The sequence below is a fragment of the Nicotiana tabacum genome, chromosome 6, assembly GCF_000715075.1.
Source record: "Nicotiana tabacum cultivar K326 chromosome 6, ASM71507v2, whole genome shotgun sequence".
Lineage (NCBI taxonomy): Eukaryota > Viridiplantae > Streptophyta > Magnoliopsida > Solanales > Solanaceae > Nicotiana > Nicotiana tabacum.
This window is the reverse complement of record NC_134085.1, coordinates 140,687,639-140,759,727: the sequence shown is the minus strand read 5'-3', so window position 1 is coordinate 140,759,727 and position 72,089 is coordinate 140,687,639. Positions and strand designations below refer to the sequence as shown.

Genomic DNA, 72,089 nt, shown 5'->3' with positions numbered 1-72,089 from the left:
ACACTAATAATTGATTAGGACCTTTTCTTGATTAATAGAGACAAATAAAAAATAGAAAATTCTAATAGCTCTAGGGTCTGCCTTTTTAAAATAAAATGAGACGAGCCTCGCTGAACAAAACACATAAATCGCGGGGCCCTCAATAATTAATTATAGTGAAATACTTTGAATTCGGGATGGGCCGTTTAGCGAATTTCACGGCCTTCTCTAAAGATGATAGCGCGTTAGACACTTTGGATGCGTTTTTAATAATTCACCTTCCTAAACTTGGGTGCGCATTTATGTGACCCAAATCCGAATCTCAACGAAGTCGAAATATGTCAACAACCACGGGTGCATTGATGTGACGTGGTTCGAGACGTATTTTCATGACGTTGCAATTATCGTTAAAATAATAATAATAACGTTAAAATAATAATAATAAAAGCGGTTTAAAATTAAAAGCACATAAGCTAGAACATGTTTTGAAATCAGATAAAATCAAATACAACAGTTGAGCGACCGTGCTAGAACCACGGAACCCGAGAATGCCTAACACCTTCTCCCGGGTTAACAGGATTCCTTATCCGAATTTCTGGTTCGCGGACTGTTAACAGAGTCATATTTTTCCTCGGTTCGGGATACAACCAGTGACTTGGGACACCATTAATCTCCCAAGTGGCGACTCTGAATAATTAATAACTAAATCCCGTTACGATTGTCTTTTAATTGGAAAAACTCCTTTATGCCCTTACAGGGTGTAGTAAAAAAGGAGGTGTGACAGCTCTGGCGACTCTGCTGGGGATCGAACCCAGAATCTCTGGTTCAGGGTTCAGAATTCGAGCTTAGATAAATTGTTGTATTTGGTTATATCTGATTTTCCTACATGTTTTGTGTTGAATATGCTAAATGCTACCGCTTTGATATCATTTGAACTGTATATAAACTGTGTTGACACACTTCTCTCTTCACCTCTGGGGATGTGCTTACTGGTTGAGACTCCCTATTCTGTTAGTGTCATACCCTGAAATAAAAAAGAGGCTCGGATAAGTTGCAAAGCCGGACGATCTCGCGGGTCCCCGGTACGCTGCCCTCTCCTCGACTCGAGTTGTCCGCTCGAGTGCACTGTTTAGAACACATACCCAGGTTTTGAACCTAGAATAACTTGACTTCATGCCGGATCCCTAGTAGGAGCACTTAATTGCATCATGTTGCATTTGACTTAGGGGACTCAATACAGGGGTTGAGTCCGTTTAAGGCTAGCAACCTAAAATGAAAAGACCATCCTGATGCATCCTATTTGTTCTGTACATATATTTGTTTCGAACCAGCATGTTGACCGACTTTTGAATCTCGGGAATGTTAGAAAATTGAGAAAAAGAGGAAAAGAGAAAAGAGAGAAATAACAGTTAGGGGGTTAATTGATTATTTTAGAAAAACCAATGACCAAGTATTGTCGAAACTCTGCTGAAATTTTGAGAAAATGAAAAAGAAAAATGCTTTATTTTTAATAGTCTGTTTTACTAAAAGCAAAAGAAAAATAGAAAAAGAGTCTTTTATTGAAAAGGAAAAGAAAAAGAAGAGTTTTTATTTTAGTTTGCGAAAAATAGGTTGTTTATTGTTTGTCGAAAATGAAAAAGAAAAAAAATCGTTATTTTGTCTTGTTTTCAAAAAAAAATAGAAAGGGAAAAATAGTTTGTCTTGCCATGGAAAATGAAAAAAGGGTCTTGTTTTCAAAATATAGTTAGTTTCTCGGCCCGAACTACGCAGATTTGATTCTCGCAGGGCGTGAGATCCGTGCGCAACCCTCATCGGGTCCAACCTCCCCTTTGCAAAAAATAGCCAAAAAAAATATATATCAAATTTTTAATTTTCGTCGTAAATAAGTTAGGTGATGCCGTTTTGTCAAAAAATAGTCGAATGTTCCCGAAAAGGACGCCGGAAGGCTAACTTTGCAAACACGGCCATTTTTGGTCATTTTGATTTTTGACCGGTTGACTCTTACATCCTGAAAATCTTCGTTCTTGAGGGTGCTGAAAGGCCGTGTTCGAAAACCGAATCTTTCATTTTACATTTGAAAAAAAAAAGAAATAGTTAATTTTGTTTCGAGTCAAATAAAAGTTTTGTTTTTGCTTAAATCACTTTAATAAATGTGCAGGATGAGCACGATGCAAAACGAACCTTTCTCAATAATGACTAAAATCTCTTTCGAGTTGCGGCTATGGTGGAACGATTTAGGCAAAGAAGGACAAGACGAAGTCAAGAAATATCTTAAAGGTCTTACGGGTTTATTGGAAATCAAGCCTCGGGGTGATATTATAAGAGCATTGGTCACCTGCTGGGACTCGGCGCACAATGTCTTCCACTTCTCAGATTTTGAGCTCACCCCAACTCTAGAGGAAATCGCCGGGTACATCGGAAATGCTGAGGTTCCGTTAAGAGGAAAATATCTGGTTACTCCAAGAGCCATCACGGTGCATCGGTTTTTAGATTCATTAAAGATACCCAGGACAGTCCATAATTCAGATTTGGCAAAAGGCTTCTGCACTCTGCGCTTCATATACGACAGGTACGGCCACGTGGGAGGGTTTAACAAGACGGACATCAAGCTATGCAGTAAAAATAACCGTCAAAAATGGGATGAGCACAGACGGGTGGCTTTCATGATAACCTTTTTGGGCCTCCTGGTGTTCCCAAGGAAAGACAAGAATATTGATATAAAAGTAGTCGGGGTCATCAGTACCTTGCTTACTCAAGATGAAAGCACTCTTGCGCCTATGATCGTGTCTGACATTTTCCGAGCTCTCACTGCCTGCAAAGCCGGAGGCAACTTTTTTGAGGGGTGTAACTTGTTGCTACAAATGTGGATGACCGAGCATCTATGCCACCGTTCCCAGCTCTTGAGTTATGGTTCGTCTGACAAAACATGTGTAGGAGAGTTTTACATAAGGATTGACGGGGTTAGTCTGCCTAAAGGAGTAACAGCATGGATATCATACTTTCGTACTCTCACGGACAGTCAGATACAGTGGACGTTGGGATGGTTTCCTGTTGAAGAAATCATATACATGCCAGCAGCTAGGTGGCATTTTCTTTTGATGGGACTTAAGAGCATCCAGCCTTATGCTCCATGTCGGGTTCGGAGACAACTTGGGAGATGCCAAACAGTGCCACGGGAGGAAGATCTTAGTGCTCAAGTAATTGAGATTAGCCCTGACGGACAGTTTCCCGAAGCAAAAGTCCGCGAGATTTGGAATGAATGTCAATGTCTACAAGCAGATACTTGTGTGCATGATCGGGCCAAAAGAGAAATGTCGCTAGAATACCTCGCATGGTACAGAAGAGAGCTTGAGCATCAGAGGCCAGCTAAAAGACCCCACATCCAGGGTTTCACTGAATCATCACAAGAACATGGGGTTGGCTAGCAAAAGAAGAAGGCTATCAGGCTGAAATCGGCAAGCTGAAACAACAGATTGGAGCTTTGAAATTTGATAATAGTGTGCAACTTGCTGCTGATCAGGGAGAAAAGAACAGGTTGGACCAAGAAAACGAGGCACTTAGGGCCCAAATCCAGCAAATAAGGATAGTTGCCAATAACCAACAGAGGAGCCGGTCGGACGAGTGGTTGATAAAGGGGCTGAAAAAGGAAATTAGTGAGTGCCGGGATGAGCTGAAAAAATCCGAAGGCACCATAGCGGAACTCCGGGCACAGTGGGTAAAAAGAACAGAAGAACGCACCTATTACATGAAACAATTAGAGAAGGATTATGAAAAGACTATTGCTAGTCTGAAAAGAAAAGTGGTTACCCTTGAGGATAAGGCAGCTAAGCAAGCTAAAGCTTTTGAGACTGAAAGTGGACACTGCTATGACTTACTGGCCCCAATGGAAGTAGAAATACAACAGCTGCAGGATCAGCATCTTCAGGATTCTCATGTGTTGGAGGCTTGCAACAATCAAGTAAGGCGATTGCTTATAGAAAAGGGTCGAACAAGAGACAGGATTGAGACCATTTCCCACGCCATCCTCAGGAGATGTCGGGCATGTGAAGACATGACCCGCACTACCTTCTTTTCGGCAGTAATGATTTAAGTCAAGCGAACCATGTATGAGCTGGAGCAACTTGAAAGGGATTTAGCACCTAAGACCATGGCGAGGCCGAACGATGCCCCGCGGGCACCCACTTTTGAAGCACTAATGTATTCATAGATCGAGTCTGTATTTTCCATTCTAGAGTTTGTTGTTTGTCAGTCTGTTTTCTTTTTGCGTCCAAGTATGCTAGTATGTTCGGAGTTTGTATTTGAGTTTAGTTGAAGTCCGTTATTTTCCATTTCAAAATGTTTAGTTTATAATAGAATGTTGTGGTAATGAAAATCTGAAAATTCCCAAAATTTGTTCCTTTATTTTGGCACTTATTTTCACGAACTACACCTGGTCTGATTCATGCGGGGTCACGATACGTAGGCAATCTCCATAGAATTCGACCGTAACCAAGTAAAGAAAAGAAAACAAAGAAAGGGAAAGAACAAAGGGGAAAGCGGAGAGACGAGGAAAAATTGAATGAAAATAAGAGAAGAGAGAAAAGAGAAAAGAAAACAAAAAGAAAAGAGAAAGCTTACAGTTGGAACTATGGAAATGCCGGGATGACGCATGCGGTTGAACAAATGCATAATAGAAATGGTTAACTGTATAGGTGCATTCATGCCCAATGTGCGGTTATCCAATCTGTTAAAAACTAATCGCTAACGGAATTGTTGTCTAAATGTGTGAGTCCAGGTAAGTGGTTAGGTGTTTGGCATTCTGGAAACTCATCCATACAACACCCGGTCTAAAGATAAAGTGAACATGACTGGCCCGAAATCTGATACGAGTATTATTGACCCATCGAAAGAAGTAGAAGAAATGGACGTTCATGCAATGAGGGAGGAAATGTATAAGTTGAAACAACAGATGGCTGAAATGTACCAAGCCTGGGCAAAGGGGCATCCACCGCCAGTTTATCCCGCTAACCCTGCTTATATCCCACCATTGGCTCAGCCTCAGGAGCCACCCACTGTGAATTCATCTCCAGCATTTCCCCTCTACCAACAATGCCAAGGCACCACTTCTTATACATCACAGGCTCCTCCATCCAAACAAGTCTCATCCCCTCCTCCACCAATCACTCCCGTTTTTGTGGCACCTCCACCTGCTACCTTACACTGATCCCCCAATGAACCTCTGTTCCAGACGCACGACAATCAGTATTATCCCCCTGAGCCTACCTTCAAAGTTCCAGAACCCTACTTTTATACCCCTCATCTTGATCTCACGGCAGGCACCGAGAAGCCACCCAAAAACCCTGAGCAGGAGGAGATGATCAGAAAGGTCAAAAGCCTGGAGCAATCATTCTGAGACATGAGGGGGTTAGGGGGCCAAGTAAGTGTGGCCTATAAAGATTTATGTCTATTCCCAGATGTTCAGTTACCGGTCGGGTTTAAGATGCCTAAGTTTGATTTGTACGACGGGCATGGCGACCCAGTAGCACATTTAAGGGGATTCTGTAGGAAGATGAGAGGAGCAGGAGGGAGAGATGAATTGCTGATGGCGTATTTCAGCCAAAGTTTGAGCGGATTGGCGTTGGACTAGTACACTAGACAAGACCACAACAGGTGGTACACCTGGGACGACTTGGCCCAAGCCTTCACCTGTCAGTTTCAATACAATCTTGAAATCATCCCAGATCGACTGTCATTGGCAAAGATCAAGGAGAAGCCAGGTGAGAGCTTTCGAGAATATGGGTTCCGTTGGAGAGAGCAAGCGGCGAGGGTTGACCTCCCGATGAAAGAGAGTGAAATGGTTGATTATTTCTTGTAGGCTTTGGAGACCACCTATTTTGGTCATTTGGTGTCAGCAGTGGGCAAGTCCTTTAATTAAGTCATGAAAATGGGAGGCATGGTTGAGGAGGGACTCAAATCCAATAAGATCATGAGTTATTCAGCAATCAAAGCAACCACCCAAGCCATTCAAAATGGCACTGGGGGTGTGCTTGGGAAGAAGAAGAAAGAAGAGGTTGCAACTGTCGAATCCAGAGTATGGTCCAGGTCTAGAAGCCCTTCACACTATTACAACCAACCCAGACCCCATCACCTAAATTACCCGTATACCCCATATGGCTCTCCTCAACACTATTATCCACCACCAGAGCCACACTTTTCCGCCCATCATGCCCAAACTTATACCTAGCCTTCGGCTCACGCGCAACGACGTGCGCCGGCTACCCAAAACACATACCCAGCTCCACAAAACACATATCCACACCCGAGGGCTTATAGGCCAGGATCCGGCTTCCGCCCAAACTAGGCTTTCAGAAATGAGAGAATGTAGAAACAGAAAACATTCACTCTACTGGGAGAATCCTATACCACTCTTTTCCACAAACTAAGACAGGTAGGCCTGTTGAACCCGGTTGAGGCCAAAATGCCAAATCCCCTTCCTAGAAATCTGGACAATTTAGTGAGTTGTGAGTATTGTTCAGAGGCTCCAGACATGATACTGAGAAATGTTGGAGATTGAAAACTGCAGTGCAAGAGCTTATTGACACAAACAGAATCGAGGTTCAGGCCCCGGAGGCGCCCAATATCAACCAGAACCCGTTGCCAGCGCATCATGAGGCCAACATGATTGAACTGATACATAAGGGAGCAGAGTTTAAAAAGCCCTCACAGACTGTCATGTTGATCCGTTCTAGTGAAGCCAAAGTGAATGAAAAGTCAGCTAGTGTAAAACCATCGGTTCAGTTGAAAAGAATAGACAACAAGCCAGTTGTGGTGATGGGGAAAGGATCTTCCATTGTTGCGAAGAAACCAGAGCCGATCAAGGTAGTGGTTCGGGGAGTATCAAGCACACCTGCGGCAGTCGTGAAGGTGGATCACATAGAACCAGTTGTTATAAAGCCAGTAACCCAGTTACCAGTAATTAATAGTAAAGCCATCTCGTGGAAGTATGAACAAGTAGTTGTGACCTACAAGGGGAAGGAAATCAAAGAGGAAGTCTGTGAAACACAAGGTTTAACTCGCTCGTGACGTTGTTTTTCCCCCGAAGAGTTGAGAAAAGCTAGGGCTCCCAAGGAAAATCCAGCGCCAGTTAAGAAAGTTATTACAGAGGAAGAGGCAGAAGAGTTCTTGAAAAAGATGAAAGTGCAAGATTATTCTGTTGTTGAGCAGCTAAGGAAAACGCCAGCCCAAATCTCGTTGCTTTCGTTGCTTATCCACTCGGATGAACATCGCCGGGCTCTGATGAAGATATTGAACGAAGCTCATGTCCCCGATAAAATTTCAGTGAATCATTTGGAGAAAATCGCGAAAAAAATCTTTGAGGTAAACATAGTGACATTTTCTGATGATGAATTATCCGTGGAGGGTACAGAACATAATAGAGCTCTTTATTTAAATGTGAAATATGAAGATTTGATAGTCACTCGAGTACTGATTGATAATGGGTCCAGTGTCAATATCTGTCCTTTGTCTACATTGAACAAGTTGAAGGTTGATGATGAAAGAATTCATAAGAATAGCATCTGCGTTTAGGGGTTTGATGGTGGTGGTACAGACACAGTGGGTGACATCATACTTGAATTGACAATTGGTCCGGTCGAGTTTACCATGGAGTTTCAGGTGTTAGACGTGGCGGTGTCTTATAATCTTCTGTTGGGGCGACCATGGATCCACGCTGCCAAATCGGTGCCTTCTACACTACATCAGATGGTCAAATTCGAGTGGGATAGACAAGAAATCGTAGCACATGGGGAAGACAACATGAGCATTGTAAGTGATGCCATCGTACCCTTTATAGAAACTGATGATGATAAGGGGCCGTGGGTTTAGCAGGTTTTCGATACAGTCTCAGTAGAAAAGGTTCATGTGGGGAAAAGCATCCCGGTCCCCAGAATAACAGCTGCAACTGTCATGGTAGCCTCTGAAATGTTGAAAAACGGGTTTGTACCAGGCAAAGGGTTGGGTGCTGATTTGCAAGGTATTGTTCAGCCAGTTTATTTGCCCAAGAATCTGAATACCTTTGGGCTGGGTTTCAAGCCTACGGTGGCGGATGTAAGACGAGCCCGCAAAATGAAGAAAAGAGGCTGGGTTCTTCCCAAACCAATTCCACGTCTGTCCAGGTCCTTCGTCAGGCCAAGTATCGGGAAGCAATTATTGGCAAAGGTGTTTGGTCCACTGATTGGTGCGGATGGGAACTTGGAGAAAGGGCTTGAGAAGGTATTTGCTGAGGTGAACATGGTTGAGGCCGGGGAAGGGTCGAGCAAAGCAGATATACAGTACATCGGGCCACATGCTAATGTTAAGAACTGGGAAGCCACTCCTCTTCCATCTCGGAGGGAGTCACGGTAGTGGGTTTTATTTTCCTTTTGTTCACCTGGATTATTCCAGGGTTTGTAATTCAGTTGCTATGTTCCATCCGTTTGGATGAGTTAAAACCCTGTTATCTTTACATTCAATGAAATGCAATTTCTTTTCTTTCTTAATTCCTAATTTTGTTTCCATTTCATTTTCTTTTTCTTTCTGTACGGTTCTTTTTATGCTAATATCGATGACATGACATGCATGAGGAATCTTCGGCCCAGTTTTAAAAGCCAATCTAATTCAGAAATAATAGTGCAAGAAATCGAGTGTCATGATGAGGTGGAATATGATGATGACGAGGCCTATGAGGAAGTTAGTAAAAAATTAAGTCACTTTGAAGAAAAACCCAAACCTAACCTAAATGACATCGAAGCAGTTAATCTAGAGGACCAAGACAATGTTCGTGAAACTAAAATAAGTGTTCATCTGGAGCCACATCTCAAGGAGGGGATAGTCAAAGCATTGTTTGAGTACAAGGATATTTTTGCATGATCGTACGATGATATGCCAGGGCTAAGTACTGATTTGGTGGTTCACAAATTGCCCACTGACCCGGCATTCCCTCCTGTCAACCAGAAGCTGAGAAAGTTCAAAACGGACATAAGTATAAAAATCAAAGAAGAGATCACCAAGCAGTTCGATGCAAAGGTCATTCGGGTTACACGGTATCCCACCTGGTTAGCTAATGTTGTGCCTGTGCCGAAGAAATATGGCAAGACCAGGGTGTGTGTCGATTATCGGGATCTTAACAAGGCAAGTCCAAAAGATAATTTTCCGATGCCGAACATCCACATATTGATTGATAATTGTGCCAAACATGAAATTGGTTCTTTTGTGGATTGTTACGCGAGTTATCATCAGATTTTAATGGACGAGGAAGATGCAGAAAAGATGGCATTCATCACGCCATAGGAACATACTGTTATTGGGTCATGCCGTTTGGTTTGAAAAATGCTGGGGCAACTTATATGAGGGCAATGTCAACAATATTCCATGATATGATACACAAGGAAATCGAGGTGTATGTGGACGATGTGATTGCAAAGTCTAGACAGCAATCTAACCATGTCAGGGATCTGAGAAAGTTCTTCCAAAGGCTTCGCAGGTACAATCTCAAGCTTAATCCTGCAAAATGCGCGTTCGGGGTGTCATCTGGAAAGTTGTTGGGGTTCGTAGTCAGCCGCCAGGGTATTGAACTGGATCCATCAAAAATCAAGGCCATCCATAAATTACCACCTCTGAGGAACAAGATCGAGGTGATGAGTTTGCTGGGGAGATTGAATTATATCAGCAGGTTCATCGCCCAACTCACGACAACTTGTGAGCCTATCTTTAAGCTGTTAAAGAAAGACGTTGTGGTCAAGTGGACAAATGAATGTCAGGAGGCGTTTGATAAGATAAAGGGGTATTTGTCAAATTCACTCGTGTTGGTTCCGCCAGAACCAGGGCGACCTTTGATTCTATATTTAACGGTATTGGACAATTCGTTCAGCTGTGTATTGGGTCAACATGATATCACTGGAAGGAAGGAGCAGGCCATCTATTACCTCAGCAAGAAGTTTACACCCTACGAGGTTAAGTATACTTATCTTGAAAGGACATGTTGCGCCCTAACTTGGGTGGCACAGAAGCTAAAACATTATTTGTCATCTTATACTACTTACCTCATATCTCGTTTGGACCCGTTAAAGTATATCTTTCAGAAGCCTATGCCCACAAGGAGGCTTGAAAAGTGGCAGATCCTGCTCACAGAGTTTGACATTGTCTACGTGACTCGGACTGCGATGAAAGCACAGGCCTTGGCGGACCATCTGGACGAGAATCTGGTTGATGAAAATTATGAACCTTTGAAGACTTATTTCCCTGATGAAGAGGTGATGCATGTTGAAGAGTTGTAACAAGTTGAGAATCCAGGATGAAAACTTATCTTTGATGGGGCCGCAAACATGAAAGGCATGGGAATAGGAGCGGTGCTTATTTCTGAAACAAGGCAACATTACACTGTTACAGCTCAGCTTCGTTTTTATTGTACGAACAACATGGCAGAATATGAGGCATGTATCTTGGGGTTGAGATTATCTATCGATATGGGTGTCCAGGAAGTCTTGGTCATGGGTGACTCGGACCTACTGGTACACCAAACTCAAGGAAAATGGGAAACACGGGACTTAAAGCTTATATCGTACCGACAATATTTGCATGAGCTTTGTCAGCGGTTTCAGTCGATAGAGTTCAAGCACATTCTAAGGATTCATAATGAAGTGGCTGATGCGTTGGCTACACTGGTTTCGATGTTACACCATCCGAATAAGGCTTACGTGGAACCTTTGCAGATTCAGGTCCGCGATCAACACACTTATTGTAATGTGGTGGAAGAGGAACTTGACGGTGAGCCGTGGTTTCATGACATCAAGGAATATATAAGGATGGGTGTGTATCCTATACAGGCCACAGGTGATCAAAAACGAGCAATTCGACGGTTGGCAAGCGGGTTTTTCCTTAGCGGAGGAGTGTTGTACAAAAGAACTCCAAACCTCGGGTTGTTGAGATGCATTGATGCGAGACATGCCACATCTATCATGACTGAGGTACATTCCGGAGTTTGTGGACCGCATATGAGTGGGTATGTTCTAGCAAAGAAGATTCTCAGAGCAGGTTATTATTGGCTCACTATGGAGCGGGATTGCATCAGTTTTGTGCGTAAATGTCATTAGTGCCAAGTGCATGGAGATTTGATTCATTCTCCACCATCCGAATTACATACAATGTCTGCACCATGGCCCTTTGTTGCTTGGGGCATGGATGTCATTGGGCTAATTGAGCCAGCAGCATCAAACGGACACAGGTTTATTCTGGTGGCCATTGATTATTTCACCAAGTGGGTTGAAGCGAAAACTTTCAAATTCGTGACCAAGAAAGCAGTTGTTGATTTTGTGCACTCAAATATCATCTGTCGGTTTGGGATTCCGAAGGTACTCATCACGGACAATGGCGCTAATCTCAATAGTCATCTGATGACGGAGACATGTGAGCAATTCAAGATTACTCATCGTCATTCCACTCCATACCGCCCTAAGGCAAATGGTGCGGTTGAGGCAGCTAATAAGAATATAAAGAAAATACTCCAGAATATGGTGGAATGATCTAGACAATGGCATAAAAAGCTGCCTTTTGCATTATTGGGATACCGCACCACTGTTCGTACCTCGGTGGGGGCAACTCCTTACTTTTTGGTGTATGGCACGGAAGTAGTGATACCCGCAGAAGTGGAAATCCCGTCTCTCCAAATCATAGTAGAGGCTGAGATCGATGATGATGAATAGGTGAAAAGTCGTCTTGAGCAGTTGAGTTTGATTGACGAGAAGAGATTGGCATCAGTGTGTCATGGTCAACTGTACCAGCAAAGAATGGCAAGAGCGTACAACAAGAAAGTGCGTCCGAGGAAGTTTGAAGTCGGACGGTTAGTGCTGAGACGTATTTTGCCTCATTGGGCTGAAGCAAAAGGAAAGTTCGCCCCAAACTGGCATGGGCCATTTGTTGTAACCAGAGTGTTGTCTAATGGTGCACTATATTTGACAGATATAGAAGGAAAATGTGTAGAAATGGCTATCAATTCCGATGCGGTCAAGAGATACTATGTATGATTTCTTTATTTTGATTGTACTTGTTTGTATTTGGCACCTTTTAAAGATTGAAATGACGAAGGCGTTTTTTTCTGCTATCCAAACACTTTAGCCCTTGTTATCCCCTTTGAGCATTAATTATTTTCGTTCATACCCCTCATTTGGAATCAACGGCACAATCAAGAAACGCAGGTGTCGGACATAAGGTAAAGAAAAAAGAAGAAAAGAAAGTGAAAAGAAGAAAGAAAAGAAAGGGAAAAGAAAAGAAAGGAAAAGAAGAGCAGAAAAGAAAAAATACAACAACGTAGTCTCTATGATGTGAACTACGTTTGACTTGATCCCGAAAGGGTACGTAGGCAGCCTCTCTGAGGTTTAGTCATACCAAAATAAAATCTAAAGTCCCCAAACAAGAAACTGGGGCAGAAGTCGTGGTTGTTGTAAGAAATCTGATTTCGAAAGTTGTAATTTTAACCCATTTTGAAATTATTTTGAGACTTTCATACCCTTTCTTTCTAGCCCCATCCAAAGCCCACATTACGGTCCAAAGAAAGACCTTCTGATCAGTCTTTGAGAAATGCCAAGTCAAGCAGGTAAATGTAATTCAGGTCTGGGGCAACACTCTGGTTCAAGCAAGAAAAGCAAAAAGATAAAAATGAGAGAGTCTTATTGGTGAAAACCCTTGCGGGCACTTTGAGGCAAAAGTGAGTTGAGAAATGATTGATGGAGAAAGGTCTGTTGGTGGAAAATTGTTTTGAGGCACCACAGGACGAACAAGGCTAAGGTTTGGATAAAGTAATAAACTGATGGAAATTCTGGGGCAACAAAGGGTGGCGACCAAGAGTTGGTTAGTTGGACAGATTGGGTCGATTAGTCCGAAATGCATGTCATGATGATTGGTACCGGTTGTTCCGGTCAGATAAGTTTCATTCCCCTTTTCTTTTTAGCAGTCATCCAGTTTTGGATTCTTCTTATCCCTAACTCGTAAACTCATTGCATTTCATTTTCTTTGGGGGTTTTATCTGTCTAAAATGTTTCAATGTCAGTTTTGCTCAAAGCAAGTGGAAAGGGATTTCAAAACTCACTACCAGATTCCGGAAAGTGTAAAGTGAGATGTGGTCAGAGCATGTCAAAAACAATGTGATGAAAGGTGGAATACAGGGAATCACCGGAAATATCATCGGTGGAATGATTGGGAAATGTCGTGGGAAGTGCAAAGGTTCAGAAAAAGGGGTCAGAGGTGTGAAACAACAACATGGGTACAGAACACTCGGTTTGTCAGAGTCAGGGGTTCGAAGATCAGTCAGAAAGTCAAAGCGGTTCAGGGCCAGTTCGGGAAGCCAGTTGGAACAAAACAATACAGCAGAAAGATCTCCAACAAGAATGCCACCAACTAATCACCATTTTGAACTGACAAATTTTCTTTGATTAAAATAGGGGCAGAAAAGTTCGTTTGTTTCAGAGGAACTCTCTGTGGAGAAAGGCAGTCACCAAAAGCCACCAAACTGGGGCAGAAAATTTTCTTTGTTTTGTCTATTTGAAGTCAGGAGCCCTCCTGGAGAGCAGGGAGCACTTTCAAGTTGAAGTCAGGAGCCCGCCTGGAGAGCAGGGAATACTTTCAAGCACAGCAGTCAGGAGCCCTCCTGGAGAACAAGGGAGTATAATTTAAATTTTAGCTTTCAAATTCTTTGTTTTGTCTATCTTGGAGTCAGGAGCCCGCCTGGAGAGCAGGGAATACATCTCAAGTTAGAAGTCAGGAGCCCGCCTGGAGAGCAGGGAATACATTTCAAGTCAGGAGCCTGCCTGAAGAGTAGAGAATACATTTCAAGTGTAGAAGACAGGAGCCCACCTGGATAGCATGGGAATACATTCAAGTTTGAAAGTCAGGAGCGCGCCTGGAGAATAGGAGAATTCATTTTGAGCTTTGAAATCGGGAGCCCACCCGTACAACAAGGGAATACATTCAAGTTCAGCAATTTGAAGAAAGGAACAACACCTCAGTTTGTAGTTTGCAATGGCAATAAGGGATTTTACCAAGAAAACACAAGACAACAAGGCAACAAGGAAGTACAAGGACAAGTTTGAAAAGCTTAGATAGGATTTCTTGTAATTCATAGATCATAGCTTAAGTTTAGCTTAAGTGGCAGCAGCAATCGCAGTGAAATCACAACTCCTGGTAGTCCCAGCTACCAAACACTCCTGAACTACACTGGCCTGATTCTTGTTTAGCCCAGGATATGTAGGCAACCTCCGAAGCAGGGTGAGGTCAACTCTTTCAAAAATGCTTCACACAGAATATTCAAACGGGCAAAAATCGCTCATATTTGCTCACTTATCTTTGCCCGAAAACTTTTCATGTTTCCGAGCAAAGAGGGGCAGCTGTGAGCACGTGATTTTTGCCCTATATATGAATTATTCCCAAAATTCCAAACAAAATGATTTCTTTATTATTTCACAACTTTTGTGAATTTTGGTGCTATTTTTTGGTAATTGTTGCATTTTATCTATGCATTTTTATTCATATGAAAAATACAAAAATATACATCTGCATTTAGGATCTAATTTCATATTTTTAGTATTAATTAGGGGTTAATTTGTTTTAGAACAAAATATGAAAAAAATAACAAAAATAGTTCATTTTTGCATTTTTAATTGTTTAATTGTGAATTCATCACGAAATAGCTTTTAAAGAATTTTAGGAGTTAATTAGTTTAACTTTGAAGTATATTAGGATTTTATTTTAATTGTTGCATTTTTATAAAATCAGAAAAATAATACAAGAAAAATACAAATTGAAAAACAAAAATAGATAAAAGAAATGAAGAAATAATTGAAATTTGGCCTTGATAAGGTAACATGAATTGGGCCATTTATTTCACCTAGCCCAAAGAAAATGACCCCGACCAGCCCTGTCCCCAGAACCCGGCCTGCCCCTATCCGGTCCAAACGACCCATCTCCAGAGATGCCCAAATGACGTCGTTTCACAGCAAATCAATCCTGGCCCTTCATTCTCCATAATCCAACGGCTGTGGTGCTTTCTTGTTGATTTAATAAATATGTCCGAAATATTCCCAAACCCTAAAACATAACTCACCTTCCTCGTACTAACCCTCCTCTGTAACTCCGCTGGAGCCGTCGCCGCCGGCGAACGTCACCGACGCCGATCACCACCAAATTCACACCCCAACTTCCCTTTCTCTTCCTCTATCCAAATCCACCGGCCCGTTCCTTCGAATCTTACTTGAACCCTTCGAATCTTCGATTTAAGGTTTTCGGGCCATGACGCCATCAGTCCCAAACTCCACCAAATTTACACCCTAGAGCCACCTTAATCTCCTCTACACAACCCCCTTAACCCCGTCCCTCGAATCCCGCCAGAATTGTTCGAATAGCAGTTTTAGTTTTCCCGGCGAAACCCTAATTCCTTCAGATTCTTCCAAATCAGTACCACATGGCCCCCGGGTTTCCCTCATAAAGAATTAGTTGTCACTTACGTTCAAAAGACACCGGGGGAAAGTCTATTTAAGGTTGAAGACAAATCAGTAAGTTTTCTTCTTCTTTTTCATTTTTTTAGTTTCGTTTCTTATTAGTTTGGTGCATGTTTTTAGTTGTTTAATTAAAATGAAGTTCAATTGTCGTGTAGTTCCGATTACCAGTTTAGCTTGGCTTCAATTTGTTATTATTAGTGATAGATGTGTAGGTTAATCCTTAGGTTAGTTTCCATCTTTGCTAACACTAAGTCGATTTCATTTTACCTAGTTTAAATATTCAGCTAATTGGTTTAATTGTTAAGTAATAGTTAGTTCAAACTAATTGGTTTAGTCCAATTTCCTTTTGTAATCTGATTTTTGTCCCTTTAGATTTTTAGTTTAATTCTGTTCCAAACCTGTGTTAAAATTGTTTAGATTAATGTCTTGTTAGTTTAATCAAGTTTCAAGTGTTCTTCAATTTAGTGTTCATTAGTTTGAGGTTCAATCCCTTTTAATTAGTCTCAGTTTAGGTGATTGGTTATAGTTGTTAGAAGTTTAATTAGGGTCAGTAATTTCAGAGGGTTTCCAGGGGTAGTTTAGGCATGGAAAAGAGCTGTTTTGTTAAGAATAGTAATTTCAAAACCAAAATAAGGGTAGTATAGGTATTCTAGAGGTAGAAGAATACCCTAGGGCCTTCTAGAAGGGGGCCTTGGTGTAAGTTTAAGTTTTTAGAAGCAGTAACTTGAGTAACAAGTTAGGAAATGAGGGTGTTAACTTGGGTAATAAGTTAGAAAACAAGGGAATAATAGGCAATTGAAAATCTGAAGCTTCCCCTTAGTTTTGCCTATAAAAGGCAATCTTTATTGCTTTGTTGGACAAGTTGGGAACCGCAAAAATTCCCACCAAAAGTTCTCTCCCTTTCTCTAAATTTCAGATTATCATTTGAATTCAAATATACAAAAATACAAAAACATCAAAAATAGAAAACAAAAAGAAATATCACTGTTTCATAGCCTATTTCAGTTAATTTTCAGATTCTGCTTTGGTGTTCTTCATTTCTGTTCTGTACCTGAGTGTTTAGGGCATCTGAAGGTGTTTGAGACTATTTCGAGTGATTGCTGGTTATTTCTCGATTGTTGAAGAAGTGTTGTAGTTTTTGGTCAAATTGCAATTGCATTTGGGTGTAGTAACTTGTGGTTGATTGCCTGGGTGTTATTTGGTTTCCAACTCTTCGTGGCTATTGAATTAAGTTACTGGCTGATTGATTTCTACTCGTGGCTGTTATTGCTGCTGATCGTCTTCCTCTTCTTATTGTATTTCACATCTCCAAGTACTCAACATGAAACTCAGTACTATGTAGATCACTTGCTGGAAAATGAAATGAAAACTGGAGCTTCGGCTATAGATATGTCGTTCGTGAATCTCATTATATTTTAACAGTTTTATATAATTTTGTTGTTGTACGATACAATCAATTTGAATGTATAACTGAATTGACAGAACTGTGTTATTTAGATTGCTGGACTGTTGATTTGTAGTTACTTAGATTTAACTTGTTTAGCTTAGCAATTTTCTGTTTAAAAATTCAAAATCATAAACAGTTCAAGTTTCGGTGAAACTGGAACTGGTGTGTTGTCACGTTGAGTTCTATTCTAATGCTGAACATACATCCTAAATAATTTCGTAATGCAATAGCTTTAACAATTATAAGTCAGTAGTCGGAGTTAATAGTTCACTTTAGTCTTAGTTGTTTTCTCATCAGCTGGTTCATAAATTTGTTTAAAAGCATAATAAATTAGGAGGTATAATATTTGTCTTGTAATTGCAAGCATGAGTAAATTTATTAGTACGTTTGTTCATTTTTAAAATCAGGACGACATAACTACTCTCTTGAACGATTTGAGGGTCAGTATCTAATTGATTTAGGTAAGTGCATATTCATTTCCTTTTGTCAGAAGAGTGGAGCCCATACACGAGAGTTTGGGGTAAAGTTAGTGAACAGACATTTAAACAATTCGATGGATTGCCACTCCAGGGATTCGACCTGCTAATCCCTAGACGGTTCGATTTGGCTTGATTGATTTGGGCTAACTTCAGGCCCAATGTCCGTGGCTGTGGGAAATTCCGGTCGGTGTAACACTTTCAAATGCTGGTTTATTAACACTAATAATTGATTAGGACCTTTTCTTGATTAATAGAGACAAATAAAAAATAGAAAATTCTAATAGCTCTAGGGTCTGCCTTTTTAAAATAAAATGAGACGAGCCTCGCTGAACAAAACACATAAATCGCGGGGCCCTCAATAATTAATTATAGTGAAATACTTAGAATTCAGGATGAGTCGTTTAGCGAATTTCACGGCCTTCTCTAAGGATGATAGCGCGTTAGACACTTTGGATGCACTTTTAATAATTCACCTTCCTAAACTCGGGTGCGCATTTATGTGACCCAAATCCGAATCTCAACGAAGTCAAAATATGTCAACAACCACGGGTGCATTGATGTGACGTGGTTCGATACGTATTTTCATGACGTTGCAATTATCGTTAAAATAATAATAATAAAAGTGGTTTAAAATTAAAAGCACATAAGCTAGAACATGTTTTGAAATCAGATAAAATCAAATACAACAGTTGAGCGACCGTGCTAGAACCACGGAACCCGAGAATGCCTAACACCTTCTCCCGGGTTAACAGGATTCCTTATCCGGATTTCTGATTCGCGGACTGTTAATAGAGTCATATTTTTCCTCGGTTCGGGATACAACCGATGACTTGGGACACCATTAATCTCCCAAGTGGCGACTCTGAATAATTAATAACTAAATCCCGTTCTGATTGTCTTTTAATTGAAAAAACTCCTTTATTCCCTTACGGGGTATAGTGAAAAAGGAGGTGTGACAGGCATGACGAGCCAACCTAGAGACCTCAACTCATACTGCAACACGGTCATCTCCCCCTAATGCAACCACTCAAACTGCCTACGTAGCTCCTCTCTACGAGACTGTGACACATACTTCTCCAGAAAGAGAACGGAGAACTGCTGCCAGGAAAGGGGTGTTGCACCAACAGGCCTACGCCTCTCAAAAATCCTCCCACCAAGTGAAAGCAGCTCCTGAAAACTGATATTTGGTAAAAGCGGCACCGCTGGTCTCCAGAATACCTGCAGTACGAAGCATCCTCTAATACTTATCCAAAAAGCCCTAGGCATTCTCGCCCTCTGTGCCACTGAAGGTCAGAGGCTGCAATCTACCAAACCTCTCCAACCTACGCTGCTCATCTTTCGGCATGACAGGAACTACATAGTCCTGAGCAGTTGCCACCGGCTGGGCTGGATGCGCCCCCAGCATCTGAAGTCCCTGCACGACATGCTCAGGTGTGCGAGCGGCGGGAGTTTGATTGCCTCCCCCGGCCTGAAAAGTAGTTGCGCCTGTAGTGGCTGAGACCGCCTGAGCCAAGCCAGTGTAAACTGATAAGATCTGAGCTAAGGCCTCCTGAAGACCCGGAATCATAATAGGCACAGCTGGTGCCTGAGCTGGTGCTGCTGGAGCGTCTATAGCTGGGACCTGGTCCTGAACAGGGGAAGCTAGTGGATCTACAGGTGTTGCCCTTGCGGCTCTGCCCTCTACCGCGACCACGGCCGTATCCTCGGCCTCTGGTGGCCACAGCTAGTGGTACTGGTGGTCGTCCACCCTAACCGATAGTGTGCGTCCTCACCATCAGTGAGAGAATAGAACAACAGAAGTTTAGTACTCGAGTCAACAAATTTGCACGACAAGAATTTCAAGAACATGAAGTTTTTTCTAAAGGTTCTACAGCCTCTCGAGGATAAATACAGACGTCTCCGTACCGATCCGCGAGACTCTACTAAACCTGCTCATGACTCGTGAGACCTATGTAACCTAGGCTCTGATACCAACTTGTCATGACCCTAACCCCGAACCCGGCCGTGAGGGCGCCTCTCGTGAAGACAAGGCCAGCCAACTAAACCCAATTCACTTGTTAAAGCAGTTAAGCAACATAAAAGCAGTCTGAAACATAATTTAATGATAATAAGTAGCGAAAATACAACCCAATATAGCCCTAACTGGGGTGTCACAAGTCACGAGCATCTACCAATACTGAATCCTCAAATGTAACTATGGAGTTTTAAATACTGAACTAAGAACATAAAGTAAATAGATAGGGAGGAGCTCTAGGAAGCGAACGCCAACAGCTACCTAAAGACTTCTCGAAGATCCCCCTGACACTGGAATGAGTCAGCACTCGGGAGCGGGACCAGCTACGCCTAAATCTGCACACGGGGTGTACGGCGTAAATTGAGTACTCCAACTCAGTGAGTAACAAATGTAAATAACGATTGAAAGTAAGAAAACACGTAGGGCACAAGGCATTCTATATTAAAGCAGTAAAAATCATTTAAAAACAGTAAACCAGTGAAAAATCACATAAAATCCTCCTTTCAACAAGTAAGCAAATAATTGACAGGTAATTAATGTAAGGTAAACAAATAGAAGTTTGCCCCTCGGGCACAATATCAACAAATCCGCACCTTGAGCAATATCTCAGAACAATACTAGCTCCTCGGGCTCAATCTCACATCACAATGGGTACCCATGCTCACTGGGGGTGTGCAGACTCCTGGAGGGGCCCCTTACGGCCCAAGCGCAATATCAAGTCATTTCGTGGCATCAAACTAGGATCTCGGCCCCATATCAATCAAGTCACCTCGTGGCGTACATATCTCAGGCCCTCGACCTTATAATCAGTGTCAAATCCTTACAACATAGGCCCTCGGCCTTACTCAATCAAAATCCTCACAAGCCCCTCGGGCAATAGTAAAACAGTGTTTCTCAGCCCAAACATTATTTAAAATGTCATTTAAGGATTAAAACTGTGTAAACATGGCTGAGTAGTAAAACAGTGGAAAATAACATGACTGAGTTCAAGTATAAAGTCAAAACAGTGAGGAAATATCAATAAAAATCCCCAAAGGGTTCAAATAGTTGGCACAAGGCCCAAATATGGCATTCAGCCCAAATAATAATGCTAGCAAAGAGTTTTCAATCAAATACGCGGTAAAATCATCAATCGGGATGAACCAAGTCACGATCCCCAATAATGCACGACCCCACGCTCGTCATCGAGCGTGTGCCTCACCTCAATATAGCACTACGATGTGCAATCCGGGGTTTCAAACCCTCAGAACATCATTTACAATCATTACTCACCTCGAACCGGCTAAATCTCTAACTCGCGACGCCTTTGCCCCTCGAATCGGCCTCCACACGCGTCGAATCTACCCAAAATTAGAACAAGGATGTCAAAATATGCTAAGGGGACAAAGCCCAAGCGAAAACAATCAATAAAGGACACAAATCCCGAAATTACCAAAACCCGTCCCCAGGGCCTACATCTTAAAAATCAGAAATTTTCACACCAATAGATTCCTTATCTCCCCACGAGTTCATATATATCAAAAGTTCTCAAATCCGACCCCAAATGGTCCTTCAATTCCCAAATCAAAAGTTCAATTTCTCAAGCCCTAGTTCTTTAATTTTTAGGCTTAGCTTTCATGATTTTCTAGGTGGAATTCGCATAATAATCGAGTTTTCAGTCCAAGAATCTTACCTCCCAACGATTCCCCTTGAATCCCTTTTCAATCTCCTTCAAAAATCTCCCAAAATGGCCAACTATGGAGGAAATAAACTCAATCCTCGTGGACAAGACGAGTTTAAAAACATTTCTGCCCAGGCATTTTTCTTCATTGTGATCGCGGAACATCCCTCGTGATTGCGAAGAACAAATCTTCAGCTCCCAAAATTTACTCTATGAGAACGCGACAAATCCTACACGAACGCGATGATCAGACGACTTAACACTACACGATCGCGGACACCCCTCCGCTTTCGCGATGAACAAAGACCAGCCAAGCCCCCAGGTCCATTTAACTCTATGCGAACGCGACTACCTTCCCGCGTTCGCGATGAATGACCTTCCCATGCTATGCGATCGCAAGCCTCTCTTCGAGAACATGAAGAACAACTCGACAGCCTCCTCAAAGCCTTCTACGCGATCACATGACTCCCCTCGTGATCATGAAGGGCAGTTCTGCAACATCTGAACCTGCAATTTCTGTTATCTTCTCAACTCCAAAATGATCCGAATGACCACCCGAAACTCACCTGAGGCCCTCGGGACCTCAATCAAAGGCACCAACATGTCCTAAAACCTTATTCAAACTTGTTTCAATCACCAAAACACCTCAAACAACATCAAATCACCCAAAACACATCGGATTCAAGCCAAACTTTCTAAAATCTTCCGAATTATGCTTTTGATGAAAAACCCAACCAAACCATGTTCGAATGACCTGAAATTTTGCACACACATCCCAAATGACACAACAGAACTATTGCAACTCTTGGAATTCCATTCTGACCCCTATATCAAAATCTCGCCTACCAACCGGAAATCGCCAAAATATCAACTTCGCCAATTTAAGCCTAAATCTACTCCAAACCTCCAAAACCCATTCTGATCACACTCCTAAGTCACAAATCACCTCCCGAAGCTAACTGAACCATCAGAACTCACATCCGAGCCCTCTAACACATAAGTCAACATCCGGTTGACTTTTCCAACTTAAACTTCCTTAAAAGAGACTAAGTATCTCAAACCTTACCAAAATCATTCCGGGCTCGATCCGACCAACCTGATACCACAAAACACGGATAACGATGCATAAAGAAGCAGAAATAGGAAAACAGAGAGGTAACTCATGAGACAACTGGCCGGATCGTCACATAGCCATAAGTGTTTCATCCCATATTATTAATTTTGCTTTCCTTATAAATTTATCACCATTGCTCTGCTTTGGTCTATTTATGATGGTTATATAAGTTGTTTGAAGAGGTATATCAAATCTAAAGTAATTGGTCTCACAATAAAATCGTTGTGGGTACACCACTTGCTATTATTGCTAATAGTGGCATGCCTCTTGATATGATATTTGCAAGTAATGCATGACATAGAAATATTATTTCGATTCCGCCAAAGGCATCTACAAAGAATAATCCCGTTATACTAGGGTTGACTCTATATAATACAGTCTTGAAAATGTATTCTTGTTTAGGATTTAACTTTGATTGTACTTCCTTAGACACTTGTATATAGTATTTTGATTCTTAATAATATATTAACCTTTTTACTTTGTGATTAACGCTCTTTTTTATGGAATAAAGTTATGTACCCTAAGATCTTTTTTAACTTGAATAAGAATTTTACTCATATGATGAATTTAAAAAAATAATTGAATTGAATTCTCTTGCTAAATAATTAATTAAAAGATTTAATTGTTTGTTTTTAACATAAAAAATAATTTATTCTATGTTTATTCAGATCTTAATAGTACTTCATCTCTTGTTTTGAATATTTAATCTTAATTATAATTTTATCCACTATAAATTTTATTTTCAAAGAGTAAAAAATTGATATGACATTTCACTTTTAGATCTTTATCTTTGTAGAATCATTAGTTTTATTGACTCTCACCAACCATTTTTTCTCTTTCTCACACATTTATATTCTTAAATATTTTCTTAGTTGTTGTTTAATTACTCATAAGTATTTTTCAATATTACATGAAAAATTAATTAAAAGATATTATTTGAGTAGAAAAATAGTCCAAATAAAATATAAAAATATATTATCGTGGGGGTATTTTTTTCTTCTCAACTTCAACTTTTTATGCAATCCATTTAATATTACTTTTATTTTTTCTTCGTATGGGATATTATGTAGTGGTAATGTATTGCCAATTCGGAGGATTCTTATGAAATTGATTTTATTAAACCTTCCTACATATTTTTAATAAGAATTTAATAGACAAGATTTTATTAATTTTATATATTAAAAATTAACATAGAAGATATTGTAGTTCAAAAAATAGGTTATTGCAGTTATGTCCTTTTCCTATGAGTTCTTCCAGTTAATAAATATAGAGTTATAAATAAATTTGGATACCAAATTGTTCCTCTATCATTGTTTGGAACCAAATTGTAAAAATTATCACGTGGATAAGTAAATGGGTCAAATTCATTGTTAGACTTCACTCACGAAAATTAAGATAAGTCTTTTTGCATTTAATTTGAAGCTAGCGTGAGTAGTAACCTAAAACTAATAGGATTATCAGGCTAATATCTAGAATTCCAGTTATGTTCTTTTATTATAAGTTATTATGCTTAATATTATAAGGTTATTTTTGTAAACCGATATTGTATTCATGCTTTTATAATAATATAGATATAGATATAGACTAGTCTCTATGTTCGTGCTTTGCACGAATATCTTGTGTCAAATATTATAAAATTTGTAAAAAAAAAAGTATACTTTCAATCTCATAGTATATAAATAGAACTAAATATTATGGAATCACTTTTTTATATACAAAAGGTTTTTTTTTTGATAAAATTTTAAACTTTATTTCCTGGGAAAACAAATACATGCACTAATCAGTACAAAAAAACCTTCACTATATAGTTGGACATGCAGCCCCACCCTATATATACTACTTTTACTAATCAAATTAACTACACACTATCAGAATCTATCTAAGAATAAAAATTCAATGTTTGTAGCTTCTTCTCCAAATTTAACCACATTGAACCCCTGCAATGTATATCTTGTACTATCATTCTCACCAACTCTTCGGCCTTTTCTTTTCTTCTTTCTGAAAATCCTCCAATTCCTTTCCTGCCATAAGTAGTATACAGCTCCAGCTAGAATCATTCTATATATAACTTCGTCTAATCTTCTTCTTGTTGCATATTTACTGGCCCAACTTATTTCTTCAGACCATATCTTGGCTTTCCTTCCTATTCCATCCCAATACAATACTTTCTTCCACACATTTCTTGAGTATTTGCACGTAAAGAACAGGTGATTATAAATAAAAAGTTACACAATTATATTTGCTCTTGCTTGAAATGGTTCATACAATCTTTAGTTAAAAAGCACACGACAGTCTTATTGTGCCTCATCGATTACTCCTGAGTAATAAACTAACAAGGCTACAACTACTTTGTCGATCCTTTTCCCTCATTATTCTCTAGCATAGTTGTGAAAAATCCCTATAAGCGCAATACTTGATAGAGTTAGTCGAATTTATTTCTACAAGATATCATAATTAGTAATTCCTTGTTAACTTGGATTCTACATTTTGACTTGGACTCTACAACTCATGAATACTTTTACATTTTTGTAGATTAATATTCTAGAGAAATCTAATCAATAAAGGATATCAAAATTGAGCAACATATTTTGGTCAATCGATATTTAGCTATATGTTGATCTATTGACATTTACCTTTTTAAGCCTAGAACCTCTCATCTTTTCTCCTTCATCTTTCCCTATAGAATTTTTATAAAAAGTTATTAGCTTGAAATTAGAATAGTAGTTCAGTAAAGAGAGAAGAAAAAAAACCAACGCAACATATGCAAATTATATGGGAACCGAAAAATAAAATTAGAATAAAGCCCAGCATAAAAAGAAAAATTAAAAAGATATACTAAGAGATAACAACACTAATTTAAATCGAATTTAAATCGTAAAAAGATATCTGAAATCATGGATGGATCAGATATTCGGATGTATTAGTACATAACTACATAACTGTGTTTGTAACATACGATCATTGCTTCAGATAATATGTCTGTATTGATATGCACCTTTATTATTGTACCCACCACAAACTTACTTTAAATTTTGGATATGTTAGAAGTTTACGTAAAATACAGAGTATTCCATCCAATAACATAAAAAGTAGTAGTAGAAAAGAAGATACCCCTTGCATTAGGCTCTAACATCATGAACCATATTTTAGATTAACAAATAAATAATTAAATTAATTAACACCTAAAAAGAGAAGCAAGTTCGAGAGACAGCTTGCAACATAGTGAAGACCTAGCTTCACAATTGTCCTCGGAAAACTTAACCAAGTGAAGCAACTGATTTTGTGAAGGGCATGACAATCAAAACAAACTAAAACTGACATGAACAGTAGAAAAAAATAGTAAGAGAAAGCAGTGGATAAAAAAATTCAAAAGAGGAAATTAACATTACCTGGGAAAGGAGAAGCAAGTAGTTGTCTTTTCTTAGTCTTCTATGGAACATATAGACACTGTAACCCTTTATCTAGCTAGTTGTGGGACTTGGATAGAATTATTTTAATCTATATGTAGGATTGGTATAACTTTTGGAACATCAACGTATTTGTGATGACCCGGTCAGTCGTCTCATGAGTTACCGCTCCATTTCTCCCATTTCAGCTTCTTTATGCTTCGTTATCCATGTTTTTATGGTATCGGGTTGGGCGGATCGAGTCCGGAATGAGTTTGGTGAAGTTTGAGACACTTAGACTCTTTTAAGAAGCCTTAAGTTGAAAAAATCAACCGGATGTTGACTTATGTGTTAGAAGGCTCAGAAGTGAGTCTCGAAGGTTCGGTTAGCTTTGGGGGGTGATTTGTGACTTAGGAGCGCAATCCAATGGGTTTTGGAGTTATAGAGAAGATTTAGGCTTAAATTGGCGAAGTTGATATGTCGGCAATTTCCGGTTGATAGGCGAGATTTTGATATAGGGGTCAGAATGGAATTTTGAGAGTTGCAGTAGCTTTGTAGTGTTATTTGGGATGTGTGTGCAAAATTTCAGGTCATTCGGACGAGATTTGATAGACGTTTTGATCAAAAGCATAATTTAAGAGTTCTTGGAGTTCTTAGGCTTGAATCTTATGTTAAATTGGTGATTTGATGTTGTTGTGAGCGTTCCGAAGTGTTGAACACGTTTGAATGATGTCATAGGATGTGTTGGTACAATTGGTTTGAAGTTCCGGGGGGTCCCGGGTAGGTTCCGGGATGTTTTAGGTCGAAAATCATAGCTGTAGCAGGTCTAGAAGGGTTGTAGGAGCGCGATCCGCACAAAATGAAGTGCAACCGCGGTAGGTGTTGTGTGGACCGCACAAAATGCAGTGCGGCCGCGGTGGGGAGCATTTCACTGGTCCTACTTCGGAAGCTCATACTGTTTGATCTATAAGGAATTTTAAGATGATTTAAAAATGAAAGTTGTAGCACTTTGTGTTTAGTTTCTATAAAGGTAAAGATGTTGCAATTTGGACATCAGTAGAGAAAGTTATGGCCAAAATACTAAAGCCTGTCACTGCAGAGAAAAGCATGTGCGGCCACTGATCATTTTTGTGCGGACCGCATTGGTTTTGTGCGGACCGCGGTCGATTTTGTACGGTTCGCGGAGGTGGAAATTTGTGGGGTTCTCTATAAATACGAGATTTTGGGTTTTATTTGATATTTTGACCTAGGGAGCTCGAATTTTGGCAATTTTTCAAAGGTTTTTCAAGAAATTCATCGGGGTAAGTGATTCTAACTCAGATTTGGCCAGAATACATGAATCTATCCTTGAATTCATCATTTAATTCGTAATTTGGGATAGAATTTGGGAAGAAAATTGTGAAATTTTTCAAAAATATAAAATGATGATTTGAAAGACCAAATGGTACGTATGGTTAGACTCGTGAGAGTATATGGATTCTAGTTTTGTGAATTTTGTCAAATTCCGAGATGTGGGCCCGGGGGTCGGGTTTGACCAATTTCTAGAATTTTGTGGTAATTCGATTGTTTTCGCTTGGGATTTGTTCCCTTAGCATATTGTGACGTATTAGTTCTGATTTTGGATAGATTCGACACGCGTAGAGGCCGATTCGTTGTTTGTTGTGGACGTGCGTGGATAGATTCCCTTAGCATACCTGTTTATTTGTTGTAGAAGTACTTTATTTTGCTTTTCATTGGTTTACTACTTACAAATTAACTATTTAATTGCTTCATTATAAAATACTCTGTGTATACGTGTTTTCTTACTTTCAGTCATTATTTATCTTTATTACTCACTGGGTCGGAGTACTCACATTACTCCCTGCACCTTGCATACATATCCAGGTGCACTAGAGGCCGAGTGAGAGCTTTTCAGTCGTTTAGCAATTGTCGGGGATTTCGAGGTAGCTGCATAGCGTCCGCAGCCCTAATTCTCCCTTCTATCTTATTACTTTTCCGTATTTCTAGACTATCTATGTAGTAAGTTGTCCAGACTTGTGGGCTGTGTAGTTTCTATGTATTATTGACTTCCTCATATCTATCTTGCTGTTTTAAACACTTATTATGATAATTTGTAATTAAACCGTGTTAGTAAATGATTTATTTAAAAATGAAAATGGGTTGTGGTTTATAATTGGTCCGGCTTGCCTTGTAATGTGATAGGCACCATCACGGCCGGTATTTGGGGTCGTGACAAGTTGGTATCAGAGCCTAGGATACATAGGTCTCGCGAGTCATGAACCGGTTTAGTAGAGTCTCGCGGATCCGTACGGAGACGTCTGTATTTATCCTCGGGAGGCTGTAGAACCTTTAGGAAAAACTTCATATTCTTGAAATTCCTATCGTGGGAACTTGTTGATCTGAGTACTGAACTTCCGTTATTCTATTTTCTCACAGATGGTGAGGACACAAGCTTCCGGACGGGGTGGACGACCACTAGTGCCACCAGCGGAGGCCACTAGAGGCCGTGGACGTGGTCGTGGCAGAGGCAGAGTAGCGAGGGTAGCACATGTAGACCCACCAGCTGCCCTAGCTCAGGAGGATCAGGCTCCAGTTATGGATGCTCTAACAGCACCGGTTCAGGCACCAGCTGTGCCCATCGTGATTTCGGGTCTTCAGGAAGCCTTGGCACAGATCTTATCAGTTTGCACTGGCCTGGCTCAAGCAATTTCAGCCACTACAGCAGCAGCTATTTCACAGGCCGGGGGAGGCAATCAGACCCCCGCTGCTCGCACACCTGAGCAGGTAGTGCAGGGACTTCAGACACCGAGGGCACCTCCAGCCCAGCCGGTCGCACCAGCTCAGGAGTTTGTTGTACCCGTTATGCCAGATGATGAGCAGTGTTGACTTGAGAGGTTTGGTAGACTCCAGCCTCCGACTTTTAGCGGAGCAGAGAGCGAGGATGCCCAAGGTTTCTTGGATAAGTGCCAGCAGATGCTTCGTACAATAGGGATTCTTGAGTCTAGCGGTATGTCATTTACCACCTTTCAGTTCTCGGGGGTTGCCTTCACTTTGTGGGAGGCGTATGAGAGGCATAGGCCTGTTGGTGCAGCGCCCCTTACTTGGCAACAGTTCTCCATTCTCTTCCTGGAGAAGTATGTACCGCAGTCCCGTAGAGAGGAGCTGCGTAGACAGTTTGAGTGGTTGCAACAGGGGGATATGACTGTGTCACAATATGAATCAAGGTTTTTTGAGTTGGCTCGTCATGCCATCTAGATGGTTTCGACAGATCGGGAGAGGATCAGGAAGTTTGTTGATGGTCTTACTTATTAGCTCCATATTCATATGACCAGAGAGAGTGATGGGTGCTACTTTCGAGAAGGTTGTTGATATCGCCCGGGAGATTGAGATTGTTCACCATCAGGAGCGAGAGGAGCCAGTTTCAGCATGGTAGAGGTCGTTCATTCATGTCTATTCAGTCCCACTGCCCAGGTTATCGTGGGGCATCTTTAGGTCATGGTCATCATGGATCTCAGCAGGGCCAATCATCACTCAACGCCCTCCCAGCTCAGAGTTCATCTCGTGCCCCATCGGCTTAGGGTTCATCTATGTCAATCACATCTGCTAGTCACTCCGGTGCGAGGGGTTCCCTTAAGTCCCCTTCTCCAGCACCTGAGAGTTGTTATGAGTGTGGCAAGGTAGGCCACATGTGGAGGCAGTGTCCTCGTCTTGTTGCTAGTTCGTCCTAGCAGAGAGGTCAGTCTTCGGCTTTAGCGCCAGTTTCTTCACCACCACCCGCTCAGCCAGCTAGGGGTAGAGGTCAGTCAGCCAGGGGTCGCCCCAGAGGGGGAGGTCGATCAGGGGGCAGTCAGGCCTGTTTCTATGTGCTCCCAGGCAGACCCGATGCTATTGCTTCAGATGCTGTTATCACAGGTATTATTTCAGTCTTCCACAGAGATGCCTCTGTATTATTTGATCCCGGTTTCAACTTTTCTTAGATGTCATCATATTTTGCTCGTTATTTGGGTACGCCCCGTGAATTTCTTGATTTGCATGTTCATGTATCTACCCCGGTGGGCGATACTGTTGTTGTAGACTGTGTGTACCGGTCATGTGTGGTGACTATTTGGGGTCTGGAGACCCGAGTAGATCTATTACAATTGAGCATGGTGGATTTTGATGTCATTTTGGGCATGGATTGGTTATCTCTGTGTCGTGCTATTCTGGACTGTCATGCTAATACAGTCACATTGGCTATGCCGGGTGTGCCACGGATCGAGTGGCAAGGTGTGACTGATTATGTTCCTAGTAGAGTGATCTCTTTCTTGAAGGCCCAGCGTATGGTTGGGAAGGGTTGCCTTTCATATCTAGCATTTGTGAGGGATGTCGGAGCTGAGACTCCCAGTATTGATTATGTCCCAGTTGTGAGGGATTTTCCCGATGTGTTTCCTGCAGACCTGTCGGGCATGCTGCCGGACAGGGATGTTGATTTTGGTATTGACCTGGTGTCGGGCACGCAGCCCATTTTTATTCTGTCGTATCATGTGGCACCAGCGGAGTTGAAGGAATTGAAGGATCAGCTTCAGGAACTCCTAGATAAGGGGTTCATTCGGCCTAGTATGTCACATTGGGGTGCACCGGTTCTGTTTGTGAAGAAGAAGGATGGCACAATGAGAATGTGCATTGATTATAGGTAATTGAACAAGGTAATAATTAAGAACAAGTATCTTTTGCCTTGCATTGATGATTTATTTGACCAGTTTCAGGGAGCGAGAGTGTTCTCCAAGATTGATCTCCGTTCGGGTTATCACCAGTTGGAGATCAGGGAGTTGAATATTCTTAAGATGGCTTTCAAGACCCGATATGGTCATTATGAGTTCTTGGTGATGTATTTTAGGCTGAGCAATGCCCTAGTGGCGTTCATGCATTTGATGAACAACGTGTCCGGCCTTATCTCGATTTGTTTGTCATAGTATTCATTGATGATATTCTGGTGTACTCGCGTAGTCAGGAGGAGCATGCGGAGCATTTGAGAGTTGTATTGCAGAGATTGAGGGAGGAGAAGCTTTATGCAAAATTCTCCAAGTGTGAGTTTTGGCTCAGTTCAGTGGCTTTCTTGGGGTATGTGGTGTCCAGCGAGGGTATTCAGGTTGATTCAAAGAAGATAGAGGCGGTTCAGAGTTGGCCCAGACCGTCCTCAGCCACAGAGATTCGCAATTTTCTTGGTTTGGCAGGCTATTATCGCCGATTTGTTCAGGGATTCTCATATATCGCATCACCCTTGACCAAGTTGACTTAGAAGGGTGCTACATTTGTATGGTCGGATGAGTGTGAGGAGAGCTTTCAGAAGCTCAAAACAGCTTTGACCACAGCTCCAACATTGGTTTTGCCATCAACTTCAGGTTCATATACCGTGTATTGTGATGCTTCGAGAGTTGGGATTGGTTGTGTGTTGATGTAGGAGGGTAGAGTTATAGTTTATGCTTCTCGTCAGTTGAAGCCCCATGAGAAGAACTACCCCATTTATGATTTGGAGTTAGCTGCCATAGTTCATGCATTGAAGATTTGGAGGCATTACTTGTATGGCATATCTTGTGAGGTGTTCACTGATCATCGCAGTCTTCAGCATTTGTTCAAGCAAAAAGATCTTAATTTGAGGCATCGGATTGGTTGGAGTTGCTTAAGAATTATGATATCACTATATTGTACCATATGGGAAAGGCCAATGTGGTGGCCGATGCTTTGAGCTGAAAGGCAGTGAGTATGGGGAGTTTGGCATATATTCCAGTTGGGGAGAGACCTCTTGCAGTTGATGTTCAGGCCTTGGCCAATCAGTTTGTGAGATTAGATATTTCGGAGCCCAGTAGGGTGTTGGCTTGTGTGGTTTCTTGGTCTTCCTTATATGATCGCATCAAAGAGCGCCAGTATGATGATCCACATTTTCTTGTCCTTAAGGACAAAGTTCAGCATGATGATGCTAGAGATGTGACCATCGACGATGATGGGGTGTTGAGGAAGCAGAGCCGGATTTGCATGCCCAATGTGGATGGGCTTCGGGAGTTGATTTTGGAGGAGGCCCATAGCTCGCGGTATTCCATTCATCTGGGTATCGCGAAGATGTATCAGGATTTGAAGCAGCACTATTGGTGGAGAAGAATGAAGAAAGATATTGTGGGATTTGTAGCTCGGTGTCTCAATTGTCAGCAGGTAAAATATGAGCATCAGAGACCGGGTGACTTGCTACAACAGATGGATATTCCTGAGTGGAAGTGGGAGAGAATCACTAAAGACTTTGTTGTTGGACTTTCACGGACTTTGAAGAAGTTCGATGCTATTTGGGTGATTGTGGATCGGCTGACCAGGTCCGCGCACTTCATTCCTGTGTGTACTACCTATTCTTCAGAGCGGTTGGCAGGGATCTATATCCGAGATATTGTTCGTTTACATGGTGTCCCAGTCTCCATCATTTTAGATAGAGGTACTCAGTTTACTTCGTAGTTTTGGAGGGTCGTGCAAAGTGAGTTGGGTACTCAGGTAGAGTTGAGCACAAATTTTCACCCTCAGACAGACGGGCAATCCGAGCGTACTATTCAGATATTGGAGGACATGTTGCGTGCTTGTATCATTGATTTCGGAGGATCATGTGATGAGTTTCTACCGCTTGCAGAGTTTGCTTATAACAACAGCTAGCAGTCGAGTATTCAGATGGCTCCATATAAGGCTTTGTATGGGAGGCGGTGCAGATCTCCAGTTGGTTGGTTCGAACCCGGTGAGGCTAGGCTATTGGGGACTGATTTGGTACAGGATGCTTTGGAGAAGGTGATTCAAGAGAGGCTTCGTACAACGCAGTCGAGGCAAAAGAGTTATGTTAATAGGAAGATTCGAGATGTGTCCTACATGGTTGGCAAGAAGGTTCTGTTGAAGGTTTTACCCATAAAGGGTGTTATGAGATTTGGGAAGAAAGGGAAATTGAGTCCTCGGTTCATTGAGCCTTTTGAGGTGCTTCGGAGGATTGGGGAGGTGGCTTATGAGCTTGCTTTGCCACCCAGCTTGTCGAGTATGCATCCGGTATTTCATATTTCTATTCTCCGGAAGTATATTGGGGATCCGTCTCATGTTTTGGACTTCAGCACGGTTCAGTTGGATGATGATTTGACCTTTGATGTAGAGCCAATAGCTATTTTGGGTCGTCAAGTTCGGAAGTTAAGGTTAAAGGATATAGCTTCAGTGGAAGTGCGGTGGAGAAGTCGACCCATGAAGGAGGCTACCTGGGAGACCGAGCAGGAGATGCGGAGCAGATATCCTCACCTATTCGAGGCTTTAGGTATGTTTCTTGACTCGTTCGAGGACGAACTTTTTTTTTAAGTTAGGGAGGATGTGACGACCCGGCCAGTCGTCTCATGAGTTACCGCTCTGTTTCACCCATTTCAGCTTCTTTATGCTTCGTTATCCGTGTTTTTGTGGTATCGGGTTAGGCGGATTGAGTTCGGAATGAGTTTGGTGAAGTTTGAGACACTTAGTCTCTTTTAAGAAGGCTTAAATTGAAAAAGTTAACCGGATGTTGACTTATGTGTTAGAAGGCTCGGAAGTGAGTCCCGATGGTTCGGTTAGCTTTGGGAGGTGATTTGTGACTTAGGAGCGCGATCGGAATGGGTTTTGGAGTTGTAGAGAAGATTTAGGCTTAAATTGGCAAAGTTGATATGTTAGCGATTTTCGGTTGATAGGAGAGATTTTGATATAGGGGTCGGATTGGAATTCCGAGAGTTGCAGTAGCTTTGTAGTGTCATTTGGGATGTGTGTGCAAAATTTCAGGTCATTCGGACGAGATTTGATAGACCTTTTGATCAAAAGCATAATTTAAGAGTTCTTGGAGTTCTTAGGCTTGAATCCTATGTTAAATTGGTGATTTGATGTTGTTGTGAGCGTTCCGAAGTGTTAAACAAATTTGAACGATGTCATGGGATGTGTTGGTACAATTGGTTTGAAGTTCTGAGGGGTCCCGGGTAGGTTCCGAGATATTTTAGGTCGAAAATCATAGTTGTAGCAGGTCCAGAAGAGTTGCAGGCCTTAGAACCCACCAGCGCGGTCCGCATAAAATGAAATGCGGCCGCAGTAGGTGCTGTGTGGACTGCACAAAATGCAGTGCGGCCGCGGTGGGGAGCATTTCACTGGTCCTACTTCGGAAGCTCATATCGTTTGATCTATAAGGAATTTTGAGATGATTCAAAAACAAAAATTGTATCCCTTCGGGTCTAGTTTCCAGAAAGTTAAAGATGTCGCAATTTGGACGTCTGTAGCGAAAGTTGTGGCCAAAATACTAAAGTCTGTCACTGCAGAGAAAAGCATGTACGACCACGGTCGTTTTTGTGTGGACCGCATTGGCCGCGGTCTGCACAAAGCCTGTACGAGGTTTTGGGTTTTATTTGATATTTTGACCTAGAGAGCTCGGATTTTGGTAATTTTTCGAAGGTTTTTCAAGAAATTCATCGGGGTAAGTGATTCTAACTCAGATTTGGCTAGAATACATGAATCTATCATTGAATTTATCATTTAATTTGTGATTTGGGATGGAATTTGGGAAGAAAATTGTGAAATCTTTCAAAAATGTAAAATGATGATTTGAAGGACCAAATGGTATCGGAATTGGATAATTTTTGTATGTTTAGACTCATGAGAGTATAAGGATTCTAGTTTTGTAAATTTTGTCAAATTCCGAGATGTGGGCCCGGGGGTCGGGTTTGACCAATTTCTGGAATTTTGTGGTAATTCGATTGTTTTTGCTTGGGCTTTATTCCCTTAGCATATTATGACGTATTCGTTCTGATTTTGGATAGATTCGATGCGTGTGGAGGCCGATTCGAGGGGCAAAGGCGTCGCGAGTTAGAGATTTAGCCGGTTAGAGGTGAGTAATGATTGTAAATGATGCCCTGAGGGTTTGAAACCCAGAATTTGTACATCGTAGTACTATATTGAGGTGAGACACGCGCTTGATGATGAGCGTGGGGTCGTATACTATTGGGGATTGTGACTTGGTCCGTCCCGATTGATGATTTTACCGCGTATTTGACTGAAACTTATTTGTTATCATCATGATTTGGGCTGATTGCCATATTTGGGCTTCATGCCAACTATTTGAATCCTTCGGGGATGTTTATTACTATTTCCTCACTGTTTTGACTTATTACTTGAACCCAGTCCCGTTATTTTCCATTGTTTTACTACTCAGCCATTTTTACTCAGTTTTGAGACTTAAATGATATTTTAAATGATGTTTTGGGCTGAGAAATATTGTTTTACTATTGCTCGAGGGGCTTGTGATAATTTTTGGACTGAGTAAGGCCGAGGGCCTAGTTGTGAGGATACACTGATACTGATATGAGGCCGAGGGCCTGAGATGCATATATATTCCACAAGGTGGCTTGATTGATATGAGGTCGAGGGCCTAGATTTGATGCCACAAGATGGTTTGATATTGCGCTTGGGCCGTAAGGGGCCCCTCCCGGAGTCTGCACATTCCCAGTGAGCGCGGGTACCCATTGTGATGTGAGATTGAGCCCGAGGGGCGGAAATTGTTGATGTTGTGCTAGAGGGGCGAACTTCTATTTGTTTACTTTATCATAACTGTCTGTCAATTACCTGTTTATTTGTTGTAGAAGTACTTTATTTTGTTTTTCATTGGTTTACTACTTACAAATTACCTATTTAATTGCTTCATTATAGAATACCCTGTGTATACGTGTTTTCTTACTTTCAGTCATTATTTATCTTTATTACTCACTGGGTCGGAGTACTCACATTACTCCCTGCACCTTGCGTGCAGATCCAGGTGCCCCAGAGGCCGAGTGAGAGCTTTTCAGTCGTTCAGCAATTGCCGGAGATTTCGAGGTAGCTGCATGGCGTCCGCAGCCCTGATTTCTCCCTTCTATCTTATTACTTTTCCGTATTTCTAGACTATCTATGTAGTAAGTTGTCCAGACTTGTGGGCTGTGTAGTTTCTATGTATTGTTGACTTCCTCATATCTATCTTGCTGTTTTAAACACTTATTATGATAATTGGTAATTAAACCGTGTTAGCAAATGATTTATTTAAAAATGAAAATGGGTTGTGGTTTATAATTGGTCCGACTTGCCTAGTAATGTGATAGGCACCATCACGACCGGTATTTGGGGTCGTGACAGTATTGGCAGAAAAAGATCAATGCAAATTTCTATTAGAAATATGATCTCAATTTTACAATTATATCCAATAGTTATTTAGCGTTTGAATAAATATTTTAGTTATTGAAGGGCATAAAAGTCGATCAATATTTTAGGAGCAATTTTATCGTTCGACATTTAGCATAAATTATTCGTGTTTTTATAATAATATAAATATAAATATAAATTAAATTAGTAATAGGAATTTTTTAAAAAGTATAACTTAAAAACTAATAGGATTATAAGACTAATATTTAGAATTCCGATTATGTCCTTTTATTATGAGTTATTATGCTTAATATTATAAGGTTATTTTTGTAAACCGACATTGTATTCATGCTTTTATAATAATATAGATATAGATATAGATTTTTAAAATTATTATTATTATTATTATTATTATTATTATTATTATTATGAACACAATGTTAAATTGAATGAGAGAAGGAATAAATAAAACAAAGTAAAACACAAACAAAACCCTCGTGAAAATCAGAAAGTCTGTTGGTAACGGAGGCGGTGGTTAAGAATACGACGAGGTTTCCCGGGAGACTCTGGCTATATACTTCTCAACTTTTCAGTTGCTTGACGACGCTTCAAATTTTGTAAGTACTTTATTTTTATCATTTTTTTTATGCTTTTTCCCTTTTGTCTTGTCTTGTTGATTTTTCAGTGTCATGTTCTGTCTTGTAATTTCCTACGAATTGTGGTTAGTATGGTCACTGTTTGAAGCCTAAAAGAATATTGTTATACATTGTGGAAATCATTCTTGTTTTCTCTTTTTTTTTTTCTAGTAGGAAATATTTTGCTATTCTCCCTCCCCAGTTCCCCTTTTCTTGGAAATATAATTGGTTAACAATTTGTAGACTGAATTATCTAGAGATTTTGAGAGTTTGATGTTTTCTTTAATATCAGGGTTTGGACTGACTGTGGAGTTTTGGTACTTCTGTTGAAACAATTGTATATTGAGTTGGTTGCTAATGTTGTGAGATTGAAACATGGATTGTAGTAATGAATCTTTGAGGGTTGATATGGGGGTAACAGTAGGAGCTGGAGATACTACAGATAGTGTGAATGGATTGAAAAGAGAATCGGGTTGTTGCAGTCAGTGTTTAAATCTGGAAGCAAAGATAAAGGAAATTGAAAATACTTGTTCCACTTTGCAGAAGGAGATTGACCAGGAGAGAAATGGTTTTAAGTTGCTTGAAGCTAAGTATGAAACATTGCGAGTCCAGAAGGTTGCTGTTGAGGATGAGCTTGAGGTGTTGAAGAGAAGGAATCAAGAGCTGGAAGAGCGGATGCGTCAATTTGAGAATAATGACTGTAATGAGGAGAACGAGGAGGAAGACAAGGTTTTACAGTTGATGATCGAGAACAATGTCTTGGAATGCGAGAAACGGGTCGCTGAAAGTAATGTTGAGTCTTGGAAATTGAAGTGCAAGGAGTTGGAGTTGGCGGTATTGGAATTGAACAAAAGGCTGGTTTCAAAAGCAGGAGATTCTAAAGATTTAAATGCAAAATCTTTCTTCTCTGGTGGAGAAATCCAAACTCTGCAATCTCAAGATTCAGGTACTATCCTTTTGTGTAAACAGTTTTATTTTAGTAGTTGTAGATACCATTCTAAGAGGTGAATGTTTTAGGTAAATATTTTGCTTTAGAAGATTGAGATGCATATGGTAAAAAATTCTGCTTATTGCTTTTGATGGGCAGGAAAATCTTTAACAAAGACTCCATGCGTGCAAGCCGAGTGTGTTGGAGCAAACAAATCTTTACTATCTGAAAGTGGTAACAGCCGTAGTAACCAAGTGAGGAAGCGATTGATATTTGAAGAAGAAAGAGGGTCAAACAAGAGGATGGCTCCTTCTACCCCAGCTGGTGTAAGGCCTGCAAATGTTGTTGTTATTGACTTAAATGAAAGTGATGATGAAAGAACTACCCGTCCTCTTTGTACATCAATAAATGGAAATGATTATAAAAATTCTCTACCTCTCTGTACACCTCGCATACCAGGATCTAGAATGGCTCGTGATTCACCTTACCCTGGATCAGGGAGCACCTTGTCTCATAATGAATTTCCTTCAGAGAACAATTTAAAGATGGCTGACATTGAGCAATGCGAAGACAATGACATTTTATGTGTTCCAACTCCAAAAAGAAGAAGAGCTTCAAACTTAATTCCTAGTGATAGTGACACTGATGATGATAACGTTCCAATATGCATGCTCAAGACTAGGCATTTTCATGGGAAAAGCTCCAATGATCATCCCGAAGGCCACTCAACTCAAACTGGTGATTCTAGGGAGGAAGTCAGGAAACCTTCTAGTAGGCGGCGCCTAGTGAAGCTAAGTCATTGTGAAGTGAAAGATGGTGGTGGCAGTGATATCGAAGAAGATGTGTCAGACAGTGAAGGAGAAAGCTTGGGTGGATTTATAGTTAGCAACTCTGACTGTTCAGATGATGGCGACATCTCTAATTCTGAGTGTGCCTTGGGAAGTAATTCTTCTGTAGCTGAAGATCCAGTAAGTGATTCAGAGCATATATCAGAGAGTGATACAGATTATGGTGAAATAATTTCGAGAATTCGAAGGAACAAAAGTGATAAATTAGCGTGGGAGTTTGAGGGAGACATGCTTGCTGCCTTTGGTAAGGATCCTGAGTTATGTATGAGGGCTGTTTGTGTTTTGTATAGGCAGCAAACAGCTGAGGAGAAATGTAGTAAAGAAACAATATTTCACAATCAAAGAGGTTTCAGCCAGTGTGATGCCTACAGGTATGTACTTGAATGCAAATGCATGCGAAATACGATGCTTAAAGATGCTGGTCTAGAGGAACAGAACGCTCATTTGGCTCTAATATTTCCACTTTATTTGTTGTCTGTAACTTATCCAAGCTCATAATCTACTTAAGATAAAATACATGGTTAAAAATGCATCGGCGTTAAAAAGTTTGTCAATATTAGCAATCCTCATCTCTTAAAATTTGAATGTCTGAATTGGAGGTTCAATAATATTTTCTCTTATATATCGAGTTGTTAAGCACGATACGTTTTGGTCGTAATTCCTTGACACCCTAGTTGCTGGATGACCCATGAATCAGTGTCATGGACACATCTCGCTGGTACGGCAGTAGGCCTTGTCTGTCAAACTCCAAATTACATGAGTTCATAACTCATTAACTCTTCTGACGTAGTGAGTAAGCATTAAGCTCAATTTATAATGGGCTAGTCGATTTTGCTTAATCTGAAATCTGTAAACAATTCACAAATCCATAGTGTAGGTCCTTGATCTATGGGGAACAACTAAGCCCCATGAAGAGCACTGCTGCCCAATTAAAGGCTTAAGACCACGATCCTTAGCTTTCCAACCACTTTTTTAAGTAGCTAATCTGAAGAAGACAGTCCAAGAGAAAAGCCTTGAACTTTGCATTTTCAAAAGGATGTTGAGTTGGATCTTGAGGTTAGCTTGTTCAGAAAGTTGGCACAGCTTATATTCAACTAAGCATATTAAGCTAATAATAAATAGCTTAACGACATATTTAGACTCTGTAACTTTGCTGTAGGATAGGCTTGTGTGGAGTCAAACTGCAGACAAGTTTGACTACTCTGAGGACTCTGTATGATCATGACTATGCCGATGTATCGTAGTCCAATGATGAGTCTCACATAGATCAAAACAATCAATCATCTTTGATTGGGATTGCACGACTGGTATAGCCTTGTCCAAGATGGCATGGCTGTCTCTGATTTAATGAATCAAATGTCTTGTTGACTATTCTTTAATGGCTAATGTTTATTATGTAGTTACCACTTGGTTTTGCTGATAGAGGGAGAAAGAAACATGTAATTTCTAAAGGTTTGCACGAATGCTTCTGAAAAGAGGTCAAAGTGGATTAGAGAATGAAATTATTGCTGGGACAAATTGTCTACGTTAGGCCAGGGAAAACGTGGGATTAATATTTCTTTGCGAAAAGGATGATTTCAAGGCTTTAAGTGTGTAAATATGAGACTTATCTAAAAGCTAATCTTTTGACCAGAAAGGCACTTGGGTGTTGATCTGATTTAATGCTTCTATCAATTGCATTGAAACAATGCTGAATCTGATGTTTGCTTTTGTATGTTTGGGGGCTAGTTTCATAAATTTATACTGCCATATTACAGGGGAAGCACCTTGGCTGAATTTCTTACGGATGGAGATCCGCAAGGTGACATGAACAAGTCTGTGGAGGAATTACAAGCATATGATCCCAAGGGTATTGAACTGTGCAGAACTTTGGCGACAAGATACTCCAAGCAGCTATTTGCTATCTACAAAAACAAAGAGGATCCATTTTTCTCAGCTTCCTGACATAGTATGTAGTTTTGTTCCTTGCCCAAAATAATGGTCTAATATCAGTCTTCCTATCCTTAATGTAGATATGACATCTTTTTGATCAGGAACGTTGATATGACATCTTATCATGTACGGTACCTTCTGTATATACAAGCTAGGTGCTTTTGCTATCAAGAATTTGACAACTACTACTATGCGTCAATCATGAGCAAGTTAGGGTCGACTATATGAATCGACTGACCATGCCGCCTATTTAAGCTCATCTCGATTAAACTAATACAACGTCAGTGTTTGGCCTAATCCAAGCCTTGTATTCCTGCCTGCTTTTACTTTGTTTCTTTCTTTCCCAGGGGCAGGGGTTTTCTGAAGGCATTGAGAAGAAATTGCACGTGTAAGCCAATGATGTGCACCTGTTAGAAAGTCGAGGGATCTTTTCCAAATAAGCTGCATTAAGGGTGTGTTTGGTACGAAGGAAAATATTTTTCATGGAAAATGTCATCCTGAAAAATGAGTGTTTTTATCACTTATTTTTTCCATGTTTGCGAGTGAAAAACTTTTTCCGGAAAATATTTTTTAGCGTTTGTTTAGAGAGTAGAGACTATTTTTTAGAAAAATAATTTTTTATGCTACTTTCATTCCCCCCCCCCCCCAAATACCTAACGTTTTCAGAACTCTGTTTTCTTCAAGAATTTAATTATTCTTTTAAAAATTCGTAAAAATAGCACGGTCTAGCCAGTTTTCGAACTGATCATTCAAAAATAATCGGCGATTGCCAAGTCATTGAAAAATAGCTACTATTTTGCTGCAACAGAGACCGGTTCAGCATAATATACTGGAGTTCGGTGCACCTGTGTATGAACTTCCAGCATATTATGCTGGACCGGTATACTTTGCTGGCTCCAGTATAATATACTGGAGAGTGGAGCACCGTTGCTCCAAACTCCAGTATATTATGCTGGACCGGTATACTATACTGGAACTCTAGTATATTAGACTGGAGTTCCAGTATAATATACTGGAACTCCAGTATATTATGCTGGAGTATTTTTTCGGATTTTGAATAGTGTTTTCGTTCAGATTTATCTTTACATAAAAAATGGCTAAATTTTGATTACTTTTAAAACTGAGCTATTTTTGAATGACCTCTTGTAAATCTGGCTATTTTTTAATTTCTCCCTAAAAATTCATGCAACCCAAAAGAGACTAATGTGCTGTTTTACTTCTTCACACAAAAACGACGTTGAAATTTGTGCTACATAACTAAAAAGAAAATGTGAGGTGGGGTGGATTGGTGGGGATGTGGAATAGGGCGTGGAAGGTTGAAGAAGAGTTTTGGAAATTGTTTTCGCTTCTGTTGATAGGGAAAACATTTTACTCCAATTGGAGGAAAATGAGTCCATGGGGAAAATGTTTTCCAAAACATTTAAGCCAATCAAACATGGGAAAATTGAAAAATATTTTCCGGAAAACATTCTTTGGCTCTTTCTGCATGATGTAACGTGTAAATATCTGTGTACATTACAAAGAAATTCTAATATAGAGTGAGAGAGATGATTCATTATAGAGCAGGGGAGAAAGCAATAATGATGGCCAAAAATGCAGATAGGGTCCGAACTCCTGTAGCCTTTGTGAAATTTTGTGTTCTACCCAGTATTTGCGCCTCCATTCCATACACACATGAGTCATGACATATCTCGTAAAATCCTTTGAAGCATTTCTGCCTTAGCCTCCTTCAACATCTCTAAGAGAGTTCCTTCAAAGACATTAACAAAGGAACAAGAATATCAGGGGCTATTCAAATTCATTGTAAATTTAAATACAGAAAACAAAGAATGGAGGTGATCACAAGAGCTTCAATCAGAATGGTGGCCGTCCTCTCTCTCCTTCTGGCAGCGGCTTCCCGTCTCTCCGCGGCCGATAACGTTTCTCCTAGCTCAGCTTCTGCTCCCACCAGTAACGGTACTTATGTTTCCTCTTTTAACTATGGTGGCATTTGCTTCAGAATTTTTATTAGTTTTTGCCAAAAATAAAAAACAAACATAAGAAATCAGTGTTTTTGCAATAACTAGTTTCCTACCAAACACTAAGAACTTTCAAAGTTAAAAATCAAACATTAAGAAAGAAAAGTGTCTCAGGTTTGCGAGAACATGAAACTTAATGTTCACGCAGGTTGTTATAGTTTTCGTAGTTGCAAGAATATTTTCCTCGCGATTGGATTGGTGTTTAGTGTACCCCTTGTCTAGTCTATGCTTAACATGCACATGTATATTGTCTAAGGTAAAAAGAACAAGGGAAAGAATCAACGAGGCGAGCATACTCAAGAAAATTGAACTTTTGAAGCGAGAGTCGCATAGGGCGATCGAGCTAGGCCGAGTAAGAAAGATTTTGATGATTCAAAAGGCAAAGGAGAGTGACTGAGTGAGGAGAAGAGAAGCAACCTTCGGCCCGATCATCCAATTTGCTCTAACTTTTTTTTTTTCCAACTCTCCAACATACTTGATTGGTTCTGTAGTCAAAGAAAATCCGTCACTTCGTATTCTAGAGTTATTTTTTTTAAAACTCAAAGACTTTTCTCTCTCTTAGTGTCTGGTTGGAGGCAAAAAAAAAAAAAAAATATGCACAAAAGAAAACCTGAAATTTTTTTCTGCTAACATTCTTCTTCTTCAAAATTTGAAGCAGACGCCACTATTTTTCAAACATTATTTTTGTTTCTCTGCTTTTTAAGCTCTCATGAACTCAAAATTCCAGTATGTTATCGAGAAAGAATGGACTGTGATTCATTCTGAGTATTAATCCCATATCTGGATCACAGGAACGAAAATAATGCATCTTTGAAAACAAAAATCTAAAATTAATATCTAATAATCTAATTATCTCATAGTTTGGGCATTATGTTTTTGGCAGGGACAAAAATAGACCAGGGGATTGCATATGTTCTAAAGATGGTGGCTTTGGTACTAACATATTTGATTCACTAATCTTTCCTTTATCCCTTCATCAGTTCCTATACTTCCTCTGACGATAGCGCAACTAAAGCTCAGCAATAGAGGAAACAAAAGAGGCAATAATTCCCCGTGTCCCCTTGTTTTAGCTAGCGGTGTATATGGACCGGGTTGGTTCGATTTTGTCGGATTTTTTTTTTTTGGGTTATATGAATATTATTTCAAACTTGCTTTATTAAAGTTATAGATAAAGTTTTGATAAGTAAATATAAAAATTTAAAAAAAATTAACAAACATATGATCTATTTATTAAAGTATTCTTATGGGAGAATTTTTTTAGTAACACATAATAGTTTATTTTCTTAGTCGTCTACCAATAATTTTGGTTGACGTACGCTTTCAAGGTTAACCGAATTTAAAAATTAAACATAAAAATCAATATGATAGATACCTAACTATATGTTCTATGTAATTTTAGTTTATCGAAATACAATTTCAAATTCCAAAAGATATAAAAAATCTTGACATATGAATATTAAAGAATAAAGAGATAATTGACTCATTTTAATAACACATAATAAGAAAGTGCATGATACAATTTACTATTTTAAGTAAATAAAAATGAATGCACTTTATAGTTCTATTAAATATTATATCCCTTAGAGGATCTCAAATATTTCTAGACAACTTTTAAATAAAATTCTATATAAAGCCTTAAAAGTTTATATAAAAAATTATATATTTATATGTCGGTTTGATTCGGATTTTTTTACTCAATACCAAACCAAACCTAGTCGGGTTTTTTAATCAGTTAACTTTTCGGTTTAGTGTGATTTTCCGGTTCGGTACACCCTAGTTTTAGCCATGTTATTATTCCAATTTCCTTTCTATTTGGAAGATGTGAAATATTATAATTTCCTCTTCTCTTTTTTTTTTTTTTAAATTTCTTCTGGTCCTTCCTTTCTTGTAAAAAGCCCTTTTAGAGTAGAGATGTACATACATTTTGAATTTTTCTTTTTCGAACTTTTGCTACTTAATTTATGTTCCGCGCTCGCTTGTTCCCGAGTGTATTTATTTTTTTATTTTGGAAAAATATGATTAGCCTTCATTTCGAGAACAAATAAATGATCCCAGAGCATCAATATGTTCCTCCAATATGTTCCTCTATTTGAAGACCGAAATCAGAGCATCAATTGATTTTTTCGAACTATAGTAGATTAGAGGAATTTTCGGCAAATCTATATCAGATGTCGTGAAGGCGATAATGTCAAAGCAAAACATATCCTAGATCTATACATCATAGGTTTTGTACGAAGGAAAAGGTGCAACAATTTATTAGAGATATAATGTCGTTGGATGATTATATGATATCAAAATCCAAAGTTAAAAATTTATTATTTCTTCGGGAGGGAGGGGGAGAGGGAAAAGCTGAAGCCAACATCATCCAGACATCCACATTCAATTACTCCGATTTGAAGAAACTGGAGAATGAAATGCTATTACTAGCAATGAGTTCATCTCTCTTTACTTACTTACATGTAAAATACTGTGGCTTTTAGATGTTATGTATAATCGATTAAATAGCAAAGTTGGGCTGTGGCTTCTCTCTTCTTGCATTTCCAACGCCTACACTCATTACGTAACTTTGCACAATTTTACAGCATTAGCGACATGTCCTATATGAATAGTGATTTAAAGCTAATTGCAGGAGATCAATTCCTCCGATACTCGGAATACCTGGCACTTCAGTAAAATAATAAAACGATTCTGATGGTAACGCAAAAGAGCAACGATGAAAAAGTTCACATTTTTTAGCTGAGATCCCCGATACCAATCGGAAAATAAAACGTTAAAGAACTTTTCTTGAGAAGCAATAAAGAACTTAAATAATCTAATGATAACTGAGAACACCTCAGGAAAAACTGCTCATTTAAAGTTTTATCAAAATCTCTTCTTCGTCCAACGACAGAATTGCCCAAAAACCAACCAAACTTGGTTAGGAAGCAAAGAAGAGTGATTATTTTCTACCAGCTAACCTGTAAGGGTAATCTACCATTGTCAAAACTGCTCCTTGTGCGCGTGCAACCATATCCACATTAGAGCACACCCGTGTTCTATCCAGCGTACCTTCATGGCCCAACTAAGCTAAACCGGTGACCATTGCTCGATTAAAAGACATCGGTAAGAAGAAACCTAATTAACCTGACTAAGCTCCTTATGAAGAATCATATTGGTGGTGTAACATATATTTGACAACTTCGTAAAATGAAATCACAATTCCGACAGAGGGACCAGCACGAGCAACACGAGGTCCTACTCCAGTAAACAGTCCCTTGAGCCCTCCATCCCTGCATTAGTCAGCATGATTTCATTCAGAATCCACTTCATAGCCAGAAAAACAAGTGTACAGACATGTATGTCATTCTATTTGAAAAAATTGGCGATCCTCTGAGAACCCATGACACAACCGATTGTGAATTTCCACTACCTATACCCTATCCCTTTCCATTTAAAGGCATAACTAAAATTGGAGGGATAACAATAGCTTTATGGCTTTAATATATGCAGTTTTTATGTTATTCTACATGGGAATAGTTCATTTGACATATTCTCAGAAAGCTGTACCTCCAAATCTCCAGTAGAGTTTGCCTTGTCGTCATTGTCAATGCCCTGGCAGGGTTCCTCTGTGATAAAGAAAAGAGGTGGATAAGCAAACCATCAAATGTATGGAGGAAAAACAAGTCAATTATCACCATGGATCCAAGATAAAGGCAGCACTCTCTAACCTAAGCTAATTTCAAATAATCCCTTTATTTCGTATAAACATGAAATTGCAATTACCCACCTTGGGCCCAAAAAAATTACTAAGTGTGCACGGTCATAAAATTGTTGAAAATGTTTATACTCTAGAATACAAGTAGAAAGGTCAAAAACAAGTAATTGACAACTACATGGACGGTTCTCCAAAAGTTTAGGATGTAAATTAGAGTTAGCAAATTCACTAAGCTCAAGTCAACTATGAGATTTTCATACCAAATATGCCCTCAAAGTAACCAGAAATGATGCTTGACACAAGTGGACAAATCTAAATATCAGTACTATGGAAATGAGGATTTAGACGAAAAACAAACACCTCAATCTGCCTTCTAGTCTTCGCAACATCAAGGGGACATGTTGCAGCAGCAGCAATACTTCCTGCAACAAAACCAGCAGAAATATTTGCCCCGAGGACACCTGCTGCATTAGGTTCATCTCCCATCAGACTAAGAAGTCGCCTTCTTACCTGTAAATAGACTTATGAGAATAACCATTGAATCAAATTAAATTCATGAACAGATCAGAATCTAACAAAAGAAGAATTGAATCATACTGGTTCAAGAGTTGACCAACAAATTGCAGAAAAAGGGACATCACGAGCAAGTTGTGCCCCAAGTCCAGTCCAAAGTACACGATAGCTTTGTACTGCAATAGAAAATACTATATCAACTTCAAACAAAAGATTGCAAGAGCATTCATATTTCAAGAGTGAAAGTAAGAGCCAGAATTTTAGGGTAGAGAAGGAGCTAGAATGAGATGTAACGGACTTTAAGAAACTCTATATGCTATGTAAAGATTCTACTTTCTGAAGGACCTTGCTTTAGAGAATATTATTTTATGTGACAAACTTTTATACTTTGCAAAATACTCACAACATCTCAAACCTTTGCCAAGCTATGATTCATTTACTCTTGTTGTAATGTGCTATTGGAGGAGGAACAAATTAACTGGCATCCCCCACAGATATTTAAAGATCATACCCAATGAGCCTATAATTGGAAGGGACATTTTTAGGAATTTATGCGGATAACACTTTCAATGTTACAATGGAATCTCTATTCAATTTCACTAACAAACAAGTTCAGCTATCTCTTTTCTATAGCTAGAAAGCAGGAAGTGGAAAAATTGACTTACAACCACTGTTGGTGCTAGTTGTGCTCCTGACATTGGCGATAAGCTCAAACAGGGTCTTCCGGACTCCAGCAGGCTTGTCACATTTGTCCATATCCTTAAATGCCTGTATAACAGAAGAAACTTAGTAAAAGAAAGAATCAGAACAGTTGAAAGGAATGGATCATTCATTTCCTTAGCAACTAAAGGGCTACTGGAACACATAGAATGACACAACTAACAAAATAAGCATCAAAGGCTCACAATGTAAAAGAAATTTCTCTACCACCCCTCCGTGTTTCTTTTACCCCTTTCCTCTCCTTTATGTATGGTGGATACATTAAACCTTGACAAAGGAGATCCGAAATACCTGCATTCGTGTTTTGGCAAGTTCAATAGGATAGCAACTTGTGCAAGCTAAAGACCGTGCCAACGAACCAGCTAACAAAGGAGCATATGGTGTCAAGCTTGGGGCACTTTGAGCAGTGAAGGCCTCTAACCGGTTGCGAAAAATGTCATAGCAAGGCAAGTAAATCCCAACCTGTTTGAAAAGCATCAGCACAACAATTATAACATATAGCGTAAACTCAACTTAAATATGCCAAAAAGGGAGTTCTTGGCGAGTTCAAAACAACTAATAAGATCTATAGACACATACTGTTGGTACAGCCAATGCTAGAGCAGCATTTGTGCCTCTCCATAGCCTAGAAATACCCTCCTGTAGAAGGACTCCAGTTAGTGCCACGAAAATTTTAAACAAAACAAACTGGAACTTCTGAAACAAGCATGAAAGAGTCATGAAGCCTTGAGCAATCAAGACAATCTACAGACTCAAGTGTCTGAAAGATAAGTGAGAATAAATATGCCAACCTGCCGAATAATTTTGTAGAAGACATCTAGTGTTCCTTTGTACTGAAAACAATCAGCCGGGCAGATTGATACTGTACCATGAACACCAGCACGGGTGCATGAAGGTGAACACCTCAGATCTGCAAACATCTGAGTGAACAAGCAAATAAGTCAACATTAAATACTCATTACAAAATAAGCAAAGATATATAACTTTCCATTCCCCGGAGACCAATGCAGATAAACATTTGAGATAAGGGGGGCAATAACTTTAAAAAAAATGTATTTAAGAAATTAAGACCCTCTTTTTATCTTTTGTTTTATTTAATAATGGTGGTGTCCGAACAATTCTATGTGCACCATGACTAATCTATCGGGCATATGCCACCTCTCACTAGCACATGCACTGAAGCTTGACTACTAAGATTGTTACTCCAACTATTCACCATAACTAAATCATGTTTCATCTTTCATCCCCCACCAAGAAAGGAAGTTTCACTTAGCCAATTGTATCACTCTCAAATTTGCTGCATGTGCCCTGCCCCCCTCCCTCCCCCAACCGAAGCATTAACTAGAAGGAAGACTATACTCATGTTATATTGCATAACTTAAGGCTATAAATTCTAAGGATGAAACCACTCGTATCTTTAATATATCAAATTTATGTTTCTTCCCATTTTTCCTGGTTTTCGTGTTGCGTTGTGTCTACCGCAGCTACGTCTATTTTTCTAAATTTACGCTTTATCTACTAATAGCATCAAGTTGATCCTATTCCAGTGATCATGTCACACATGCTCTCATTCCTGCTACCACTCCCAAGTTTGGTGTCCTCAGACCTATTCAGAACTAATCAAGCAGGCAACACGTGCAGTAGTTATGTCAAAGTGTTTATGTAACTGAAATAATACCAGGTAAAAATCACTAAGGAGAAAAGAGTGGACCATTCGCTGGAATTTGATCTACAATTCCATCTTTCAAATATCAATTAGATCCACTAAAAGTAAACAGATTAAATATTGCCCCAGCATTATCATCCGGCAATGTGAAAAGAATTTTATGACACGATTAAGAAAACTGACACAGCTTTTTCATCTATCTTTTACTTGGAAAATCAAAACCTTACAGCAGAGTTAACTCTTTTGCTATAAATACTTCAACAAAGATAACTCCAACACACAAGTCAATATCCTCTCTTTCTAACTACCTCATTTTCAAATGCTGGTTATCAAGAAACACATTGGTTTTGCCTGTTCTTTCGACAAAAGGTTTTGGGTTGTGGTTAGTACCATAGTTCTCGATGTATGATATAGGAAAAGAGCTTCAAGTGGAAGAAGTGAACAAATCCATCTTCGAGAAAGACAAATTAAAGTATGGCACAAAAAAGTTTCCACATAAAAAGAAGACTTAAAAGCATGTTGTACCATATTTGGTCCAAAAACTGCCATGCGGCTTGTCATGTTACTCATTGGATGTGAATAAGCAACTCCAGCTGCTTGTGCTTGCAATCTAGTCTGTAAATAGTGCAGAAACAGAAATTATTCAGCTCATCACTTTATGTATGCATGCAATATTGTTCAATTAAAGTAACAAAAACTTGTGGATACAACTGAGTGAAAATCAAAAGATAAGTAGATGGTGAACAAATTAGTTGGAAAATTGCTGGTATTAAGCATAGAGACCTTGACAACATCAAGTGGATTAACAAGGACGGCAGAGAGAAACGCTGCACCAGCTGCTGAAAAGGCTCGTTCGGATACTCCCAATTGGCCATCCGAGGAGGGGCTGGGATCCTGGGATGGAGGCTGCTGAGGATGTAGGGGTTCAGCCCCATCTGTGATAATTACTGATTCGGACATCAAGGAAACAGTACTATCAATATCAAATACTCTATTCAACTGATCAGTCGCGTCCGTCCATGAATTTTCTCCGCGCTTCAGTTCGTCCACCATTTTTCTCTCAATCTTTATCTAACCAGAATCAAAGATAGATCAACCTGAAACGAATTGTTGCAAGAAACAAACGCGTTCAACACTTTAAGCACTGAAATCCTATAAAATACAATTATGATTTATGAGAAGGGAAATTTTGACCATAAACCTCACCCCTTTCTCTTTTAACTTATAATACAGTTATGAAAAAGGAAGCAAAAACAGTAGCAAATAAATGGAAATTAGGAATAACAAAGCTAAAAAAAAAAAAAAAATAGGACCCACCCCCACCCCCACCCCATGGAAAGAATGTCAATATAAGATCAAACGGAGGTTACATCCAAACGCATACAAGGTAAGCATAGAATATGTTCTTGCCATAGAAATTGTTGAATAAAAAGTTGACAACAACAACACCTTAATAAACAATCAAAAGACAACACCTTTAATACCAAATTAGCTGGGGCCGACTAGATGAATCCTCAATATCAACAAATTTGATTCCAATAGTCAATAATTTGTTTTCAAATACAAAAGATAAGAAAAATCTCAAGACATCAAATTCATTTCTCCTCCACCCAAATATAAAAGGAAATGATCAAAACCAATAAAATCCATGAACTAGGTTTTCATAATATTGACAGACAACAGCTATTAAGGGAAAAAATCAAACAAATAAAGAATAAAAATCAGAGCTTTAACTGGAAAAAAGTAAAAAAATATTTAGTAATGAAGGGGAAGCATAACAAGACAGGAAAATAATGAGAAAAATAAAAGAGGACAAGCAATTACCTCTTGATCTTAGCTTTAATTCAGCAGTTGTGGGAGTGAAATCATAGCAAAAATATTGAATTTTATTTGGGGGAAGCAGTTCCCTAGTTCCTTGGAGAAGGGGAAAACAAGAGAAGAACATACGTCGCCACCCCGCGGGCCAGAAATAGAGAGTAATGGCCAAAGAAGTCTCTCGAATTAGGGCTGCGTTTGGCACGTCTAAAAAGTAGGACCTATAAAAGGAAATTAAATATTTCTGCTTATTTTTTGCAATATTTCAAGACGAACTAATGGAAAAAAAAAATAAAGGAAATTTGATTGAAACATGGAAAGGACCAATAGGAAAATAATACCCTTCTAGAAGTAGGACTTGGAAATCTAAGGGGCCGTTTGGATTTAAATAAAAAAAAAATCCCTTTGGTTATACCCTAAATTGAATTTTTGAAGATGAGTTTCGAAAAATTCTAAAGATGAGTTTTCAAATTTGAAAAAGTGGATTTTACCCTTTTCTTCATGTAAAATTTAGTTTTCTCTCACAAAATTGTATATTTTTTTCAAGTGAAACACATATTCAAATACAATTTTAGATTCTAAATACTTTTTTTCAACTTAACTTCAAAAACTATTGAGTTGAAAAGTTATTTTTTATGTCCAAAGGTCAACTAAATTTTTATATTGTCGCTTTTAAAATAGTTCAATTTCTTGTATGACTGTCATGGTTTCAAATAGGCACGCAATTAAGGAAAGATGTAAAGCTGAAATAAGCATTTTCTTTTTTCCAATTAATGTGAAATTAGCGTAGTTTTTCACTAATAATGTTCACTATAAACTCGTCTATTGGTGGGAACATAAAATTAGATAGTAATCCTTTTAATGAAAGATTTACAGCCCATAATAACAAATAAAAATCCAATATAATTAGGGTAAGTGCAACGTAATTTACGTTGAATAATCATCATTCATTATGCCATTTACACAGAATCATGGATCATCAGGTGATTAAATAGGCTACAAATTAAGTTCGGTGGGAATGCGACAGACGAAGGGAAAGGAAAATGGAATTTAAAAATTTGTGTTTCCTTGTTTTTTATGGCATGTAAATATAATGATATAATGCAAAAAATACGATACTTGCGAATTTACCAAATTGTGCAATAGATAAACTTTTACCATCAAATTTCATTTTACTCGTCTTACTAGATACCTTTCCATTTTCTTTTAAAATGTTCAATTTTGTAATTGCGCGAGATGAAGATTTTCATCTAGTTTGAATTGCCTTGAATTATTCCTCTTTTACTTCTAAATTTTGATTTTGATGAATATATTAATTCACTAACTCAATAACATATCGAATTTTCATTTTAAATTATAATTTAGAGCCTCATCGCAGCTACTAAACTTTTTCTAAATTCAACCCCCTCCCCCCCCCCCCCCCCCCCCCCCCAAAAAAAAAAACACCATTTCTTTCCTCTTTTTTCGACCAAATGCTAAAGGAAGAAAGAGAAAACACATTCACTAAATTGCTTATTTATTTGGACGAGAAAAAAGGCGTGAAATAAAAAATAAATTAAACAATTGCTTGGACGGGAAAAAAGCCCAAAAAATAGTGGTGTAAATGCATGAGTACACGCCGCTAAGGATTGGAAGTTGTAGGGCTTTGGTTTCGCGGCTGAGATTTTAATTTTAGAGGTGCCAAATAGCAGACAATTAGTTGCGTTTTGACTTTTTAACCATTTTACTCTTTAGGTAGTAGGAGTATTAGATATATCCTCTCATACGAATTTAGATGTCTCTTTCTATTTTTTTTGGTTTGGGGTCATGATCTTTTTATTAGATGAAAGCTTCAAATTTGCCTCTGTAACATTCAAGTAGGTCAATTTTATTCTTCAGTATACATTTGGTCAATTCATATTGTTGTTGTTAGCAAATTGATTTTATTTGTTATTAATATCGAACTCTTGCGTCAAATGAGTGGACTCCACGCGTCCAAATACTTCAAAGAAAAAGTTAAAATTTATCCATTAACTTCTGATAATGATTTGGAATTACTTTTAGATTTAATTTGAACTTGATAAATATAAAAACAAAATTATTTTCAACGAGAATAATATTAGATCAATAATTTAGCTAAAGAAAACTAACTCGATTTCGCCCATAGCTATTCCTAGGTGCACATCGGGAGTGTGCTATTGTCACGACCCAAATTCTCCCTTCGTGAATTGTCGTGACGGCACCTAGTCTCTACGACTAGGTAAGCCTATCATTTCATTTGCGGAAAATGAAATGCAGAACATAAAGATTTACAACTAACAGAAACATATAAAGTAAATAAGATATTTGAGATGTCGCTCGGCATATACAATAATCATTCTCGAAACGTACATAACACCCCCCAAGACCCGGAACATTGTAAGTTACAAGCTTCTACGAATTTCTAACTATTATACGCATCAATATCTATAGAAATAAGGGAAGAATTAACATAAGGGGATAGAGGGGGACTCTGAGGTCTGCTGACGTGGGCAGATGTACCTTGAAGTCTCCTAAAAGCAGCAACCGCGCAACTAAACTCGAGGCTGGTAGGAGGTACTTGGATCTGCACACAATAGACATATGCAGGAGAGGCGTGAGTGCACCACAATGGTACCCAGTAAGTACAAACCTAACCTCGGTCGAGTAGTGACGAGGTCAGGTCAGGGCCCTACTGGTATATATATAAATAAGCAAAATAGAATGAAATACCGGGGTAAAATAAAGACTGAAATTTAAAAATAATGAAATCATAGAAGATAACAGCTCAGTACACAGAGATGACAACAGGGGATATCCTGAGATACCGTCTCATAGTCCCAAACGTAAATGTGCAGGGGGGATCTCCCGGAATACTGTTCTGTAGTCCCAAAGTAAATATGCAAGATAGGGGGATTTCCCGAAATATCGTTTCGTAGTCCTAAGGTAAATATGCAGTGGGATCTCCCGCAATACCGTTCCGTGGTGCCAAAGTAAATATGCAGGGGGATCTCCCGGAGTACCGTTCCGTAGTCCCAAAGTAAATATGCAGCTCAAGCAACAGAAATAACAATTACAGGAAGAAAGCCTACAGTTTAGACTAATGTTCAATCAAGGAAAAACAGGAAATTCACCAAAAATGTTGCACAGAGTTCAGATAAATCAAGTAGGCATGTTATTCTAAGCTAACAGGGTACAACACATGCTGATATAACTCAAATAAGAAGAAAAGCAGGTTATTACTTAGCAGAAACCGAGTTTTACAACAATTAGCCAGTGCACATGCTCGTCATCTCACGTACACGGCGCTCACATATCAAAAAAATACCAAATCCTAATAAGAGTTCCTCCACACAAGGTTAGGCAAGCCACTTACCTCGAACCAAGCTCCATCAATCAGTCACAATGCCTTTCCCACAAATAGCCAGCTCCGAATGGCCCAAATCTAGCCAAAAGCAATTACATATCATAAATACAACTATAATAGACTAATCTAATTAATGAAATCAAGGCTTAAACAAGAAATTCAAAAATCGCCCTAAAAAGCCTCCCCGGCCCACGTCTCGGAATCGGGTAAAAGTCACCAAATATGAACACTCATTCACTCAGAGTTCACTCATACCAAAATTATCCAAATCCGATGTTAAAATCCCAATCAAATCCAAAATCTTAGTTGAAGAACTTCTTTTCATTTTTTTTTAATTTTTCACCCTAGATCCGAAATTAAATGATAAAATTAATGATAGATTAGCGGGATATAACCAAAATCAAGTGTAGAATCATTACTCAATTGTTATCTCTGAAAATTCCTCAAACTCTCGTTCAAATACGAGCTCCCAAACTCAAATTTTGATAAAAATGGCCAAACCCTCGTTTTTGAAACTTTATATCTGCCCAGTTAATTCCTTCTTCGTGAACGCGGTCAAAGCCTCGTATTCGCGAAGCACAAGTTGCTTCAGTCCTAAAAACACTCATCGCAAACACGAAGCACTGGTCGTGAACGCGAAGCTCACATTGCCTGGCCCTACGCGAACGCGGGACACTCATCGCGAACGCGTAGGCTATTTACTTGGAACCCATCTGATCGTTGACTCTACGCGAACGCGAGGTCCATATCGCGAACACGTTGCTCCATATCTTCCCGAATGCGGGAACAATATCGTGAACGCAAAGAACAAAACCAGTTGGCCTCCCAGATGCCCTACGCGAATGCGAGACCTCTCTCGCAAATGCGATGAAGAAATGTCTGCAACAAAAATACCAGAAAATCTGCTACTTTCCTTAGTCCAAAAAATGATCCGTTAAGCATCTGAAACTCACCCGAGGGCCCCGGGACCTCAACCAAACATACCAACCAATCCTAAAACACTATACAAACTTAGTCGAACCCTCAAATCACATTAAACAACGTTAAATCATGAATTACCCTCCGATTCAAACTTAAAGAACTTGAAACTTCAAATTTCCACAACCGATGCCGAAACCTATCAAACCACATCCGATTGACCCCAAATTTTGCACACAAGTCATATTCAACATTACAGACTCACTCCAACTTCCGAAATCGGAATCCAACCCCTATATCAAAAATTCCACTACCGGTCCAAATCTCCGAAAATTCGACTTTCATCATTTCAAGCCTAAATAAGCTACAGACCTCCAAAACACAATCTGGACACGCCCCTAAGCCCAAAACCACCCAACGGAGCTAACGGAATTGGCGAAACTCTATTCTGAAGTTGTCTTCACACAGTACTGATTACAATCCAAATCGTAAGACTTAAGCCTCCGTTTAGGGACTAAGTGTCCCAAAACACTCTAATAACCAAAACGAAACCTCCCCGCAAGTCACTATAACGACCCGACCGGTCGTCTTGAGCTTTTGCACTTTGCTCGCCAGTTCTCGGGCATAACTAGCCCCCTGTGATGTATTATAACTTATGTAAATTGTCGGTTTTGGTTTTCAGGATAATCGGAATAGATTTGGAAGAACAATTCTCAGTTTGATGCTTTAAACTTGAAAGGTTTGACCAAGTTTTGACTTGTTAGTATATGATCTCGGATTGGAATTTTTATGATTTGTTTAGCTCCGTTAGGTGATTTGGGACTTAGGAGCGTGACAAGAATGCATTTTGGAGGTTCGTGGAAGGTTTAGGCTTGAATTGGCGAAATTAGGATTTTGGCGCTTTCCGGTTGATAGGTGAGATTTTGATATAGGGGTCGAAATGGAATTTCGGAAGTTGAAATAGGTCCATTGTGTCATTTGTAATGTGTCTGCAAAATTTTAGGTTATTCGGACGAGGTTTGATAGACTTTTTTATCGAATTCAGAATTCGGAAGTTTTGAAATTCTTATGCTCGAATCCGAGGGTGATTCTATGTTTTGATATTTTTTTGAGCATTCCGAGGTTGGAACAAGCTTGAATGATGTTATGGAATGTGTTGGCATGTTTGGTTGAGGTCCTGAGGGCCCCGGGCGAGTTTCAGGGTGGTTTCAGACCATTTCTAAGCCATTTCTAGTTGTTGGTTTTTGGCTTCAGGGGTGTACAACGCGTTAGCATATAGAAAATTTGGAAAAATGGAGTTCTGCTATGCGATCGCGTAAGTCTTCCCGCGATCGCATAGAGTAAAATCTCTGTTGCACTGACCCGACTTTGGAAGCTTATATCTCACAATCTATAAGGAATTTGAAGATGATCCAAAAATAAAAGTTTATGTCTAGTTTTCATAAAGTTTAACTAATTGTAATTTAGAGTTTTGTACAAAAAGTTATGACCATTATACTAGAGGTTGTCCAGAAGAGTTGGAGAAGGCTGTTGGAAAAATTTATTATACGCAATCACGGGGGATGACCGCGATCACATAGGGTAAAAGAAGGGCTGGAAAATTTTGTGCTTTGCTATCGCATTAGTTTGTCTGCGATAGCATAGGGTAAATGCCTGGGCAGATTATAAAGTACTCTATTTCGAGGATTTCGGCCATTTTTACATTTTTGGAGCTCTGGAGCTCGGATTGAGGCGGTTTTTGAAGGGATTTTCAAAGGATTGATTGAGGTAAGTGTTATTCACTCAAATTTGGTTAAATCTCATGATTATATCTTGATTCTTATCATTTAATTTGGGAATCTGGGGTGAAAATTGGAAAATATGGAAGAAGGTTTGGAGAGTTGATTTTGGGGATTTAGATGGCCATTTGATATCGAATTTTGGTGAATTTGATATGGGTAGACTCGTGAGCGAACGAGTTTTCCAGTTTTGTGATTTTTATCAGATTTCGAGACGTGGGCTCGGGGGCCGGGTTTGAGCCAATTTCGGGATTTTTGAGTTAATTTGATTATTTTCGCTTGGGCTTTGTTTTTTAGCATATATTGATGATATATACTGATTTTGGTTAGATTTGGAGCATCCGGAGGCCGATTCAAGAGGCAAAGGCATCACGGGCTATAGTTTGGACCGGATAAAGGTAAGTAATGATTGTAAATGTCTTTCCTGAGGGTATGAAACCCCGAACTTCATATCGTTGTGCTACTTTGAGGTGACGTACATGCTAGATGACGAGCGTGGGGTCATGCACGTTGAGGATTGTGATTTAGTCCATCCCATATAACTGTTTAACCGTGTATTTGATTGAAAACTATTTGCTATCAGTGTGTTTTGGAAAGTATTAATATGTTTGGGTTGAATGCCATATTTGGGTCTCGTGCCAATTGTTTTGGACCCTTAGGGATTTTACTACTATTCCTCAATGTTTTTACTTCATATTTGTACTCAGTCATGCTGTAATCTACTATTTTCATAACTCAGCCATTTTTACTCCATTTTTGATATTTTAATTGATATTTTGGGTTGAGCATCATGTTTTACTGTTGCCGAGTGGCTTGAGAGATTTCTCACTGAGTGAGGTCGAGGGCCTGTGTTGTGAGGATATTATAGGATCGGGCTGCGCGTCGCAACAGTGTGGTACTAATTTATGATTATGAGGCCGAGGGCTTGATTTGTTACTCTACGAGGTATCTTGATATGAGGTCGAGAGCCTGTTTGATTATGCCACGAGATGGCTTGTTATTGCGTTTGGGCCGTAAGGGGCCCCTCCCGGAGTCTGTACACCCCCAGTGAGCGTGGGTACCCAGTGTGAGTGATGTCATGTAGCTCGACTCTGCGTGGGTACCCGGAGTCTGTTACAGGTTTCTTTATTGTTTTAGGATTGACCCTTCTCAACTCTGCGGAAGCAAAACACCTTCCCGGTCGAGTTAACCCTTGTGCTTCGCATACGTCTTCCACAACCTCCTTCAACTTATGTGTCACCGTCACTTGACTGTAGTTCCACGGTACAGCCTTCTCACTTGTCATCGGCAACTGTATGACTGGCTTGATAGCAACTGGTCCCACATGGACCCCTTTTACTACCAACCTTGGTTTGTTTGCTACTCCCTGCAACACTGCGCTGACTGACTCTGGCCTCTTCGCAGTAATAGATGACCATTTCCCTGCTATCACAAAGGGCTTGTCATATACCTTTCCCGACCGTACCACTGCCTTTCCACCGGTCGACTCTTCATTAGTACTGGCGCGAATCATCACTACCGTTTGTGAGGGTGTTTTTGGTTTCCCTCCCTCGTGCACTAATTCGATCATGTGAGCTTCATGGTGCATCGGTAATGGATTTTCATTGATGTTGGGTGCCCCCGGTGCCTGAACCTCGATCCTATTTGTGTCAATAAGATCTTGTATGGCAGTCTTCAACCTCCAACATTTCTCAGTATCATGCCCGGGAGCACCCGAACAATATTCGCAACTCACTGAATGGTTCAGATTTCTGGGGAGGGGACTTGGCAATTTGGCTTCAACAGGACTTAGTAGGCCTATCTACTTCAACTTGTGAAACAGAGTAGTATAGGTTTCTCCCAACGGAGTGAATGTTCTTGGCTTCTGCATCCTTTCATTCCTAAAAGCCTGATTTCCGCGGAAGCTCGGTCCTGAAGGATTCTTGTAGATCCTCGGTGGCGGATACGTGTTTTGTGAAGGTGAATGTGTGTTTTGTGGAGGTGGATATGTATGTTGGGGAGCCGGTGCATACCATTGAGGATGAGCCGGAGGCTGGGTGTAAGTTTGGGCGTGATGGACGGAAAAATGTTGTTCTTGTGGTGGGTAGTAGGGTTGTGGCGGGCTGTATGGGTAGTTTGGCCTGTGGGGTCTGGGTTGGTTGTAGTGTTGTTTTCCGGACCTGGACCAACTGCTTGCCTCAATCATGGCAATTTCTTCTTTCTTCCTCCTTCCCAGCGCACCTCCCGTGCCGCTCTGAATAGCCTGGGTCGTCGCCTTGAGCGCTGAGTAATTCAGGATTTTGTCAGAACTCAGACCCTCCTCTATCATGACCCCTATCTTTACTACTTCATTGAATGATTTTCCAACTGTCGTCACCAAGTGACCAAAGTAAGTTGGATCCAGTGTTTGCAAGAAATAGTCCACCATTTCTCTCTCATGGGAGGATCAACTCTGGATGCTTGTTCTCTCCAGCGGAAACCGAACTCACGAAAGCTTTCCCCAGGCTTCTTTCTGGTCCTCAATAATGTGAGACGGTCAGGGACTATCTCGAGATTATATTGAAAGTGACCCGCGAAAGCTTGCGCCAGATCATCCCAAGTGTACCATCTGCTGGAATCTTGTCTGGTATACCATTCCAGTGCCGATCCAGTTAAGCTTTGACCGAAATGAGCTATCAGTAGCTCATCTTTGCCGCCTGCCCCTCTCAGTTTGCTACAAAAGCCCCGCAAATGTGCCATAGGATCACCGTGCCCTTCATATAAATCAAACTTAGGCATCTTGAACCCAGACGGGAGTTGGATGTCCGGGAAAGGGCATAGATCCTTGTAGGCCACGCTGACCTGGTTGCCCAATCCGTGCAGGTTCTTGAAGGATTGCTCCAGGCTTTTGAACTTCCTCATTACCTCATCTTGTTCCGGGACCTTAACCGGCTTTTCAATCTCTGCCAGTACCTCCAAGCGCGGATTGCAGGTATGGGGTTCTGGTACATTGAATGTGGGTTCAGGGGGGTAATATTGTGTGTCGTGGGCCTGAAACAGCGGCTCACTGGATGATCTATGCAATGGGGTTGGGGGAGTCGCCCCAAAGGCGGGAACATTTGGTGGAGGAGGGTTTTGACTGGGTGGTGGAGCTTGAGAATCATAGGCCTCTCTTCCCTGATAGTAGTGATGGTTCGGGAAACTCGTTAAAGGACCGGGAAAGGGATATTCTGACGTGTGTCCTGGTTGGAGAGTATGAGTGACAGGTAGTTCCTGTCCCTTTTGGGCTCTAGCTAAGGTTATCTGCATTTCATTCATTTCCAGCCTCATCTTTTCCATTTTTTCCATGGCTTCCTTCAGCATCTGATTTGCTATCTTTTCCGACTCAACACTGTTGTCTGAACCAGTCATGCTTTCTGGTATGGGCCCTTTTGATCGTGTTTGATAATGGTATGGTGCCAGTACGCTTTAACAAACTAACTGTCTGAGATTTTGTGGAAAACAACAAACTTGTTAGCGTTAGTGTTTAACAAATTTGATAACAGCACATTGTGGATGCAATGCTCCTAGGCAGTAAACCATTTCTAACATGCTTTGCTTCAAACCCATGCGTCATCCCGGCTTGCTTATTTGCCCCTTTAAAGTACTTTGGGAACCCCTGTATTATTATTTTATTTTTATATTTTCTTCTTCTTTCTTTTCTCTCTTTTTATTAATGGCGGTTAAATCTTATGTGGATTGCCTACGTATCACGTCCCCGCGTGAATCAGACTGGGCGTAGTTCTGCCACAAAGTAAAGACACACAAAAATTCTTACGGAATCAATTAATTCATCACCAAAATTTGCTATTACAAATTACTTCAAACAAAGAACAGCAATAGTACAGATTCCAAAGTTCCTAACCCGACATCGATGAAAAGAAAAAGAAAACAACATATAGGAAGGCAACAAAGCCAATTAAACAAGACTCGAACAAGGGATTAAAATTCCAACTTAGGGGCCCGCGAGGCATCGTTCGGCCTTTCCGCGGACTTTGGTGTAAGGCCTCTTTGCAAGCTTTTCAACTCATTCATGATCTGGTGGACATAACCCATGATGGAGGCAAGGAGGGTATCACGAGGTTCTTGCTCGCATGCTAGGCATCTCATGTAGATGTAGTGCCCAATTTCCTCAATCCTTCCTCGAATGTTGTCCCTCTCAATGAACAGTTGCTCTATGCGCCGGTTTTTTAGCCCCAGTGCTTGAGCATTGTCGGCGAGTTGATCCTGGAACCTTTCCATTTGTCTTTCCATTCTGGTCATCGCATCGTAACAGCGCCTTCTGTCAGCTTGGGCATCTCGTGCTTGTTTGAAGATCCGCTCCTGAAGGGTGGAATTCGTTTTCCTTAATATCCCGATGCTTATTTCAGAATCCCTTATGACTTGTTGTAGATGTTTTCTCCGGGCCATTATACCCTTTGTCCATCTAACCTTTATTCTTGCTATGCAAGCTTCAGATCTCTCCAAGTCCTCTCGGCTTTTGCTGATCTGACTCCTTAGCTCTGCTATCAACCTCTCATTGGATCGACTTTTCTGTTGGCCACCAGCGTTCTTTCTGTCTTGGCGGATTCGGGCTCTCAGGGCCTTGTTTTCTTGGGCCAACTTATTATTTTCCCCTTTGTCGGCATCAATTTGCACATTGTTTTCAAATTCCAAGTCCCTAATCTGTTGCTTTAGCTTGCCTATTTCTGCCATGTAGTTTTCTTCTTTTGCAAGTCAACCCCATTGTTCTTGCGATGACTCAACAAAATCTTGGAGGTGAGGCCTTTTGGTTGGCCGCTCTGGTTCGTCTCTCGCAGTGCTCTTCTTTCTATGCCAAGCGAGATAGGCCGGTGGACTTCACCTCTAGATATGTCACCTACTCGAGTATTCACCGTCAAATACTGGCATTCACTCCATATGTAACGAACTGTCTTTTCAGGAAATTGGCCGTCGTTGCTGACCTCGACTGCATAAATACTGAGATCTTCGTCTGGGTGTACCACCTGACACCTTCCCAATTGTCTCATCACCCTGTAAGGGGCATAAGGCTGAATACCTTTGAGTCCCATTAAGAGGAAGTGAGGACCAGTGGCGGGCATATACACAATCTCTTCCACAGGAAGCCAACCCAATGTCCAATTTATTTGTTTTGCAGTGATGGCACGAAGATAGGATACCCATTCTTCAAACCCTTCCGGTAATCTGAGACCTGAAACCCTTAGGTTATAACCTTCGATGCAGCCCTCGTTCGTAGACATATAGCGCATACACTGAGGATGACGACATAAGTGCTCGATCATCCACATCTGCAATAACAAATTGCACCCTTCGAAGAAGTCTTCCCCAGCTTTACAAGCTGTGAGGGCTCGGTATATCTCGGACACTATCATGGGAGCAAGCATGCTTTTATCGTTGGTAATCAGGACCTTGACGATTCCAGCCACCTTCAAATCGATATTTCTATCTTTCCGGGGAAACACCACAATGCCCAAGAATGCTACCATGAAAGCGAACCGCCTATGTTCATTCCACTTTGCCTGATTCCCTCTGCTGCAGACACCACTTTCCGGATCATTGAACCCTCCTATATGCCCGTACCTCTGGTATGTGAATTGCAAGGTAGAAAAACCCCTATCCAATTCAGTGTATGGGACTCCCTTGCTTATCTTCAGTAGATCCATGAATTTGTGCGAATTTACAGCTCTTGGAGCGATCAGATATTTGTGCCTTAACCCTTCAGTAACGTCCATGTAACCTGCTACCTCTTCTAAGGTTGGGGTGAGTTCAAAATCTGAGAAGCGGAATACGTTGTGGGCCGGGTCCCAAAATGTAACCAAAGCCTTTATGATGTCGCATCTGGGCCTGACATTCAACAAACTAGTCAGACCTCCCAGATGCAATTTGATCTTGTCTTGCTCTGACTTTTCCAAATCCTCCCACCACAAACGCAACTACAAAGGGATTTTGCTCCTAACTGTTACCGGCAAACTTGGACTTGTGCTCATTCTGCATGTTTATTAGGGCGATTAAGCAAATATCCAGACTCATTTGACTCTAATACAAAATTGACACACCTTTCTTTCCTTAAAAATCGACATTCGGCTATTTCTGAAAAGAATGGCATCACCCTAACTATTTCAAAAACTTTTGTTCTTTTGGATTATTTTTGCAAAAAGAAAGTTGGACCCGACGGGGGTTGCCTACGTATCTCACACCCTGCGAGAATCAAACTGGCGTAGTTCAGGCAGAGAACATAAACCAAATTTTGGAAACAATATATTTTTTTTCATTTTCCGTGACACGACAAACTATTTTTCCTCTTCTATTTCGAAAATAAGACAAAACACAGACTCTTCCTCTTTTTTTTTTCTTTTTTTTTTAACAAACAATGACCAACCTATTTTCCAAACCAAAAATACAAGACTCTTTTCTATATATTTTTTGCTTTTTGAGTGAAATAAACTGTAAAAAAAATAAACATTTTTCTTTTTTTTCATTTTCCCAAAATTTCGGCAGAACTTCGACAGTATTTGGGCATTGGTTTTTCTAAAATAGGCAATTAACTCTCTACACTGTTACTTCACTCTTTTTTTCACAATTTTCCAATATTCCAGATTTTCGAAACCGGTCAGCATGCAAGTCTGAAGCAAATGAATGCATAAAGCAAACAGGATGTAGCAGGATGGTTTTTTCATTTCAGGTTGCTAGTCCTAGACGGACTCAACCCCTGTGTTGAGTCCCCTAAGTCAAATGCACATGATGCAAATAAGCGTTTCTACTAGGGATCCGACATGAGGCTTTGTTATACTAAGTTTAAAAACCTAGGTGTTTGTTCTAGACCTGGCTTACCCGAGCGGACAACTCGAGCCTAGGATGGGAGCTGTGTACCGGTAACCAAAGGGCCATCCGGTTTTGCAACTCCTCCAAATCCTCATTCTATTTTGGTATATGACACTAACAGAAAGAAGTCACGACCAGCGTGCACTCCTCAAGAGAGAGAAGAGAGGGGTTTCAGCACAGTTTATATATACAATCCAAGTAATATCAAAGCGGTAAGAGCAACAGTTTGCACATTTAGGCTAAAACATATAATAAAATCAGATAATAAGTAAAGCCAAATAATAACAATTATTCTAAGCTCGAATTCTTAACCCTGAACCAGTGGTTCTGGGTTTTAAAGTCCCCAGCAGAGTCGCCAGAGCTGTCACACCTCCTTTTTCCGCCCCGCGAGGGGCGTAGGAGTTTTTTCTAGTTAAAGGACAATCGAAACGGGATTTGTTTATTTATTTTAGAGTCGCCACTTGGGAGATTTAGGGTGTCCCAAGTCACCAATTTTAATCCCGAATCGAGGAAAAGAATGACTCTATATTATAGTCTGCGTACCAGAAATTCGGATAAGGACTTCTGTTAACCCGGGATAAGGTGTTAGGCATTCTCGAGTTCCGTGGTTCTAGCACGGTCGCTCAACTGTCATATTTGGCTGGATTATCTGATTTAATACATGTTGAACCTATGTGCAAAATTTAACTTTTAACCACTTTTATCATTTACTGTCATTTTTATCAAGAATTGCAACATCGTGGAAAACACATCTCGAACCACGTCACAATCAATGTACCCGCGGTTAGAGCTACATTTCAACTCTGTTGAGATTGGAATTTGGGTCACATAAATGTGCACCCGAGTTTAGGAAGATAACATTATTAAATGCGCGCCTAAAGTGACTAGCGTATCATTTACTTTGGGTAGGGCCGTGGAATTTTGCTAAACGGTCCATCCCGAAGTCTAAGCAATTTTTAAGCCAATATTTACTGAGGGTCCCGCAATTTTGTATTTTTATTCGGCGAGGCTCATCTCATTCTTATTTTTAAAGGAATTTGCAACGTCATGGACTCGTATCTCGAACCACGTCACAATCAATGTACCCGTGATTGGAGACACATTTCAACTCCGTTGAGATTTGGATTTGGGTCACATAAATGTGCACCCGAGTTTAGGAAAAGTAATTGAATTAAATCGCGTCTAAAGAGGCTAACGCGTTATTAACTTTGGGGAAGGCAGTGAAATTCACTAAACAGTCCATCCCAAATTCTAAGTATTTATTATGACCCATTATTGAGGGCCCCGCAATTTGTATTTTTATTTGGGCGAGGCTCGTCTCATTATTATTATCATTTTTCCTTTTTTTTTAAAAAAAAGATTATTTTTTAAGGATAATCTAAAGCATCTATATGTATATTTTTCGTCCGTCTCTAAATGGAAGAAGAAAAAGTCCTACTTTATTTACATGCTTGACAAGACCATCATTTATTTCTCGGATTCAAACAAACGCAGCTAGAAAATTGCAATCAAACTTTGCGCGAAAGGAAGTTGTTTCATGCCTCATTCTATAAGCCGATACTACTGAAGCTGAAATTATAACCAAATACGGAATTGATAGGCAATACGCATTCAAAAGGGCCGACGTATCCTATAACTAATTTTTGAACCCACATTGTTAGACGAAATGAACCGTTGGGACTAATTGTTTTCAACTACTTGAAGCTAAGCCAACCTTGATTACTAATGATTACGAAAGTTACTTAACTTGCTTATTAACTTGAATAACCTATTGGGTTAAGGTTCTTATCCTTTCTACATTTCTTGAATCGCGCCACAAGTATGTCAAGCCTACGGATTCTACAAATTTAAGGGCGTGAATTCATACTATGTTCCTATCTGATTATATGACACTCGAAACAAACTGTTAATGACTTTGTCAACTAACTATTGCAACACTAAAGCTATGGAAACATACTTTCAACTTGAAATTGAAATCAACATGAGATCTACATTATTTCAGATTTTTGCCTTTTAGACTAAATGCTGAGTCAAACAAACTCTAATTATATTGAAAGCTATGGCCAGACAATTACCCATTGAAACAAAACCCAAACAAACCCATACACGATTCTAATGGAATACATGAACTATTATACACAGCTTAACATTCAATATACAATTAAAGCAAATTCGAAAGAGGCACTTCAACTCTTCATTTCTATACTCAGGTTTCAATTTTTCAGCCTACATTGACAGTGTATCAGTTGTGTACATGAGATTGGAAATAAGAACAAGAAGAGGAAGAAGATCAGCAACAGCAGCTGGGCAGCAGTAAGGTCGTAGTAACAACAACAACAAGCAAACGGACAACAGTATTCACAGCAGTAAAAAAACAACAAACAACAGTTCCACAACAACAGTAGCTCAACGAACAACCAATAATAACTTTAATAGTAATAAAAACCAGAAGCAGTCCAGCAGCCACAGAAATCCAGAATCCAGTAGCAACCCAGCAGGGAAACCAGAATACCCCACTGAAATAGTAACAACCCAACTAAACAACAGACTTGATAGAAAATAGCTTGACAATCAAACAATCGGACTTAGCAAAACATCTTGAACAAAAACCAACTGTATCAAACCAAAGCCTGACCAGCCCCCCCTTTTTGCCTTTTAAGATTATCAGATTTTTTCTCTCAATTGCCAACCCCCTATTAGTAAAAAAATGAGCTCATTTATAGGCCCAAAGGACCTTCACAGGACTACCTCGTATCCAGACTTCCTCCCCATACCCTTCAACTTCCCACGCCTAAGTATCTTCTTGATGCAAGTCATTTGGTTCCCCACTATAGCATGCTTGTCATATTGATTCATTCAAGAGTCATGGGCTTTTATTAGATTATTTATTTTGACCCATGTTCCTGTGTTGTGCACCCCACTAATACTAGATTAATAGTATTTTTAATTAACCAATTGACAGCCCATTAATCCTAAGCATTTGTCAGTTTTTGACACCCCAAATTATCCCTCAGGCCACTGATTATTACTGCCTTACCCCACCCCCTTCACATTGCTGAGTCTGTCAACTATAACCATTTTAATCCTAATTCGACCTCACCAACTAACAAACTACAACCTATAATTAGTTTACCACTGGATTTAATCAGAATCAGACAGTATGAATCAAGTTGTTGCCTTCCAAGACTGTAAAACACAAACGACAATATGTATCGAATCGACTTTGCGAGTTACAACGTATACTAATCAGTCGACAACAAAAGCAGGCTAAAACAGAGCACACAGGTGATTCATGTGTTTTTGGACGAAACATGGAACTTATGAAACTTAATTATTCGACGACGTTACTCAAATCGACTATACAAACTATTACGTGTAACAAACAATTGACAAACAACACAGACTAAACAGGCCACCAAATTATTTCAATATTCGGGACATTTAGCAGGGAGTTTACGAAATTTAACTATTCGACGACATTAGTCGAAGCAAATAGATATCTCATAACATACACTTAACACTGAATAGAAGAGAAATCGACCACATAAAAGAGTCTTTGAAGATGGAGAGGATTGACGGAAAAATAATCAAAAATCAAAAACAAATCTACTGACATACGAATAACACATAAACAGAAGGAAAGAAAAGACAATTACCTCGGAATCTTACATCAAAAACGAACCAGGCCTGAACCGGACTCGACTTTTTTTGAGGTCGAATGGACTTTAATCGAAGTGTTCCCAACTGAGAACACCTCGATTAAGGTCTATTAGACCCCAATCTGTTGTTGATTTGGATGGACCCTTATGGATTCGATTTTTAGGGTTCTTGAGCTCAGATTTGGGGTTCGAAGAGTTCTACCTAGATCCGAACGAAACCAACGTTGATTAGGGTATAAGGGATGTCAGAGGAGTGGCTGGTGTGAATTTGGGACTCATTAGGTGATTTGGGGTTTTGGCTCGAATCTTTGATCGAAGATTCGAGAACCCTGGAGATGATTCGAAGTTATGTGACCAGGGATTCGTGTTCAGGATGGTTTGTAGGTTCAGTGGTGTAGCTATGGTGACCGGTGATGTTGTTGCCGCGGGGTTTACGTTGAAGGGGAGCTATGGCGGCTGCTAGGGTTTGGGGGTGTTTGGGATCGTCTCTGAGAGACGATGAAACCAGGGGGGGTGTTTGGATAGGGGGCGGGGTAATAGGGTTGGGCTTATATACGACTTAGAAGTTTAGATCCTGGCCGTTGGATCAGGTGAGATCGATGGCCAAGAACTATTCACTGAAGGGGGACGACGTCGTTTGGGCGTAGTGGTAGGTGAGACCGAATATGGGAATTGGTCGGGTCAGGCTTTTGGATATGGGTATTGATTGCATCCGTTGGATGAGGGCTAGATGGACGGCTAGGGTCAACTGTCATCGAAGCGACGTAGTTCTGGTATCAGACTACGTCGTTTGATGGCGTGGGAGACGGGTGTTCTGGGCTGACTGACTTGGGCCAATTTTTGGTGCTATTTGGGCCTGATTTTCAGCTCAATTTTGGCTCAAATCCGGGTATTCTTTACTATTTCAACTCTTTTCTTTTTTTCTACTTTAATTAACAATCAACAAAATTCTAAAATAATTTTGTAAAACCAAAATTAGCCTACAACAATGTTACACCTTAACAACAATTAACACACAAGGTCAAACATTTAAATAAAATAAAATTACGCCACGACGCACATAAATGACAAAACACAACAAAAATGCATATTTTTGAGATTTTCTTTCTTTTAAAATAAAATATGGTTTAATCGACTCTACAAGGCACAATTAAATCTTGAATGCGCATGCAACATGTATTTATATATATATATATATATATATATATATATATATATATCAATCACAACAACGACAGGCATTTACGGACCAAACAATTACCAAAATGTCACGTAAATTCTAAAAATCGTACACAGATGGATTTTGTTTTTATTTTTTGATTTCTTTTGGAGTAATTTCCGTGAAGCAAAAATCACGTGCTCACAGCGTGTTGAAGGAGATTTTCATGTTGCCTAGTTGGGAAGTGAAGTAGATTTTAAGTTGTGATATGAGTCCAGACTCAGGAAGATTAAGTGACTGCGTAGTGTTTGTGATAGTGGAAGGGTATAAAAAGATGTTAGTTTGAGGCGAAGCAGGTGGGTTATCTCCTACGGATTGTTCTGAAGTTTGTGTGATCCTTATGCTGTTTGTTGGAATATCTCTATTACTAGTGAAATAGATGGTTTGCAATTTGAATTTGGGTCGCCTAAGAGAGTGGGCTTGACTGTTACAAGGGAGAATGCGAGATTTGCAGAAGATTTAAAGTACTAGATGGTCTGTGTTTCACGAGCTTATGAAGGATTGAGTTTAATCTCACTATGGTATTATGGCAGTGATAGAGTATATGCATTATGAGTTATTGTGTGTTTTGATATATGGATTTGAGCCAAGTAGGGGAGTCTGCTATTGATTAGTTGATTGCAAGGTTATGTGCTATGTTGGTTCCGGTTTGAGGCGTACTGGTGAATCAGTTATGGCTTACGGAGGTTGAGATCGATGATGGCTCGAGTAAAGGAAATTTCAATAAAGGTTACGTTATGCTTTATGGGTGTATGAGAATCACGGAATGACTCGAGTTGTTAATTGGTAAATGATGTACGGTGCATAGAACATGAAGCTGCTTGGTTGCATTAAGGTGAGGTTACATTCTACGGTGACAGAGTATTAATGGAGTACAGGTCGTCCGATCTAATTGTGGTTTGAGTAGAGTGGAGGGCTCTCAAAAATGGTTCTAATGGGTTCAAGATTTTACATGTAATAATTGGAGATTTTCAAGTTGTATAATTGGCTAGAAACCGAGGTTTGCATTGGAGGGTGTCAAGACTTGTGGTATTTCAATATCATTAGGGGATTCTATATATTAGTATTAGGAGGTGAAGGTAATGGCTTTGGGTTCGCGGGAAGTCTCTTCAGGGTAGGTATTCTGAATATGGTGCTTTTGGAAATATTTAAGAGAGTATTCAGCGGCTTATTAACCGTAGGACGGTGTGGCTTTATGCTTGGGTCTCATGTGGCGAGTCTGGATGGAGGATTATGGTGTTATAGTGGGAATAAGTATCAAGTTGAATGTAAATCAGGAGGAACTTGGATATATGGGATAGCTTGGTAATAGACCGGATGAGCATGGTAAGGATATGATTAGTTCTTTGGGTGCTTACGAGGTAATGAGTTTCTACATGTGTTTTATGACAATGCTCTTGGATTTTAGTGGCATGCGTATCTTGGTTGAGTTAGAAGGATTTAGTCTTGGCGGTTTAGTTTTGTGCAAATGGAATTCAGAGAGTTCTTGATGGTTTCTACCACAGTTAGAGATGTATATTTTCTACAAGCGTGAGGAGCATGGGATGTATAGTGATTTTCTTCTAGAAGAGGTCACTGGAAAGTTCTTGGCTAGTTGAGTACGTAGTTGCTTATGGCTTGGAATGGATATGAAGTTCTCATGTTTATTCTAGGATGGTATGGAATATGCGGTATGTTGTGTAAGATTGAGATTTGCATGTGTAAGGTCACGGTTCAGTTTTGAAAGGAAGGTCACAAATTCTTAAGTAGCATGGACAGTTTCAGATGACTAGATAAATAAGATTACTGATTGGTGTGACTTGATGAGAGTATACATTTTAGAAAGGGCGATGTGTTTGAGTTGAGGGTACTTCACTAGTATTGCAACACTCTCTTGGTGGATCGACTGCTGATACTCGAGTTTGCTTGGTGGCACAGAAGAATTATAGGAGTACCTCCCGTGAGACGATTAGGTATTAGAGGTGTGTTGTATATTCGGACGATGGAGTTAGGATTGGATATGGTGATTCGTGTGCTGAATGGATTTGGAGACTAGGAGTTCTCATGAACATGTTAGGTCGTGGTTGTGGACCACGTATATCGGTCTTGTGTGGTAACTATTGGAGATTTGGAGACCCAAGTGGATCCTCGTTGCATAGTATGCTAGATTCTGTTGTGATATTGAGTATGGACTGGTTGTCTCCGTGTCATGTTATTCTGGGTTGTTGCGCTAAGACGACGACATTGGCTATGCCCAGGATGCCACGGATTGAGTAGCAAGGTTCGACGGATTATGTTTCCAGTAGGGTAATTTCATTTTGAAGACCTAGCATATGGTTGGGAATGGTTGTCTTTCTTATTTGGCCTTCGTGATGGATGTCAGTGCAGAGACTCCTACCATTGATTTAGTTCCGATAATGAGGGATTCTTCCGGATGTGTTTCCTGCTGCCAGGCATGTCGTCGGACAGGGTTGTTGATTTCAGTATCGATTTGGTGTCGGGCACCGTATCGTATGGCACCGACGAAGTTAAAGGAGTTGAAGGAGTATCTTCAGGAACTCCTTGATAAGGGATTCATTGGTATGCCAATATGGAGGTGTGTTCTACATCGAGTCAACTTGGTTGACTTTGAGTTGTATTGTTGAGGGATGTGTTGATTCGATTGTTATTGATCTTATTAGTAATCTGGAGAGATCTATGAGTTACCTTTCCGTGTTGCGAGGCATTGGGATTTGTTGGTTGTGGGTACATGTGGTGCGGTTTTATTGGGGTCTCTTAGTGGAGTTCGAGTGGGAAGAGTATTGGGTATTGCTCGGCAGATAGCGTATCGATTGTGTCCTTTCGGGTTTATGTAATGTTATGTCAATTGCTTCGCCGTGGTTATATGATGATTTGCTTTGGCTCTAGATATCAAATTGCGTGTGGTTGTCGATTTTGAGCATAGTGACTTGAGGTATTTCATGTGGACCAGTATTTGGATAGGGTCGCGCATTGCACCGAAGTTATGTGGAGGTATGACCCTTCGGGTTAGATTCGTGTGTTTTGTTTCTATGATATGTGACGGGTTCTCAGCATTGTGTGTGGTGGTACTAGTGAGCTTGCGGTACAGCTCTTTCAGTTGAGTCATTTTCATGATTCGAGTATGTTCAGATTGTTGCTTATTGGTGCGCAGATTGCACGAGTTGTGGTTTTAGATTATATTGATGTGTCATGTCACCAGAGTAGTCGTGTTGGATTAGATGAGATCGTGGGATCTAGAATGAAGACAAATGGATTCGGTTTCAGCGTGTTGGAATGATAATATCGATGTTCGGCTCAAAAATTTGCTATGGTCCTTGCCAAATGAGAAGTGGCTTCACGAATGGTTGATATTAGGAATGGCTACGTGTTTCATTTATCATTGGCAGTATATGGAAGTGTTGGAATGAGACTTTATTTGATAAGAGGTTTATTATCGATATTCGGTTGTTCTGAGCAACTGCTCTGATCAGAAGTTATCGCTACGAGAGTTTGAGCTATGTGGCATATCATGTAATTGCATCTGAGGCTGCAGGTATGGCTGTTTACAGCTGGTTCGGGCTTATTCAGAGTATAGATGTGAGATTTTGATCTTATAGATGATTTCAAAAGTGAAAATGTGGTTCTAAGGTTTATGGGCTAGGTTGGAGAACGAAATTTCAGTTACATTGTGTTATCAGACCTATATGAGATAGGGTGATGTAGGATCACCCCCGGGTATGTTCATGGTAAGGTTTCATAGCGATTTGATGGGTTTTGTACCAACTCTGGGCACGTTCGAGGACGAACGTATGTTTAAGTGGGGGAGGATATAATGACC

The 72,089-nt window shown here is 40.0% G+C and overlaps 2 protein-coding genes across 4 annotated transcripts; one reads left to right on the top strand and one right to left on the bottom strand.

Annotated features, from left to right (window-relative positions):
* Positions 1-36,207: 36,207 nt before the first annotated feature.
* LOC107781166 (uncharacterized) lies at positions 36,208-40,272 on the top strand. 3 transcript variants are annotated; one of them, XM_016601830.2, is made up of 5 exons: positions 36,227-36,363; positions 36,674-37,327; positions 37,469-38,528; positions 39,915-40,105; positions 40,191-40,272. In XM_016601830.2, exons 2-4 carry the CDS (start codon positions 36,757-36,759, stop codon positions 40,099-40,101), a joined length of 1,818 nt encoding a protein of 605 aa, XP_016457316.1. In that variant the 5' UTR covers positions 36,227-36,363; positions 36,674-36,756; the 3' UTR covers positions 40,102-40,105; positions 40,191-40,272. The 3 variants fall into 3 exon arrangements, with proteins under 3 accessions (XP_016457309.1, XP_016457316.1, XP_075111595.1); XM_016601823.2 differs by having other exon boundaries at positions 36,208-36,363; positions 39,915-40,272; XM_075255494.1 differs by having other exon boundaries at positions 36,228-36,363; positions 36,925-37,327; positions 39,915-40,272.
* Positions 40,273-44,779: 4,507 nt separating this feature from the next.
* On the bottom strand, positions 44,780-50,725 carry LOC107781184 (mitochondrial carrier protein MTM1). Its single transcript, XM_016601854.2, has 11 exons — positions 50,525-50,725; positions 49,484-49,797; positions 49,226-49,315; positions 47,826-47,954; positions 47,614-47,673; positions 47,326-47,496; positions 46,980-47,082; positions 46,399-46,490; positions 46,162-46,311; positions 45,654-45,712; positions 44,780-45,376 (listed from the first exon to the last, which is right to left on the bottom strand). Exons 2-11 carry the CDS (start codon positions 49,751-49,753, stop codon positions 45,244-45,246), a joined length of 1,257 nt encoding a protein of 418 aa, XP_016457340.1. The 5' UTR covers positions 49,754-49,797; positions 50,525-50,725; the 3' UTR covers positions 44,780-45,243.
* Between the last annotated feature and the right edge of the window lie 21,364 nt (positions 50,726-72,089).

Bases quoted from the DNA above. Each gene is read 5' to 3' on its own strand.
- LOC107781166 (XM_016601823.2), top strand. From the start codon at position 36,757: ATGGATTGTAGTAATGAATCTTTGAGGGTTGATATGGGGGTAACAGTA. The intron at 37,328-37,468 runs GTACTATCCTTT...TTTGATGGGCAG, and splicing joins TCTGCAATCTCAAGATTCAG to GAAAATCTTTAACAAAGACT. The intron at 38,529-39,914 runs GTATGTACTTGA...GCCATATTACAG, and splicing joins AGCCAGTGTGATGCCTACAG to GGGAAGCACCTTGGCTGAAT.
- LOC107781184 (XM_016601854.2), bottom strand. From the start codon at position 49,753: ATGGTGGACGAACTGAAGCGCGGAGAAAATTCATGGACGGACGCGACT. The intron at 47,083-47,325 runs GTATTTCGGATC...TCTGTTATACAG, and splicing joins TTGCCAAAACACGAATGCAG to GCATTTAAGGATATGGACAA. The intron at 46,312-46,398 runs GTATGATTCAAT...GTCTATTTACAG, and splicing joins GTTGGTCAACTCTTGAACCA to GTAAGAAGGCGACTTCTTAG.